This window comes from Piliocolobus tephrosceles, chromosome 13 (genome assembly GCF_002776525.5).
Source record: "Piliocolobus tephrosceles isolate RC106 chromosome 13, ASM277652v3, whole genome shotgun sequence".
NCBI classification, from domain to species: domain Eukaryota; kingdom Metazoa; phylum Chordata; class Mammalia; order Primates; family Cercopithecidae; genus Piliocolobus; species Piliocolobus tephrosceles.
In genome coordinates, this window is record NC_045446.1 from 116444600 (window position 1) to 116516688 (window position 72089).

The following is a 72089-nucleotide window of genomic DNA, read 5'->3' on the forward strand; positions in this document are numbered from 1 at the left end:
AAATGAGTTCTCTGAGAAATACTAATGTAAAACTCTTAAACTATTAGCAAATCAAATCCAATAGTATCTTCAAATAATCATTCACCATGACCAAGGAGGATCTGTCTGCAGATTGAAAAGCTGGTTTATTATCAGGGGAGATTTGATTATAATACACAATACCACTTAGCCTAGTACAAAAAATCCCCAGAATAATCTGAGAGGACTCTGAAAAAAGTCCAATAGCAATCAATATGCCACCTACTTTCTTTCTTTCTTTCTCTTCCTTCCTTCCTTCTTCTTTCCCCTTCCTTCCTTCCCTCCTTCTTTCCCCTTCCTTCCCTTCCTTCCTTCTTTCCTTCCTTTCTTCCTTCCTTCCTTCTTTTTTTCTTCCTCCCTGTCCCCTTCCTTTCCCTTTCCCCTTCCCCTTCCTCTGTTCTTCAAAAAATAAAAAAAAACCCACAAATATATAGAGGAAACAAGTTTCAGAAGATTAATCCTCCAATTGCAAAAGGGAATCTTGAAAATCAACAGCTACCATCATACTTCACAGTGAAACATTAGAGACAATCCATTAAGAAAAAGTCATGTTGACTATCTTCTTTGTCTAATGGGTTATTACTTAACCCTATTCTTTTATAATCAGAAAATAAAATAAAGAGGAGAAGAACAGAGGTAAAGAAAGGAGAGGAAAACAGTAATATCTATAAAGCTGATAAAAGAATAACTTTAAATTGTATTCAAGTTACTTGGTGTAAACAAATTACATCCAGATTGTAGAGAAAAATGGTAAAATCAATTGGGAAACCAATTGTGATGTAATTTGAGGATTGGGGTCATGCCAGAGGCTGCTTGAGATAGACAAATGCTGTCTAATTAATTATTTAATACAGAGAAAAGATACATTTCAGACTACAGACTAGGGTTATTGACAGTAATCTCTGGAAATAAAAAAAAAAATATGAGTGCTTCGCATAGGCGACAACTGAATTGAATTCAAGTTTTATAAGATTACTAAGAATTTTTAGATTGCTAAGAAATTAAGCTACACCAAATTCAAGTCATTAAAAAATACAGGATTAAAAAGGTAGCTAATACAATAATGCTTTAGATTTTAGTTCATTTTCACTTGCAACTAGAATTTTAGCAAAACTTATTTTGATATCCTTTTGGATATCAATATAAGAATATATAGTATATGAAATATAATATTGATATCTTTTTAAATAATATGGCAAGTATGGGCTAGGGATTGTAGGGTTTGGGTTGGTTGAGTAACCATATCCAAACCAGGTTGTGCATGGTTGAAGCAACAGAAGAGTTTAAGTTTGGGAGCCAGATGGACCTACGTTACCCTACTAGTTATATTTGTGAACCTTGGACAAGATGCATCATTCTTGCCAAACCTCAGTTTTCTCATCTTTCAGTGTGGGTAGTTATGTTAGATGGTGATAATGAAGACTAAAGTGAGCTCGTGGAAACTGCCTGAGGCAGTGTCTGGTGTGAAGCAACACATGCCAGAAGAGCTTCTGTTGTCTTCGTGGCTATCTTAGGTGGTTTGAACAGAAGATTGTAGTGGCTTGTCAAAAGACTCTGCTGCTGTCTGTGTCATTCACCATTATTTGTAAAATCATAGAAAATGTTTAAAAAGCAGTTCTGATTCAGATAAATCAAAGAAGGAATAAATCAATTTCTGGATAAGAGAAAACTCTAAAAGGTCTCGACAAGTTGGACAAATAGCACAGGATGAAGTTTAAATATACAAGTAAGTTTTCTGTATTTTTTGAAAATGAGCCCCATTAAATGCAGAGTAGGGGAAATACAGCTTAACAACCATCCATCGGTGGACAAGAAAGAATATTTACATTTAGATGACTTTGACTGTGGGATAAAGCTGACAGTGTGATGTGACTCCTAAAATGTGGGTTGTGCTAATAGTTGTAGACACAAAGTAGTGTTCTGTGCTTGTTAGACAAAATTTAGAGCTTTTTTTCTAAGTCTTAGGCATCAAGGAAAACAATTAGAGTTGGAGAATTAGAATAGTTAAGGCTATAAAATAATGTTGAAGAAATTATAAAGTAAAGCAATATAGTTATCTTTAAGAATTTGAAATGTTCTCATGTGAAACAGAAAATAGAAGTTCTCTTCTCTCTTCAAGAGGTAGGACCATGTACAAGGAAAGGAAGCTCAAAAGAGGAAAAAGAATATTCATCTCAGTTAAGAGATTAGGGAAAGAATGAGAAGCAATTGACATTTCATTCGTTGAGCCTGTATTACATGCAATATATTATGCAGTTTTTATACTCATTTTTACCTTACTTACCAATAGCTCATGTTCTCCAAATACGCTATTGTCATTCTAGGAAAAGCCCAGAAAGTATTTTATAGGGAGTCCCACGGAAGATAAGATTTGATATCCTCTATGGCCTCTTCAAATACTAACAGTTTGTGATTTGCTAGCTAGCAGTAATACGCCAGGGAATGAGGCTGGGACAGAGGCTGGGATATCTCTCAAGGCTCCTTAACATAACATGGCTGTAATCATGAAGAACAAGAAGGAGTGAAACATTTTTTTTCTCTAGCAAATTAAAACTGTGCTCCCTATTATATTTAATATAAATAAAAATTTAATCTGCTGAGCTCTTGAAAAAAGATTGTAGACATAGTGATTTGTATTTAACTGGAGATCACATCAAATTCAGTATTATTTTCACAGGTTAAGTTAGTACAGTTGGCTGTCTGAGGCTGGGCCTAAGCACAAAATATCCAACCAAGATTTGGAGCATTATTAATTAATTCAGATTATCTTCATCTGTGGTCTAAAGCAGCTAGACATCGAGGTATTCTTGAGTTTACGGTCTGCTTTATCTATTTGTAACACAGAAAAAAAAAACAAGAACATCATAATAGACAATTGCCATTTTGGCTCCTAGCAGAGCAGTATGATTATTTCCTAAGATGATCACCTTTTGTTTAACAAAATATCTTGATCAGCCTCAGCTCCTAAAGAAGATGATGAAATTAAAAAAAAAAAGTTAATTTATATTGCATGAAAGGTAACATTTATTTGAGAAAACGAGATGTAAGGAGAGGGGAAGTCCTCTGAGAAAAACAGACAGGTCTAAGTAACTTAAATTCAGGTATGTATGAGATTAAGTTCATAAAGAATTGATGGACATTGAGAATTTTCTGGTGGCAGCTATGGCTGACGCAAGTTTAGGAACATATATGTCTAATGCACTTAATTTTAAAATTACGTCTGTTTAGTGCTGCAGTGTAATAGCTATTGGCTATACTGAACTGCCTTGTGAGAATAGAGTTTCAGGAAATAAAGGGATAAGGGGCTGTGTTGGTGTATGAGTTATTACTGGGCAATAAGAGGACAGTCGTGAAAGAAGCAATGGAAGTTCAATGGGAATAGTTAATTAAAAAATACAGATAACCACGAGAAGGTACATTTCAGATGTGTGCAAAAATCTCAGAGAGGATATTGGACTTCTTATTAAAGATGAGAGTAGTGGTTGAAGTTAATTTCGTGTAAGTCTCAAAGTACTGATTACCTGAGCTGACATGTCGATTGACTATATAATTGCCTCAATTCTCTTCTTTCACCCTGCTTTTGTAGAAACATCTTGAAAGTCAAGCTTGTGGAACAATCACAAACATGTTCTTGTTATTCATAAAGCTCAGGCTTTTTCTTGTTTTCACTGAAAGCCCAAATCCACTGTTTCATGTTTAAAGTAGAAAAGATAATACGCCTATTGGATGCAGTTTTCCTTCCAAATGAACTTACTGGATTTGACCCTTGTATACCATGAGATTGTTTGGAACTAGTTTCGTAAATTGGAAACACTTTAATTTTTAATACGGTCCCATTAGTAAAAAGCTAGGGTGAGTCAAAACACACTGCTATAAAAAGCCAAAGCAAGATTCATGCTACTACCCCAAAGATTTCCCTGAGGTTTTTAATTGGTAGTTAAATACAGTTTCTAAACCAAAACCAGGTAGAAATCCTACATAAAAGTGGCCTCACAACTTCCCATGGGCCAGGCAGTCTGATTCCTCCTTGTCTCCCATCTGGCAAGCTCCAACTTCAGCAGATAGACCATATATTGGTAAACTTCTTCCTGTATTTTCTTTATTGATCTAGTACAACGGCATAGAAACACGTTTCCAAATTAAAGAAAGATGGAACTGACACCCTAACAGCCTTAGAATAGTTTCTGCTTTACTAGATTCTGAACTATTTTTTCCCTCAAGTTATTTGAATGTGAGCCGAGGTGTGAACAAGGCAGGAGTGAGAATCAATAATTAAGCCTGTTCTCTTTATACCCACTAGGCTGGGAAATCCATTTCTTTTTCCCAGCCTGATTATTATTTAGCATTTTTCCAATATCCTCAAGCCCAGTCTCCAAAGAAGTAAAATATAACTGCAGTAAAATGAAACAAAAACACAGATAAGAACAATCCACTTTATTGTCTTGGAGTGGTCAAGTCCTGGGGGAGGAGTCTGGTGCAGCATAAAAGGAGAGACATTTTGTTGTTTCCTTAGGATGTGAAATGTCTTACTCTATCCCATGGGGACACCGTCTTGTGTGACTGCTGGAAAAAACTGCTGAAACAAGAGCCTCCATAGAGATGTCTATTCCAGTTTCTCCAGTCTACCTTGTACATCCATAATTTCCCTCAGAAATGGTGAGTATTTTTACCTCTGGTTGACTAGAGAGAAGGTGATAGCAAATAAGAAATGTGGCCGAGCGCAGTGGCTCACGCCTATGGTACCGGCACTTTGGGAGGCCAAGGCGGGTGGATCACAAGGTCAGGAGACAGTGAAACCCCGTCTCTGCTAAAAATACAAAAAATTAGCTGGGTGTGGTGGTGGGCGCCTGTAATCCCAGCTACTCGGGAGGCTGAGGCAGGAGAATGGAGTGAACCTGGGAGGCAGAACTTGCAGTGAACTGAGATAGCACCACTGCACTCCAGCCTGGGTGAAAGAGAAAGACTGTCTCAAAAAAAAGAAAAGAAATGCTTTGTCATAACAAAGTCTGCAAGCTGAACTTTGAGACTATGTCACAAAACCTTGCTGACAAACTTTCCAATGAATTGGTTATGGATAATGTAACAGTGTTCTTAAAAACAAGGCAAATCATGACATCGAAAGATGCAATGCTTTCTTATACCCCCATGACTGGGCAATGAGATATACCTGGAGCTCAAATCTGAGTTTGCTGGTCTCAAGTTGGTTGCCTTAATGCAGTGTGGGGAAATTGGTCCCAGCTGAAGATAAACCCTGCTTTCAATGTTTCTCTTTTATTTCTCCCTAGAAGAATGCAAATCATCAAAAAAAAAAAAAAGAAAAAAGAAAAAAGCCTCCCACAGTGACTTCCTGGCCCCTGATCTTGTTCCACTACAACCACAGGTGTTTAATGGCTCTGTATTGGTGGCCAAGCATGGATAGATATTTTGTTCCAAGAAGAAATGGGACCATTCTTTATGTAATCCAGCTGTCAGTTGAGGTCATGTTATCCTTTGAGTACTTGTAAAGTTTTTCACACTTGATGCTTAAATCCCCTGAAACCTCCTCATCCTGTGTTTTTGCTTTCTTGTCTCTCATTATGTTTCTATCTACCTGAAATTTGGCTTCCAGCCTGTAAAAAGTAAGTTACCAGCATCCTGCATGGTTTAGTACTATATGCTTTATCTTAGCTCTCTAGTGAACTTTCCTGGCTCTTCTTACCACCTCGGTCATCGCTCAACCTATGTTGTTGTCTCCTTCTCCCGTTAAAACCCATATGATTTAGATGTTTGTTCAATCTTTCTTCTTCCTCTATCCATTTTTGGGATAATCTCTTTCATTTCCACTTCATTTATTGATTGATTTACTTATTTAACTGTAGTCTCTAAGTGAGAGGACAGGAGCTCCTGCTTTCACATCAGGTTTGGGCTTATGACTGGCATTTCCACCTAATCCATGCCTAAAACTAAACCTGTTTCAATCAAACTCATCTTTTTCAGCATCTATTTCAATGCCACCTAGTGCAATTAGGGACATCACAAGTTGCCATTGCTCAGTCTCGATATCCTAAAATATCTTAGACCCTTCCTCCTCTTCTCATCCAGTCAAAGATAGGCTGGCACAAAACCTGGCAACGCCTCTTTCGCAATACTTTTCACACTTTCCCTTCCTAATGGCAATTCCCTAATTAAAGATGATTTGGTCTCATCTGAACTGTTTAGAGAACCTTCCAATTGGTTCCTTAATTTTGAGTCCTCTGGTCTTTCTTATAATTTGTTCTTCACACTGCCTCAAAGTTTGCCTCAAAAATGTCTGAGCACACCATTTGCCCATTCCAAGCCTTTACTGTTCGTCAATCATACTCACCAAAAGATTAGACTTCTCATCCTGTCATTCACATCAGACTGTCACTGACAACCTTCATCCCATTCTTTCCCTGCAGCCAGGCCAAACTACTGACTCATTCCCAAACCTACTCTGCTTTCTTTGACTTCTGTGCTGTATAGCTCACTGTTGCCTCTGCCTGAACTCTGCTCTTGCCTTTAATTGTTCAACTCAATCACTCCTTCCCATAAAGGCTCTACATCTTTCCAATTAGAAATCATCTCTTCTTTTTATAAAAACCTATACATTTTGTTATTATGTCTGATATAGCATATACTAAAACCTGAATTATATTATTTTTTATTTCACAGAACACTTTCAAATTTATAAAATTTGAACCTGGCATTTAATGGACTGTATCTTTCTCACTTTTCTGTGACTCTCTTTGAAGGTCAGAGATTTTTGATTATTTGCAATTGTATTCCCTTAATTTTCTAACAGCCTATCTTTTATGAAGTAGGTAGCAGTAAATCATTGTGGGTTATTAGAAGTTTTAAGTTTTAACTCCTTTTTTTTTTGTTTTACCCAGTCCAACATTTCTTTTGCATAGCTCAATGCTTCGATTATTGTTTGCAACTTCCAATTTTTCTCTTGTTTCTTATGCCCCAAAATATAAGACATATTCATTTTTGTGAGTCAAATATGAATACAGGACTTTTGTGTATGATGAGCATTAGTATTAAAAATATTGACAATGGTTATAGATACTAGAGAAATTTTTTAAACAGATTGATTAGAAAAGTAACACTAATTCAGTCATTTAAATAGACTGCATACCATGCAAACCAATGGTAATGATTTATAACTGTGATGCATGTTAAATTAACTTTGTTATATATTTTACTTAATTTTCTTGATAGCACTGCTAAAATATATATATGTATTTAATTGCTTCAATTTTTACATGGTTGTCTATTCAGAATTTAAAAATAAATAGATGAATTTTTTCTTAACACGAACTTCAGTATTGTGTTTTACCTGAGGTATAAACAAGAGATGTAATCATTAAAGAGACTGTAATGTCACTTAAAAAAATTAACAGGCTGTAAAATTAACTTATTGTGAGAAGTTCTATGAATTTGAACATATGTATAGATTTAAGTAGCTGCCTCTACAATCAGGATACAAAATAGTTACATCAATTAAAAAACAAAATTCCTTGCGCTATCCTTTTGTAATCTGCTTCCTGCCCTTCACAATCACTTACCTATTTTCAGTCTCCATAGTTTTGCCTTTTCCAAGGTATCATCTAAATGGATTCACACAGTATAGAACCTTTTGAGGCTAGATCTTTTCACTTAGATTCATTAAACTGTGTGTGTTGGTAGTCACTTCCTTTTTACTTCTGAGTATTATTCCATTATAAATGGATCTGTTTATTCACCCATTGAAGGACATTTGGGTTGTTTCCAGTTTCTAGCAATTATGAATAAGCTACTATAAACAGTTACATACAAGTTGCCTGTAGATGTGTAAACATAAGTTTTAATGTTGTTTTTAAGTTTTAAGGATTAAATATGCTGTATTTTTACCCTTAAAAAATTTGTGTAATTGTCAGGTCATACAGTAATTTTATACTTATAAGAAACTGCCAAACTTTTCCAGAGTGGTTATATCATTTTGCATACCCACAAACATATATGAGAGTTCTCATTGTTCTGCATCCTCATCAATGCTTGCTTTTTAAACTATTTATTCTAATAAATGTGTATTAGCATTGCATAATGGTTTTAATTTGTCCACTGATGTGGAGCATCTATTAATGTTCTTCTTTTTGATTCACATATCTTATACGGTGAAGTGCCTGATTACATCTTTTGCCCAATTTTTAAAACTAGGTTTTGGAAAAAGTAGTACCCTGCTGTTTTGATTACTATAGCTTTGTAGTCTATTTTGCATTAGATAGTGTGATGTCTCCAGCTTTGTCCTTTTTGCCTAATTGCTCTGGTTAGGACTTCTAGTATTTATGTTGAATGTAAGTAGCAAGAATACGCTTCCTTATCTTGTTCCTGATCTTAGAGAAAAAGCTTTTAACTTTTCACCATACAGCACAATCTTAGTTGTTGATTTTTCATATATGGCCTTCATTGTGTTGAGGTATATTCCTTCTATATGTAATTTGTTGAGAGTTTTTTTTACCATAAAAGGATGTTGAGTTTTATCAAACACTTTTTCTGGATCTATTGAGATGATCGTATGCTTTCTGTCCATTCTGCTAATGTGATGTATCACATATATAGATTTGTATATTTTAAACTATTCTTATATCCATGGGATAAATTTCATTTAATCTTAGAGAATGATTGAGATTTGCTCATATTTTGTTGAGGATTTTTGCATCTATGTTCAGGAATATTGGCATGTTCTTTTTCGGCTTTGGAGCAGGGTATCATTAGCCTTGTAAAATGAGTTTAGAAGTACTTCTTCTCTTTAATTTTTGGGAGAGTTTGAAAAAATTATGTATTTTTTTCTTTAAATGTTTGGTAGGAATCAGCAATGAAGACCTCAAATCCTGGGCTTTTATTTGATTGGAGATTTTTTAATACTGATTCAATCACCTTACTTATTATTGGTTAGTACATTAAATGTTAATGTACATTTTGAGAATTTAAAACAATAAAATTGGTTGTTATTCATATTCAGATATTTAAAATTTCTGTTGTTCTTCCTCATTCTTAAAATACCAAGTTTCTCTCTACAGTATTTCCCTTCTACTTGAATTTTCTTTAATAGCTCTTTCAGAAGGTGTCAATTGGTAAAGAATTCTCTTGGTTTTCTTTCATCCTAGAATTTCTTGACTTTGCCTTTATCTCTGAAGAGGAATAGAATAACTGAATATAGAATTATGGGTTGGTAGTTCTTTGCTTTCAGCACTTAAAACACATTGTTCCGTTATTTTTTGGTCTCGATGATTATTCATGAAAAATCTGCAGTCATTTGCATTTACTGCAATCAGTTAAAGGTGTACCCTTATATGCAACATGTTGGTTTTTTCTGGTTGCTTTTCAGAGTTTTTACTTATCTTTTATTTCAGCACTTTGATTGCAACATATCCAGGCATGCATTTCTCTAAGCGTATCCCATTTGCAGTTTGCTGGCTTCTTTTTCTGCCAGTTTGTCTTTCAACAAATTTTTAAAAGTGTTTAGTCATTATTTCCTAAAATATCTTTTCTGTACCAAAACATTTCTTCTCATCTTCTGGAATTCTGATAACATATGTGTTAGCTCTTTATATTGTCTCACAGGTACCTAAGGCTTTGTTCCTTAAACACAAAATCACTCCTTTTTTTTTTTTTTTGAGACAAGAGTCTCGTGCTGTCACCCAGGCCGGAGTGCAGTGGCGCAATAAAATCACTCCATTTTTTAACACTTGTACAGATTGGAAAATTTCTAATTGCTCTATTGTCAAGTTCACTTACTCTTTCATCTGTGGTTTCCATTCTGCTATTAAGTCAATCCACTGAATTTTATCTCAATTATTACATTTTTCAATTCTAAAATTTTCACTTGATTCCATTTTATACCTTCTATTTCTTTCTGCTGAGACTTCCTATCATTTAGATTGTTTCTATAGTATTTATTTTTACTTTGTCATGGCTATAAAAACAACTTTAAAACTTCTATCAGATAATTTCAACAGCTGGTTCAAATTATCTGATAAAATATGGTTGGTTTCTGCTATTGTCTTTTCCTTTAAGAATTGTTAAATTTTCTTGGTTTCCTTGTATGTTGTATGATTTTTGTATTGGATACTAGACGTTTGTAAAATTATGTTGTGTAAATCTAAGTCTTTTGCAAGTCTTATGGAGATTGTGTTTTTGGTTTTTATTTTTTATCCATTAACCAATCTGGTTAGGTTCAAATCAAAAATTCAAACTCACCTTCCATGGACTACAGATCTAATGTAAGTTCATTTTCAAAGGATTTGTAGTGCTATTTGTATCTGTACAGTATTTGCACCTTCCAAGAGCAATCTGAAATCTGAGCAGTGGCATAGTTCAGGTTTCTTGAGAGCCTACTCAGGCACATTTAATAGCATATCCTTGCATGAGCAGGTTGAGAGGAATCCAGGATTTTCTCTTTTTCAAGCTCTGCACTCTCTGCTATCTCAGTCGCATTCTTTGGCACCGAAGCATTTCAAAAACATGACACTTTAGTCTCTTTATACTTTGCTAATCACTTTCCCTAATTGGGTCAGCCTCCAGGGCCAAGTGGTGAGAGGAGAGTGACAGGAAAAAAAGCAACATAAATTCCCTACACACTCTTTGGACCAAGTTTCTCTGATCAGAAAGAATAATCCTCTTCCCCAGAAGTTTTGAGGTCAAGTCCAACTACTATAGTACTATAGTGACTGCTATGGAATAATTGCACTTTGGGAATGGAGACAGGGGTTGGAAAAAGGAAGAAAACAAGACCAGAGTGTATCCTACTTTCTCTGTTTGGTAGATCAGAATAAGAGGTCTTTGATTAGAGCTATTTCTGTATACACATGGTATACAACTCTGGGATTTATGCAACCTTTGAACCACACTGGGGAATATGGAAGGAAAAACAATCTAGGGAACTCATTGCCAAATCTATTGGACTTAAAGTTCTGGGTTTTTTTTTTTTTTTTTTTTTTTTTGGTGTAATGCATGTGCTGCCATTTACTTTTTAGAACCTTTAGATAACTGCTTTACGCATTCTATCCAGTAATTTTTGTTGCATTTAGTGGGAAAGATAGAATGGAGTATGCCTGCTCTATCTTAACCGGAACTGGAACTTGTCTATGGAGTAGCTTTGGAGATAATCATGACATGTGTGAACCCACTACTAGTGGGACTGTACATTTTTCAGAACTATATGTTATAGGACAACTGGTAAACCAATTTCTAAAACAAAATAAAACCAAACAATCCTGGTAAACAGATTGGGAAAAAAAGCAAACAAAATATTAAAAAGTAAATTTTCTGGAGTATTTATTGGAGACATCTTGGAAGAGACTGAACATGTATATATCCTCAGTAGGATTTGATGAAATGAAACAAGCAGAAGAAAAATATTCTGGATGATACATCCAGAGTATAGGTTATGCCTGTACTCTGAAAATATGCCTGTATTAGTCTGTTTTCATGCTACTGATAAAGACATACCCGAGACTGAGAAGAAAAAGAGATTTAATTTCACCTACACTTCCCCATGGCTGGGGAGGCCTCAGAATCATGGTAGGAGACAAAATACACTTCTTACATAGTGGTGGCAAGAGAAAAATGAGGAAGAAACAAAATGGAAAGCCCTGATAAACCCATCAGATCTCATGAGACTTATTCATGAGAATAGCATGGGAAAGACCGGCCCCCATGATTCTATTACCTGCCACTGGGTCCCTCCCACAACATGTGGAAATTCTGGGAGATACAATTCAAGTTGAGATTTGGGTAGGGACACAGCCAAACCATATCAATCCCTTTGATACCAAATGAAGTGGTAGGTTTTCCAAGACTCAATCTACCATTTCCTTTTAGCATGCCACCCCACAGTTTTCTGGGAAAGGTCTAATTATCTTCCAAGTTGGAAGTATCCTAGATGCTTGCAAAATAGGTAATATGAATAAACTATTAAAATATCAACTTGCAAAAAGTACGGAGAACTGAAATTTTTCTCACTTTAGTAGTTCAATGCAATTAACTAGAACCTCAAACCAAGCTTTCAAGATTCTTAAATTGATGATAGTGAGTCATGAGTGACCTTATTGTTGTAATATTTATAAAAACTTCTAAATTATTCTCTGAAGTAATAAGCTGAAACTTATTGTTGTAAATATTTATAAAAACTTCAATAAATAATTCTCTGAAGTAATAAGCTAAAATCATAACAAGCCAAAAGGTTATGCCAAAGCACCCCAACTGGTTAATTATAATATCTGACTCATGTATCAAAGGAATGTGGGTCCTAGAATTTTCCACCCTCTTCCTTCTCTGCTTTGGAAGACATCCACTCATGCTCATACCCCAGTATGCCTTACCTTATATTAAGTCATTGGAAAAGATTTCCTCCTTGTGAAAATGTAAAGACTGCTGGACTAGATTGGCAGGTGGAAAATTTGTTGTTAGAATGATACCCATGAAATACGTTTTCCTATTAGTTTCTTCCTAATCATCTCAAACCAAAGCTTTTTCAAAGAGAAATAGTGAAAGTTAATGAAATTAGTCACAACTATTAGTATTTGTGAGGCAATACTGACTGTTACCAAGGACAGTGTAGAGACAGAGCCACAGTTATGATTGAGAAACATTGTGTTACTATTATCTCAAGTCTCTATTTCTGCCATGTGGTATTCTCCATTTGGGAAATTCATGAGTTCTTGACTTTTTGAGGCATGTTTTGGCTAGATGACTCTGGAGAAGATATGAAAAAAATGCATTTTGTGGATGAAGAGTTGAACAAAATGAACCCTAACATCATGTTCAACCCTGCTATTCTGTTACTTAAATAGCTTTGTAAACTTAACCACATGGGTTTGTTATATTTAAATTCTTGCAAGGATGTTCTATAAATTAAGAATAAAGTTCATTTTATTCAGTCCAAAGGACAGAGCTGAATTAATAAAACTCTAGGAATTATAATTTTTGTAATTTTATATATAACTCAAGAGTACACTATAAATGAAATAGTATCTCTTAAATGGTGTTAGTGCCCAATCATTCCCCTCAATATAACAATATGCCAGTCCACCATTGTGTTTGGAGTATTGATGTTTAGGCCTTCATTATTTTCATTACTTTAATTGTATTTGTTTATCCTCGTCTCTGCCATCTCCACTCTGTATTAGTCCGTTCTTACACTGCTATAAAGATGGGTATATACTTGAGACTGGGTAATTTATAAAGGAAAGAGGTTTCATTGACTGACAGTTCCACAGGGTTGGTGATGCCTCTGGAAACTTACAATTATGGCAAAGAGTGAAGGGGAAGCAAGCTTGGACCTTCTCACATGGAGGCAGGAGAGAGAGAAGTGCAAGGAGCAAAGAGGTAAGAGTCCCTTATACCACCACCAGATTTTGTGAGAACTCTCACTCTCATGAGAACAGCATGGGGGAAACTGCCCCCATGATCCCATCACCTCTCACCAGATCCACCCCTCGACGTGGGGGTTATGCAGATTACAATTAGAGATGAGATTTTGGTGGGAACCAAACCATACCATTCCACCCCTGACTTCTCCCAAATCTCATGTCCTCACATTTCAAAGCACAGTCAGGCCTTTTCAACACCCCGCCAGTCTTAACTATTCCCAGCATTAACCCAAAAGTCCAAGTCCAAAATCTCATCTGAGATACGGCAAGTCCCTTCTGCCTATGAGCCAGTAAAGTAAAAAATCAAGTTAGTTCCTTCCAAGACGCAATGGGGGTACAGGCATTGGGTAAATATACCCATTCCGAATGGGATAAATTGGCAATCTTACTGCCCACATCTTACTGTCTTCTGAGCCCTCCAAGTCTCTAGGAAGTTCCAGACTTTCCTACATTTTCCTATATTCTTCTGAGCCCTGCAAACTGTTCCAACCTTTGCCTGTTATCCAGTTCCAAAGTCGTATCTGCATTTTCAGGGAGTATGTGGGCTATAGGCCCCATGCAAGTCCTAAATTCAGCAGGGCAGTCATTAAATCTTAAAGCTCCAAAATTATCTCTTTTGACTCCATGTATCACATCCAGGTCATGCTGATGCAAGAGGTGGGTTCCTACAGTTCTGGGCAGCTCTGCCCCGTGGCTTTACAGGAAACAGACCCTCTCCTGACTGCTTTCACAGGCTGGTGTTGAGTGTTTGGGGCTTTTCCAGGCCCACGGTACAAGCTGTTGGTGAATCTAACTTTTTTTTCTAGAGGATGGTGGCCTTCTCTTCACAGTTCCACTAGGCAGTGCCCCAGTGGGGACTCTGTGTGGGGGCTCCAACCCCACATTTCCCTCTACCCTGCCCTAGCAGAGGTTGTGCATGAGGGACCCATCCCTGCAGCCCGCCTCTTTCTGGACATCTAGGCATTTCCATATATTATTTGAAATCTAGGTAGAGGTTCCCAAACCTCAATTCCTGACTTCTGTGCACCTGCAGACTCAACACCATGTGGAAGCTTCCAAGGCATGGGGCTTGCACCCTCTGAAGCCACTGCCTGAGCTTCACCTTGGCTCCTTTTAGCCATGGCTGGAGCAGCTGGGATGCAGGGCACCAAGTCTGTAGGCTGCACACAGCAGGTGGGCCCTGGATCAGGCCTAGGAAACTATTTTTTCCTTCTAGGCCTCTGGACCTGTGATAGGAGGGGCTGCCATGAAAGTCTCTGACATGCCTTGGAAACATTTTCCACATTGTCTTGGTGGTTAATATTGGGTTCCTCATCACTTATGCAAATTTCTGCAGCCTGCTTGAATTTCTCCTCAGAAAATGGGTTGTTCTTTTCTATTGCGTTGTCAGGTTGCAAATTTTTAAAACTTTCAGGCTCTGCTTTCTCTTCACCTCTTTGCTGCTTAGAAATTTTTTTCCACTGGATACCCCAAATCATCTCTCTCAAGTTCAAATTTCCATGTATCTCTAGGGTTGGGGCAAAAAACTGCCAGTGTCTTTGCTAAAGCATAGCAAGATTCAGCTTTGCTCAGGTTTTCAACAAATTCCTCGTCTCCATCTGACACATTACCCCAGACTTTATTGCCCATAACAATATCAGCATTCTAGTCAAAGCCACTCAACAAGTCTCTAGGAAGTTCCAAAACTCCTCATATCTTCCTGTCTTCTGAGCCCTCCAAGTCTCAGGAAGTTCCACATTTTCCCACATTTTCCTATATGCTTCTGAGCCCTCCAAACTGTTCCAACCTCTTCCTGCTACGCAGTTCCAAAGTCGCTTCCACATTTCGGGTATCTTTACAGCAACACCCCATTCTACTGGTGCAAATTTACTGTATTAGTCTATTTTCACACTGCTAATAAATACATACCTGAGACTGGATAATTTATAAAGGAAAGAGGTTTAATGGACTCACAGTTCCAAATGGCTGGGGAAACCTCACAATCATGGTGGAAGGCAAAGGAGAAGCCAAGGCACATCTTACATGCCAACAGGCAAAAGAAAGCATGGGCAGGGAAACTCTACTTTATAAAACCATCAGATCTTGTGAGACATATTTACTATCATGAGAACAGCATGGGAGAGACCCACCCCCATGGTTTAGTTACTTCCCACTAGGTCCTCCCATGACATGTGGGAATCATGGGAGCTACAGTTCAAGATGAGATTTGGGTGGGGACACAGCCAAACCATATCAGAATACATAGATAGATGAAATTAGTAAACAATAAAAAAAAAAGGGATGATTATCACAAAAATCTTAATTTTCATTGCTATATAGCATTTCATTGTATAAACATAACACAATTTGTTTTACCTTGATGGACATTTGAATTGTTTCTATCTGGCTATTATTACAAATAGAACTGCTGTAAATTTTCCTGTACAAGACTTCGTTTGCATAGGTAATAAGCTTTGTCTTTAGTAAACATCTTTGTCCATTTGGGCTGCTGTAACAAAATACCATAAACTAGGTGGCTTATAAACAACAGAAATTCATTTATCGCAGTTCTGAAGACTGAGAAGTCCAATTTCAAGGTGCCAGCAGATTCGGTGTCTGGAGATGGTCCATGGTGGCGTGGTTCATAGTTGTCTGTTTTCTTGCTATAACTTCACATGGTGGCATGGGTGAAGGGGTTCTCTAGGGTTTCTTTTATAAGGGAGTGCCCTTATAAAATCCCTTTCATGAGGACTCTGCCCTCATGAGCTAATCACTTCCCAAAGGTTGCACCTCCAAATGCCATCAGGGATTGGGTTTGACATACGACTTTTGAGGGAACACATCTTCAGTCTACAGTGGCAAATAATGCCAAATTGGTATTAAAAGCAATCGTGCCAATTTGTATTCCCACTGAGGAAGATGAAAATTCTGGTTGCTCTATATCTTTGCCAATGTTAGATATCGATAATATGCTTTGTTTTGTTTTATTATAATAATTTTACGGCCGGGCGCGGTGGCTCAAGCCTGTAATCCCAGCACTTTGGGAGGCCGAGACGGGCGGATCACGAGGTCAGGAGATTGAGACCATCCTGGCTAACACGGTGAAACCCCGTCTCTACTAAAAATACAAAAAAACTAGCCGGGCGAGGTGGCGGGCGCCTGTAGTCCCAGCTACTCCGGAGGCTGAGGTAGGAGAATGGCATAAATCCGGGAGGCAGAGCTTGCAGTGAGCTGAGATCCGGCCACTGCACTCCAGTCCGGGCGACAGAGCGAGACTCCGCCTCAAAAAAAAAAAAAAAAATTTTTTACTCTATATGTGGGGTGTTTTAGTAATACCTCATTGTTTTAATGTATATTGTTTTAATTTTTAATGAGATGGCAGACCTTTATATGTTTTTATTGGACATTTTGCTAATTTATTTTTTGAAGTATTTAGGTTCTTCATCATTTTCCATTTGGATATTGTTTTTCTTTTTGATACATATGAGTTTTTACTTATAGAATATGAGTCAGTGTGAATATTGTCTTTTACTTTATGGCTTGACTTTTCATTCATTTAATGATATTTTCTGAACAGAACTTAATTCTAATTAGCATATAATGATAATAAGATAACTATAATTTATCAGCTTTTCATTTATGACTAGTGCTTTTGTGTATTGAGAAAATTTTCTAGATCCTAAGTTTCATATTGTACTATAGATGTCACAGGTTTACAATTCACTTGAAATTTATTTGTGCAAATAAAGTGATGTTAGAGTCAACTTTCATTTTTTTTATGTAGATACCTGATTGAATAACACCACTTCCTAAAGAGTCAGTTCTTTTCTAATGGTCTGAAGTACTAGCATTATCATAAATCAGGTGTGGGTCTGAAATCAGATGCTCCATTATGTTCAATTTACCTATTAACCTATGCATGTGCCAATATTACACTCTTTTAAAACAACTGCAGTCTTCATATCTGATAGAGTAGGTCTTGCCATATTATTCTTCTTAAGATTACCTTAGCCATTGTTTTGCATTTCCAAGTGAATTTTAGAATTGGCTTAAAAATTTCTCCAAAATAACCTCTGGGTATTTTTATTAGAATTGTATTTGATGCATAAATCAATTTGGTAGACTTGATGTCCTCATAATATTGGATCTACCAAATCTTGAACATAGTGCATGCCTATACTTATTTAAGTATTCCTTAATTTCTTTCAATAATATTTTATATTTTTCTATGAAGGGATATTGAGCATACTTTGTTAAAGTCACATGCCGCATAAGGTTTAGGTCAATGACTGACCACATATACAACAGTGGTCTCTTAAGATTATAATCTGTATTTTTACTGTACATTTTCTATGTTTGATGCACAAATATTTATCACTGTGTTACAGCTGCCTACAGTATTTAGTATTGTAACATGCTAAACAGGTTTGCAGCCTTGGAAGAGCAATAGCCGCTACCATACAGCCTAGGTGTGTAGCAGGCTATACCATCTCGGTCTGTGTAAGTATACTCTGTGATGTTTGCACAATGACAAAATCGCCTGATGCATTTCTCAGAACATAATCTCATCATCAAACAACCACATGACTACATATATATGCTTGTGTTTTCCAGTGCTATGGCATTATATTATCCAAAATAGGTACCTTAAAATTAATAGACCAATAATATTCAAAATAAACAAATAGAAAAAAACAAAGACAGCAAATAAATATCACCCAAAAAAAGGCTTGAAGACCAATTTGAATATCTGAAAACAAGAATTTAAGGTAATTTTCATTAAAAAAACAAGAATGATATTACATACTGGTAAAATTCACTATGTGAGGATAAGGAATATTAATCATAAATACATATGGACCTTCCCATACAATCCCTAAATATATTAAAACACAGCTACCAGAACCAAAATGAGAAAAAACTGAATCAAAAATTTTAGATGGAGTTTGAACATAACCTGTTCAGAAACTGATGGAACAAATGGGAAAAACATAAGTAGTGAATTAAACACATAAACACATGTATAAATTTCAAGCTACTACACGTAGAATTCTATACCTAACAGATGGAAAGGATACTTTCTTTTCCCCCGAAGTACATATGTAATATTTATAAAAATAAACCATGGATTAGACCTTATGAACAGTATAAGGAATTCCAAATGTGCAATGCATACAGAATATCTTCTCCAATGATAATGCAATAAAATTAAAATGTAGTAACAAAAGGAGGATCATAAAAAATCCATGAGTTTATACTTCAACTTCTGAGTGAAACGTAGTAACAAAGACTGAATTTACTCTTTCACCTGAAGTAATTAAAGAAATGAGGAAGGTAGTTTTTTTAAAAAAAGTTCTCAAACCAGTGAACATCAGGTGACAAAGAGCAGTGATCTCTTAGAGATGGCAAACAATTGAGGAGAGTGTTATGATTGTCCCAGCTTCCAACCTGGACCAAGTTTCCAGGAGGTATCACCAAATGTGGTCCAGGAGTCTCCTTGGGTTGAGGAGATGAATACAGGATTCCAAAGACACCAAGGAAGTTAGGGAAATAGTGATAAAAATGTTCCAAATTTGATATAGATTATAAACCCACAGATCCAGGAAGCTCACGAATCCCCAAGCACAAGAAACATAAAAGAAGCTACAGCAAGGTGCATAAAAATCAATTTGCTTAAAATCAGTGATAAAGAGAAAATCTTACAAGTAGCCAGAGGAAGAAAAGATACATTATGTATAGATGAACAAACAAAAAGATAGCATATTTCTCATGGGAAACAATGTAAGCCAGACAGTGGAACATCTTTAAAGTACTAAAAATAAAAACAAGAGAAAACAGAAACCAAAAACCCCTGTTAATTCAGAATTCTTTACTGTATGGCATTATCTTTCCATAATTAAGGTAAGATAAAGGCATTTTCAGATGTATAAAAGCTGAAAGAACTCATCACCAGCAGACCTACATTATAAGAAATGATAAAGGAAGACAAAAATGACACTGAGTAGTAATATGGAACCATAAAAAATGTAAAAATGGTAATACTGTAGTTAAATATAAAGAAGCCTTTCTTATTTAAGTCTCTTTAAAATATAATTGAATGTTTAAAGAAAGTAAACATGTATTGTGAGCTTTCTCAAATATGCAGAAAAAAAAATACATGACAACAAAAGCTTAAAAGTAGGGACTAGAAATGGGAGCACACAGTTGTAAGTTACTGATACTGGATATGAAGTATGTTGCTTGAAGGTAGAATCTGATAAGTTAAAAATGTGTATCAGAAACCCTAATTATAAGAGAAAGAGCTGTAGCTGGTAAACAAACCAAAGGGGAATCATAAAAATATATTTAATTAATACAAAACAATGCAGAAAAGGAGGATAAAAGAAAACTAAAAAAATTAGAAAAATAGAAAATAAACAGCAAGATGGTAGGTTTAAACTCAACCATCTATATCACATTAAGTGTAAATAGTTGAAATGCCCCAATGAAAAGGTAGAGATTGTTAGGTTGGATAAGAAAGCAATATGTAACTACAGTTGACCCCTGAACATCATGGCTTTGAACTTCATGGGTTAACTTATACATAGATTTGCCTTTGCCTCTGCCACCCCGAAACAGCAAGACAAACCCCTCCTCCTCCTCCTTCTCAGCCTGCTCAACATGAAGACAAGGATGAAGATCTCTATGCTGATAAACTTTCACTTAATAGTAAATATTTTTTGCCTTATGATTTTCCTAATAACATTTTCTTTTCTCTATCTTGCTTTATTGTAAAAATATAGTATGTCACACATACAACACACAAAATATGTGCTAATCAGCTTTTTATGTTATCAGTAAAGTTTTGATCAAGAGTCGGCTGTTAGTAGGTAAGTTTTAGGGGAGTCAATAGTTATACACAAATTTTTGACTGCGCAGAGATTGGCACCCTTAATACCCACGTTGTTCAAGGGTCAGTTGTACTTGCTGTCCAGAAATCCACTTTAAATGTAAAGACACAGTAAGTTAAAAGTGAAAGCATGGGAAAGGTAACCACATTAATGCTAATCAAAAGAAAGCTGGAGTGGCTATTTTAATGTCTAATAAAGTAGATTTTTATGACAAAATTATTACCTTAGATGAAGGAGATCATTGCATGATGATAAAGGGTAGATTTCTCAGAGAACATAACCCTAATTTTTTTTTTTTTTTTGCCAAGTAACTGTTATAAAATACATGAAGCAAAACTAATGAGAAATGGTAAAAAAAAATAAGTTTTACTTGGATATTTCAACATCTCCTCTCAAGAACTGATAGAACAAGCAAGCAACAAAGAAGAAAGACGGTCTATAGAAAACTTAAAAAACACTATCAACCAACTTGACTTAAGTGACAGTCATACAATAATTCTCCCCCAAAAAGAATACCCAGATTTTTCCTTAGACATAGAATATTAACCACTATAGACCATATTCTAGCCTGACTGTCAACAAACTATGGCCCACAGGCCAAATCTGGCTCTCTCTTTTTTTGTAAATGAAGTTTTATGAGAATACAACCATGCATATTGGTTATGTATTGTCTATAGCCACCATGGCAGACTTGAATATTTGTGACAGAGGTTGTACAATGAATTATGTGGTGTCTAACCCTTTACAGAGAAAATTTGTTGACCTCGGTTTTAGGCCAGAGAACAAGTCTCAACATCAAAAGCACAATCCATAAGAATAAATTGATAAATGGGACTTCATCAAAATTAAAAACTTAGGCTCTTTACATGACACTATTATGATGAGAAGACAAGCCACAGACTAGGACAAAGTCCTGGCAAACAACGTGTTTGATAAAGGACTTATAGCCATGAGTTGTGAAAGGCACTCAAACTCAATAATAAAAACAGTCAACCATAAAATGGATAAAGGATGTATGAATGACAAGAACATGAAAAAATGATGAACATCACCACTTATTAGGGAAATGCAAAATAAAAGCATTAGCATATCATTACAATCTCTTAGAATAACTAAAATTAAAGACTGATCATATCAAATATTGGCAAGGATGTGTAATAACTGGAATACTCATAGATTGCTGACAGAAATAAGACAGTACAAAGACTTTGAAAAAGAATTTGGCAGTTTCTTTAAAAAGATAAACATACAGCCACCATTCAACCCATTTCATACGGTTTGGATCTGTGTCCCCACCCAAATTTCATGTTGAATTATAATCCCCAAAATTGGAAGTGAGGCCTGGTGGGAAGGTGATTGGATCATGAGGGTGGTTTCACATGAATGATCTAGCACCATTGCCTTGGTGCTGTTCTCATGATAGTGAGTGAGTTCTCACTAAATCTGGTTGTTTTAGAGCATGTGGCACCTCTCTTCTCTCTCTCTTCCTTCTGTTCTGGCTACCTAAGACATACTTGTTTCTCCTTCACCCCCGACTATCCTCGTAAGTTTTCTAAGGCCTCTCCAGAAACCAAACTGATTTCAGCATCATGCTTCCTAGACAGCCCGCAGAACTGTGAGGCAAGTAAACCTCTTTTCTGTATAAATCACCCAATCTCAGGTATTTCTTTATAGCAATGCAAGAAAGAAATAATATACCAGTCTTTAATGCTATTGATATATGCAACAAAAATAAAAAAGAATAAGCAAAGATGGGTATGCAAATATCCACAGAAGCCTTATTTATAGTTTCCCCAAACTGAAAACAACTGAAATATGTATCAATAGTGAATAGATAAATTAATTGTGCTATATCCATGCACTGGAATATTACTCAGCAATAAGAATGAATGACTGATACATGCAATTGCATGGATAAATCTCAAAATAATTATGCCTAAAGAATACCATCAAAACAAGATTACACACTGTACGATTCCACATATGTAAAATTTTAGGAAACATAAACTAACATATAGTGACTAACACAGACCATTGGTTGTGTAAAGTTGGTGGAAGTGTGGAAAGGGAGAAAGGAATTACAACGGACATAAGAAAATGTTTGGAATTGATAGATATGCTTATCATCTTCTTTGAAAGAAAAAATACCGAGTTTAACAATGAAGTCATTACATATCAGCCCCAGCCAAACTGAGCACCAAAGTTGCCCTAAATATACATGGTGGTTGTTTGCGTATATGCCTCTGTATAATGCTAGTTTTTTTTTACCTGGAATGATGACTGTACCCCAATCATTGCACATGAAAAAGTACCAATTTTTACAAAATTGACACTGAATACTGAATGTGTTATTTTGAGCTTATTTAAAACTCCATTTTTTTTTCTTTTTTAGCACATCAAATGCGACTTTTACTTCATTGTTAATATTATGATCCACTTTTAAACTGTAAGGTGTTTGAGGGCTTACACGACTATGTTTTTTAAGGTTTTGTATCCTCACAATCTCTAGCACAACAAGTGTCCATTAATATTTACTGAACAAATGGAGGAATTAATGTACAAGTGAAAACTTCAAGGTGGATACTACGTGAGTGCCTGGTCTAAATGTTATGCAATGTCACAATTTCAACGGGAAATCTAATTAAATATCCTTTAACACTTTTTACCATCTCTAAAATAGTAAATTTATATGAGAATTTTGAATTTCTTCTTTTATAATATTATTCATTTTAATGAAAATTATCTCTAAAGTCAATTTCTATTATTAACATTCTATTATCTTGTTATTCTATTGACAATTAAAACATATTCCTCTACTGAGTTCCCCATTGGTCCTTTTTTTTTTTTTGAGACGGAGTCTTGCTCTGTCCCCAGGGCTGGAGTGCAGTGGCCAGATCTCAGCTCACTGCAAGCTCCGCCTCCCGGGTTTACGCCATTCTCCTGCCTCAGCCTCCAGAGTAGCTGGGACTACAGGCAGCCCCCACCTCGCCCGGCTAGTTTTTTGTATTTTTTTTTTAGTAGAGACAGGGTTTCACCATGTTAGCCAGGATGGTCTCGGCCTCCCAAAGTGCTGGGATTACAGGCTTGAGCCACCGCTCCCGGCCTCCCCATTGGTCCTTATACAGAGTATCCCAAGAAACACTCGGGGGAGGAGGATTGTTCATGAAAATAAAGTGATACATGGAATAGTTTTTTTTTTTAATAAAAAGCATTTAAAATATATATGTATAAAAATATTTAAAACGTTTATATTCTTGTTTGTTTTACTGTGCAACAGTCTGCCTTGTAAGCAATGAGGTGCTATCATGAAGAATGTCAAGATGTTGCATGATTGATCATCTGATGCATGAGTAAATGACATTCAGTTTGTGCATTGATGCATAGGCAGCATTTACAAACTAACTATCATTTTGATGTATGTGGTCTATTTTGTCTTTGCTGGTCTATCTTATATATCTTGTCTTTTTTTTGAACACATATTGTGACATTTTATTATCTTGTTTATTCTTGTTTTTAATAAAATGTTTTCTCTAATTTGGATTTTTTCTATTACAAAATAAAAAAACACATAAATCAAGTTGTTATGACTACTCACTGTAATTAAGTAATATGTGATGCTGTTTCTTGCTGTCTACTTTCATTCATTTGCACATTATATCTTATGATCTTTTGTTGGTGTTACATCAATACATTTTAATTTTTAATCAATTCAATGTTCAAAAGTTTGGGAAATGCTGACTTAGTCAAATAATTATTTGTGTGACGCTTTGATTAATGTTTCCATCTCTCATGAAAATAAGTTTCTAAACAGGCTGATGCCTATTTATTCTAACTGTTATATATCTAGTACTTAGCTCAGTTTCTCACACATGAAAGCATGGAAATAAAACTGTGTATTGATAGTTATACAATCAGGTAAGTTAGCAAGGATTCCCACTATGCACGAAGCCTCACGAGGGATTAGGAAACAAGTCCTTCTTCTTTCACTGGCATGTTATTACCACTAGGCCTGGGCTGTTCCAATTTCAGCCAGCCATTTATCTCTGTATTCTATATGGAATTACCTGTTTCCACTAATTGAATATGTTATCTCTTTTTCTGCCTTGGTCTTTTATGGCAAACCTTTCTTTCCTGGAAAGGAAATGTTTGATTTACCTGGTTGTGAAAAACCTACTTTTAGTGACTTGTGGAATTTAAGCTCACTATTAATGTAGCCTGTTCCTGTATTTGTAAATGTCATATTATCTTTCTAGAATATTTAAATTTGTATTTAAATCGAACATGTCCTTAAGCATTGTCATACAGAAGTTGTTCTACAACTTTGAGTACAGATGAATGAGATTTGCGCCCATATACATTGGTACTTTTAGATTTTAAACTGCTTCATTTGTCATTTTATGGGTGACAACTTCTGTCATATTGTATTCATTAGTAGTGAGTCACTCAGTTCAGTCCCCATTCAAGGGGAAGGGAATTTGTCTCTATCTTTTGAAGGATGTAGTGTAAAAGAATTTTTGGACTTAGGTATTTTAAAGCCACCACATAGAGACACTCACAAAAATCAGTATTGTTAAGTACAATACTCCATTTCTAAAACAACTACAGAATACTATAGGAATGGAACAGTAATAAAACAAGAAAGAAAACTCCTAAAAATTAAGAGAAAAATTAATAATACGATTTCCAAAATATACACATAGAAATCTAACAGAAAGGGTAAAACATAAAATTTGTTGTTAGAATTTATTATAAAAACCAATAAAGATAATTTTGGGAAGCAAGGAATATGGATATAGATCATCAATAATGAAGATCCAACATTCACCCAATAGAAATTGCAAAATAGAAAAAGAGAGGATTGGCAATCATTGACAAACAAGGAGGAAGTAGAAGAGGAGGAAGAAGGAAAAAGAAATGAAAAGAGAAAAAAGAAGAAAAAGAAAAAATTTTCCCAGATCCAATAAGTTGAGTTTTCATTAGCAACCCTAAGTGCTAGAAGATAATATGACAAATGGCTTCTAAAATTTGAATTAAAATGACCAAACAAAATACCACTGCAAGAAAAACTTCCTATTGAATGGAAAACAAATATTTTTTAAGACATGTGAGGACAAAGAACTTCTATCTTTCACAAAAGCAGGGTTAGGGAATGAATATTACATACTGGAACAGAAGAATTGATGACTCTGGCCAAAAGTCTCCAGAGGAAAAATGGGGGAAATTATACAAATATCAACATAAAAAGGCAACTGAGAATTCCCCTTTTACTAATGCAGACTAGATAGCTTAGACCATCCCTTCCACTGAAAACAATCTAAAAATCTGGGAGAAAAATCTGTCTGAAGGATTGAGATTTAACAAGGCAGCAAAAAAGTAGTAAGCCAAAAATCTTTAATAAAAAACAGAGAAGGAGCTTTTAACCTTAGGGACATCATGGATTCGGAAAACATAGTGGGGCAAAGCTGTTAGTAGACTCAAATGACTTGGGAGCAGATACAGACAATCTCCGATTTACAATGGTTTGACAAACAAATTTTTGAATTATAATGGTGCAAAAGTGATATGCATTCAGTAGAAATAGTACTTTGAGTTCCTATACAACCATTCTGTTTTTTCCTTTCAGTACAGTAGTCAATTAATTCCATGAGATATTCAACACTATACTATAACATAGGCTTTGTTTCAAAGAATTTTGCTCATTTATATGTTAATATAAGTGTTCTGACTACCTGTAAGTTAGGCAGGACTGTGCTGTGATGTTTGATGATTTAATACCACTTCATGGTATTAAATGCATTTTTGACTTGCAATATTTTAAATTTAGAGTGGGTTTATTGGGTTGTAATCCCATCATAAATTGATGAGCGTCTCTACTGGAGTTCACAACCTGCAAACACAGGAGCTTTGGCAAAGCCCTTATGCTTTTGGTTGAGGCTTGGAAGGATGATATGCTAAGATTAAGGGTAAATTCTAAATTAATAAACCTCTACATGGACTGATGCCTCGCTTTTAATCAAATAAATCTCTTGTTGGATTATAGGGGTTTGGAATTGTTATTTCCCTAGTTACTTATCAGAAGAAAATGTTCTGAGGAAAGGTAATATTATTTTAGAATGCAAATATCTCTATGATTTTTATATGCAATGTTCAATATACAGTCAAATATAATCAGAAATGTAAGAACACAATTAAAAAACAAGAGAAACAATAGACAATTTTAAAAATACAAGGGATCAAGTTAATAAAATTATCAACTTTAAAATGAAAATGTTTAGTATGTTGAAAGAAGTAACACATAAGATTAAAAATTTCAGGCAAGAACTGAAATATACAAAAATGAATTACAATGATGTTCTAGGACTGAATAATCAATAACAAACTCAATAAATGTATATTTTAAAACAGAATAGATTCACCTACGTTTTTTAGCCTGTCCCATTCACTAAATTCCTTTCTTTTGGAACTACAAATACATACATTTTAGACTTTTTTTCCACCATAGCCTTGTATCTCTTATCTTTCTTTTTTTGTGTGTTTCAATTTGATACTTTCTTCAGATCTGTCTTCTAGTTTACTCATCCTCTCTTCCACTGTATCTAATATGCTTTAAAATTGTCAATATTCGTGTCTGATGAGAAGTCAATGATGCTGAAAGGAATGAAAAGTGTGATAATGGTCTATATGAGAGTGAATCTAAATAACTATTTATTTTAGATAATAATAAGATAATGTCTAAGGAAGTCACACACATTTATAATAAAAAAGACACGAAAACAATAGAAAATAGGCAGACATTAGAAGAGTGTTAAATGTTCTAAGGTTCTAACATTAGCCAAGAATAGATAGAATTATTAATTCACATTAGGCTTTTGATATATCAAGGACACATGTTGTAGTCTCTAGCATAACCACTGAAAGAGCAGTGAAATAATGTATAGCTATTAAAATAATAAAGGGAAATAAAATACTAAAAAATAGTTAATGTAGAAAAAAACCTAAATTTAATCTAAGTGATTTATTTTAAAAGGAAATAATCTACAAAGTAAAAGAGAAAACAGAACAGGTGAGACAAATAAAAAAGCACAATGGTATATTTAAGGCCAAATATTTCATTAACATCGAAAGTAAAATAACTAAATACTCTAATTAAAAGACAATGACTGTTATACCTAATTAAAAGTAAAACAACCTAAACTGATACCGTTCCACAACTGTTATACATTAAAAACAATAACAACAGCATCAACTGCTAAAAGAAACATAACTCGTGTAACAGCACTCAAAGACTGAAAATAAAAGATGTAAAAATATATATATTACATCCAACACTAACCAAGCAAAAGTTGGTATAACCATTTATTAACAAGGCAGAATATTTTAAATGAAATAAATTTTCTAGAGATAAATAGAAACACTTTATAATGATAAAGAATTGTTTTCTTTCTTTTCCTTCTTTTTAAAAATGAAAGTTTTTTTTTTAATTTGGAAAAAAAGATAGCCAATGTCTATGCAGATTGAAAATCTTATGGAAAGACTGACTTTAAATGTCAGATACTCAGATAAGTGTTTCATACAAGAAGATTTTAGGCCAGGCTTGGAGGCTCACAGCTGTAATCACAGCACTTTGGGAGGCATAGGCGGGCAGATCACAAGGTCAGGAGATCGAGACCATCCTGGCTAAAATGGTGAAACCCTGTCTCTACTAAAAATACAAAAAATTAGCTGGGCTTAGAGGCGGGCGTCTGTGGTCCCAGCTACTCTGGAGGCTGAGGCAGGAGAATGGCGTGAACCCGGGAGGCGGAACTTGCACTGAGCCGAGATCACGCCACTGCACTTGAGACCAGGCGACAGAGCGAGACTCCATCTCCAAAAAAAAAAAAAAAAAAGGAAGATTGGAAATTTTCCCTACAATTATGCTTTCTGAAGGTATTTTTATATTTGATATTTTAGCACTTAAATTAATTCTGTTTTAAAGTTGAAATCTAGAATTCTTGTATCTTTGAAAGTTCTGAAGGCCACTTTGCTTTGCTACCTCAACAGCGCTATCATTCAGGGTGCCTGACGTTCCTTATTGCATTGCTGTGGTGTTTAGATAGCCCCCTCTGCCACTGAGAGCAGTGCAAGCAAGTTACATCCTCGTGTTTTGTTCTTGTGTTAATTTCTGACCAATTTCTTCCCAGGAAGAAGCTATACGTTTTTAAATTCTATTTTTAATTGAAATTTGCATTGATGTAATTGTAGATTCACATATAGTTGTAAAAGATAATACAGAGAGATCCCTTGCCTAATTTTTTTCCCATAAGAACATCTTGCAAAATTATACTATAGTATAACAACCAGGAGATATATATTTATGTGTGTGTGTGTGTGTGTATATATATATATATATATTTTTTTTTTTTTCAGATGGAGTCTCACTCTGTTGCGCAGGATGCAATGCAGTGACATGATCTCGGCTCACTGCAACCTCTGCCAACTGGGTTCAAGCAATTCTCCTGCCTCTCAGCCTCCTGAGTAGCTGGGATTCCAGGTACATACCACCACACTTGGCTAATTTTTGTATTTTTAGTAGAGATGGGGTTTCAACATGTTGTGTTGGCCAGGCTGGTCTTGAACTCCTGACCTCAAGTGATCCATCAGCCTTGGCCTCCCAAAGTGCTGGGATTATAGGAATGAGCCACCATGCCCAGCCACAACCTGATTGTTGACACTGATACAATCCATTGATCTTATTTCAGATTTCCCATTTTCCTTGTACTCATGTGTTTATGTGTGTGTGTGTGTGCACCTGTGTATTTGGTTCTACATAATTTTAACAGCTGTAGGTTCATGTATCCAACACCACAATCATTTTAGTTAGCTTGGATTGCTATATCAAAGACCACGAACTGGGTAGTTTAAACAACTAATGTTGGGGCCCGTGCCGGGGGTGGTGGAGAATGAACAGACACAAGAGACAAAGACAAACAGAGAACATGGCGGCCGCGCCTAGAGCCTCCGCCTCACTTTATTTATACTCCATAAACCCCACGTCAGCAGAACTAACACAATGCAAAACAAACTTTCTGCACCCAGATGTAACCTTCTGCTTAGTTGTCTCTAAACTTTTTCTTATTTGTCCGCCTTCTTGGCGCCTACTAGAGTTCATTAAAAGTTCAACTAGAGATAGTGTCCTTGACTACTGGAGTTCATTAAAAGTGCAACTAGCTAGAGATACTGTCCTTGAGCCTTATTTATTCTTAGCATATTATTTTCAATGGCCCCTGCAACTAATATGTATTTCTCATGGTTCTGAATCCTGGAAGTGCAAAATCAAAGTGCTGATGGATTTGGTTCCTGGTTGTGACTCTCTTCCTGGTGGCCAATGGCCATATTTTTGCTGTATCTTTATATGGGAGAGAGAGAAAGAGCTCTGGTCTCTTCTTATAAGGGCACTAATCCCTTCATGGGGACTCCCCTTTCAAGACCTCATCTAAATTGAATTACTTCCCAAAGGCCCTGCCTCCGAATGCCATTCTTATTGGAGACAAGGGTTTCAACATACTAATTTTGGGGGGACGATATAAACATGAAATCCATAACAGCAAAGATTCAAAACTCCTCTATCAACACAAGAATGCTCTTTTATAACCACCCACCTGCCTCCCATCCCGATCTCTAACTTCTGGCAAGCACACATCTATTTTCCATGTTCATATTATTTTTATTTCAAAAAGTTGTATCAATGGATCAATGTAACATTTGGATATTGGCTTTTTCCCCTCAACATAATTCTCCAGATATTTATTTGTTGTGTTTATCAACAGTTGGTTACTTCTAATTTCATGGAACAATATTCCATGGTGCATATATACCACAGTTCATTTAACCGTTCTCCCAGTGAAGGTCATCTGGGCTATTTCTAGTTTTTAGTTACTATGAATAAAGCTCATATGATCAGTCATGTATAGGTTTTTGTGTGAAAATGTTTTCATTTCTCTGGGATAAGTGTTCAAGAAAGTAATTGCTGGGCCATATAGTAATTGAATGTTTAATTTCATAAGAAACAGCCAAAATATTTTCTAGAGTGGCTGTACCATTTTATATTCACATCAGCAAAGTATGAATGATCCTATTTCTCTTCAAACCTGTCAGCATGTGCTGTTTTCATATTTTTGTTTTAGACATTCTGATGGGTGTATAGTGATATCTCTTTCTGGTTTTAATTTACATTTCCCTGATGGCCGACAGGTAGAACATCTTTCCATGTGTTGTCATCTTTATATCCTTCTAAATCTAGAAGGATTTGAAATCTAGAAATTAGAAATCTAGAATGTTGAAATCTAGAATTCCTGTCTTTCGCCAATTTTCTAATTTTTAAATTTAGAGTTTTCAAAGTTTTAAAAAATGTATTCTAGATATTATTCCTTTGTTGGATATTTGGTTTACAAATATTTTCTTTGTTTCTCACTTATCTTTTAAGACTTTTCACATGAGTTATCGCAGAACAAAAGTTTTAATTTTGATGAGGTTTAAATGATCATTTTTTCCTTTAACAGATTACACTTTCGGTGTCGTGACTAAGAACTCTTTGCTGACCTCTGGATCCTGAAGATTTTCTCTTAAATTTTTTTTTTCCTAAGGTTTTATAGTTTTATTTTTTCATTTAAGTTACATCCATTTGAATTAATTTTTATCTGAAAAATACTGTTTTTCTTTCACTGTAGGCCTGTCTCTGTATAAATTCAATTTGAAAACATGGCAATATGTATCTTTCATTTTCAAATGAACAAGCTCATAAATACAAAAATTAAAGGCATAACAAGAAAATAAGATGTTTTGGCCGGGCGCAGTGGCTCACGCCTGTAATCCCAGCACTTTGGGAGGCCGAGACGGGCAGATCACGAGGTCAGGAGATCGAGACCATCCTGGCTAACCCGGTGAAACCTCGTCTGTACTAAAAATGAAAAAAAAAATTAGCCAGGCGAGATGGCGGCCGCCTGTAGTCCCAGCTACTCGGGAGGCTGAGGCAGAATGGCGGGAACCCGGGAGGCGGAGCTTGCAGTGAGCTGAGACTGCACTCCAGCCTGGGCGACAGAGCGAGACTCCATCTCAATAAAAAAAAAAAAAAAAAAAAAAGGATATTTTATGTCCTTTGATACCTTTGTTTTCTGCTGTGGTAATTGTCAAAAATACTAAGTACCTAGGACTTTCCTTTCTAAAATCTTCACTTTCTTTAAAGTCTATCTCTGAGTTCCATTTTCTTGAGGAAGTGTTCCATGACCACCTCTCCTAATGTTTCTTCTCTAATGTTCCATAGCATTCATTTGTACGGTTAGTTTTACAGGCAGCTATATTCTAGTATTTTTCTGATTCTTGTAATACATTATATTCTCTTCTTCAGCAGGGCCCTTGCATATACTGTTACTCTACACCCTTCAGCTGGTTGCCTCTTTCCTATCCTTCAGTTTTTCAGTTCAAATGTTATTTTTTTAGCATGAATTAAGTACCCTAATCTTAATCTTTCATAGAGCTGGTATTTAGTATGGTTGTTAATTAGGATTTATTGATTTGCTTTATGCGACCACCAGAGCCGGCGCCAGAGAAAAAGGCAAGTAAGCAAGATAAAAAGGGAACTTTAGTATGTAGCCAATGTAAAGAAAGAGGAGGCGAGGCTCACCGGTCTCCGGCGTTCTCCCGCGAGGTTCCTCAGTCCGCATATGAGGCTGGGCCCTTGAAGTTCCTGCCGCGCGCCTGCCGAGAGCGGCTTTTATGTCTTGGGCCTGGGAGTGGGCGGGCGGTAGGCAGGATGTGGGCGGGTCGAGGGCCGTGCCGTGGGCGCCGCCAGATAGGTTTTGGTTTCCTCCGTCGGACGACATGCTGCGCCTGCGCAGTTGACCTGTGCGTGTCCCCGGCGCGGGAAAGTTGGCGATAAAGAACCCGGAAGTACGCCATGTTAGTCGTCTTTGTTCTCTCCCGACACCCCACGTCCAGTCATTTATTTGTGTGAGTATTTGACTTTTCCACTAGACTATAACATTTGTGAGGAAGGTGCTATTTGCTTTTAGTCACCCTTGTGTGTTTTATTTATAGTACAATGCCTGGTCAGTGATTGAGGCTCAATAAATGCATCTTGAAAAAAAAATAAGCGAATTTTTGATTTGTAAATTTCAAAAGGCAGGGGCTGTAACTTACAACTTAACTCTGCATAGAACCTAAATGCCAGAGAGACTTAATGCTTGATATCCAGAGAAGAAAGCTGAGTATTTAATTTATCTATACAAGAAAGTGATTAGGAGAATAGCAATATCTACCCAGATAATTTTTACTGGGAAGAGAGGGAAAGTACAGAAAACGTTTCTTGAAACAGTCATGTAATTAGAGTTAAATAGCGATCATAATTTAAGCAATCAGAGTAATTACTTAAATTGTTTATTTCCTTTTGAATTGTAGAGTCATTGCTAACAAAACCTCTTACTGTATTTTTTATATAGTAAAATAAAATTCATTAAGAAATATAGGTATGGGCAGGGAAAGGAGGCTATTAGTGGCCGAATTTGTTCCAGAGCACTTTCTAAAGACTAAATAAAATTGTGCTGGCCTATTTATGAGTTAAAAATACACACTATCTTGTTTGGCCCATTTTTTGTTTTACACTCTCCTGGGAGCCCAGTGGAACTGTAGCTCATTTTTAGCTCCCTCCCTAGCTCCGTATTTTCCATCCACCCAGGCTGGATGGGAGTGAAAGTCACTTTGCTATTGTCAGCTGCATTGGAGCAGCTGAATCTCTCTGTCCCAGAAGTAGGGAAGGTAGAGGACTTTCCATTCTTAGCTAAAACTAGTTGCTTTGGCCTCAGGGGCTAATTAAGTATTATAAACACTGATTAAATAAGGTGGGTCCTTTCCATCACCATTTTCCAGAGAAGGAAATGGAGGCACCACACCTGGGAATGATGTTTGCAGACTCAGGAAGACAATTTGCAGTTGCTTAATTCCTTTGCTTTGCAAATGCCAGCAGAGAGCACTGGAGAAGTTAGGCATAGTTTGAATACTATTCAAACAGGTCACATTTGGAGGCTGAGGTGTCTCATTAAAACTTCCTGTTACTGCTATATATCCCTACGCTGTATATCCAAATCCATGACAGAGGCACTGTACGTCTCCTGTCTTAACACCTAATAGTCCTTGCCAGATGGAATGAAAAAGTTGATTATACACAGCTTTGCCAACGTCTCTTGACAGGAAAGAGCAAAAAAAATCCTCCTGAACAAATGAAATGTCAGTCAAAGCTCAAACATATTAAAGCAAGATATGCTATATTATTTTCCTAGATTAGAGATTAACTGGTTTCTAATTAATTCTGAAGATGTATAATATTTTAGCATGACTGGTTTTAGGATTCAGGAATATCCTTTAATCCAGTTTTGTTGTTGTTGTTATTTTTTTACTCAGGTGCCTACCTCCTTGTAAAGTGGGTATTATCATGCAACTGGAATCTTAGCTTTTCAGAAAGTCACTGCTTTGGGAATTGGAAGAGGGGTAGAGCTCAGGATTTCTTCTTTCTTTCTTAATGAGCTGTAGTCTATAAAGTGTTAAAACAGGCCAATATTTGAAGGGGGAAAAAAAGAGTTTGAGCTATTCACATCTTGACAGTCCCCCACTCCCACCCTTGCTCTGAGCTCAGGTTTGCCTCACAGGGATGTTTCAAAGAAATTGGGTTGTGTGGGTGGGAGGCAGGGAGGAAAAGGAGGATTTTAGAATTAAGTAAGACTTTTGAAATGGGTTGCAAATTTTCATTGCAGGGAATGTGTCATTAGAAATCACTGGAATTGGTGCAAGTTCTATCACATTCGCATTTATAGTTTTCAGTGGCTTTTCTTGATGGTTGGATGGGGGTGGAACTCTCCAATGTCTACCCATTGACTCATGGGATCTTAAAGGAAAGACATGTTTCTAACTTTTGCTTTGGGGAGAAACTATAAAACTGTAGTCCAGAGACCTTCAAATGGCCTCCAGTCTCTTCTTTAGTATAGAATTTTAGAGCTAAATGTTACCTTATGAATTTTTCTAGATGCTTGCCCCTAAAAATGTAACTGGAGGAGCAGCAACATTGCTGTAACAGAGGAGCTTGCTAGGATTGTAGAATCCCCACCCCAGACCTTCTGAATCTCACCCTGCCTTTTTAATAAGATCCTCAAATGACTCCTAAGTGCATTAAAGTTTGAGGGGCATTGCTCTAGATGAAACTCCTTATTATATAGATTAGGAAGCTGTGGGCCTGATCTGGGGCATTATTAGCTCTTGTTAAAAGAACCACAAATCAGAGCCTACTCTTCTGCCTTCTCTGACCATACTGCTCTTCCCCATATGACACTGCCCCTCTTGAACCTTGAATTCAGTGTTAATTGTGTATATGTGATCACTAGTAAAAAAGCAACTGGCCCCCCATTCACATAAACAGATACTGTGTCTGGGTTTCTGTGATCTCTAATATCATTGCAGAAACAACTAGCACAGTGTCTGTGTATGTAGTGGGTGCACAATGAATACTATAATAATATTAATATTATTAGTACTGACAGTTATTAGTGTTATGTACATGGTAAAAGCAAGAGAAAATGGTGAAAGTTTTTCAGGCAAAGTGTCTTATCCTCTTATCCACCCAAGTAGCTTCAAGACCAGACCAGGAAATGATGGAAGGAAGTGGGTATGGTGGGACCTGGGTTTGTTTTCACTTAGTTTTCTGCCAGAGGCAAGGAGGTGATCAGCTGATACTCAGAACTGCTCGTAACCATGAGGATTTTCTTTACCTGCTTCCGTGGCACTGATAAAGTAAAAAGATGAGTCATTTAGAGACACCACCAATGCCTTTTGTGCTATTGGGTAGAACCTCTACTCTTCTGCTAATTGCAGGTACAGTCATTCGGGACAAATGGAAAACAACTCACTCCTGGGCAGCAATCTGCCTTCTCATTTTTTCCCTCCATCCTTCTACACTATCTTTCTTTTTCTACCTTCAATATTTATTGAGCACTTAACATATACCAGGCTCAACAATAAACGGAGGCTAGGCTCACACAAAAATGTATAATGCTTGGCTTCTGCCCTCAGAAAGATCTTCTTGTAGCAAGAGGAACAGACAATGTAGAAGGGCCATGAGATGAGAGCTATGGGTGAATATGAACAAACACCATGAGAGAATAAGAGAAAGTCTGAGGAAGAGCAAAACTAAGTGAGCACCTGTAATAGCTGCAGATTGTGACAATACGTTACATATCTGTGTTACTGAGTTTTTCAAGGGGTAGGTAATAGGAAAATCTCCTTTGAGGTAGTAATATTTGAGTTAAGCCTTGCCAATCAAGTAGTCTTTCACCAGTTGGCAGAATGAAGAAACATCCTTGTAAGTAGAAGGACTAGCATAAGCAAAGATGGGACACAGTGGAAGTGTGTCCAGAGAATAACAAATAGGTTTGTTAAATCATAAGGTATACAGAGAAGAATAGCAGAGGATGGTATTGGAAAGGTAGGTGGAGGTTTGATTTTGAATAGACTCGAATGTCCTATCAAATAGTCTGGCCTTTAATCCATTGCCAAATTTTAAGTAGTACAGTCACATAAATGCATTTGAGTTTTAGACATGTATCTCTGGCATTTTGGTTGTGAGGAAAGTTGAAAATAGGAAGAAGGAGCTTATAATACTGTTACCACGGGTCCTTGCTCCCAGAGCTCCCAAGATGGTGGCCGGCCGCTTCCAAAATGGTGGCAGGCCACTTCCAAGATGGTGGCAAGCCTCGTGTTCTCTGACCCAGGGTTCTTGGCCTCACAGATTCCAAGGAATGGAATCTTGGGCCATGTGGTGAGTGTTATAGCTCTATTAGAAGCCGTGGGTCATGGAAGAGAACCGTGGAACCCAGTGACTAGTGTTCAGCTCGATTAGGACGAGCCCAGGCACTTAGCCGGTCAGGAACAATGGCAAGCCGTTAGCCCGATCTTGAGTGGCAATGGGTGCCTCACTGGATCAGGAGCACAGCTGACACCCTGCTGGATCCAGAGGGATGGAAGTCAGTGGCGGGTCTGCGATGGCGGCAAACAGCAGTGGTGGATGGCCAACGAAAACTCAGCTCCAGCTATAACAAACATGGACCAAAAGAGTGTGGTTGCAAGATTTAATAAAGTGAAATAAAGTGAAAAGAAAGCTCCCATACAAAGGGAGGGGACCCAAAGAGGGTAGCCTGCTGGCTCGAATGCCTGGATTTATATCCCAATCATTGTCCCTCCTGCTGTGCTCTCAGGCATTAGATGATTGACTGTTTCTTTACCTCCCGTTTTTGCCTAGTTAGCATTTTAGTGAGCTCTCTGGTCGGGTGTGAGCTAAGTGGCAAGCCCCGTGTTTAAAGGTGGATGTGGTCACCTTCCCAGCCAGGCTTAGCGATTCTTAGTTGGCCTAGGAAATCCAGCTGGTCCTGTCTCTCAATACTATTAACCTAGTTCAGGCAAGAGTTGCAAGCCCTCGTGTCAGCGCAGGTATAGAAGAAACAGATATGGTATGCAAAGATCTCTTCTCCTCCCTTCCTTGTGTCTCCCCGGAAGGGCAGAGAATGAACTGCTTAGCTTAAGATCTAGACTTGGAGTTCACACAGGTCACCTGTGGTAGAGTCTCCTTTGTTCACACATATTTAAATACAAGAAAAGGAAATTACATATATGCTTAGTTTTACTAGGAAGTTAATCACCAATTGCAACCTTGGTACTTTTCTCTACTTGGATTGTAAGTCGGAAACAATTTGCATGTTTTACCAAATCCCCTCACCTAGATTCTCACGTTAGAACAGCACCAAGATGCTCAGCTCTTGTCGATACTCTTTCCAGCTGGCAGGTGACGTAGAACTGGGCTCAGCCTTTGACAACTATAATGGCGTCTGTGGGATTTCTTTGCAAGAAGCTGGATGCCTTCTCTCTTTAGATACTTTCACTTCTGGGCATGGGATACCACATCCAGGGCCTGGTGTGTGTGATGAGTGGCAGAAATGAGCATGTCCATTGTAGAAGATGTTAAAATTACTTACTTTGGGGTCAGTTCCTTTTTGGGGGAAAGGGGCATACATGATGGGTGACAAGGCAACCCTTCCCTGTGGAGGAGAGAACTAGGACAGTCCTAACTGAGCTGTGTCATGGGTTCTACACACAGGCATGGATCACCACCACTCTAGTAACTGCATGTGGAGCAGTGTTTTACTTCAAAGGGCTGAACCACTGTTACATCTTGTTCTTAAATCACAAGGTTTAAATAGCAATGCCATGTTTAATTAGGGCCTGAGTAAGACTTCTGCTTTGAGACAGAACAACCTCTGAAATGGATCCTTTCATCTCTGAAAGGTATGTCATAAAGTGAAAACCTTATCCATGTGTAACAAGCAAAGGTAGAGTAAATTAGAATTAGAGATCTGAATTCTAGGATTTTGGGAAGGACTCTGAAACTATACAGAAGAACTAATTGATTGTTATTAAGAGCTATCTCTCATTCTGGCTAACATGGTGAAACACAGTCTCTACTAAAAATACAAAACAATAGCCAGGCATGGTGGTGCTTGCCTGTAGTCCCAACTACTTGGGAGCCTGAGGCAGGAGAATCACTTGAACCCAGGAGGCGGAGGTTGCAGTGAGCTGAGATTTCACCACTGCACTCCAGTCTAGGAGACAGGGTGAGACTCCTTCTCAAAAAAAAAAAAAAAAAAAAAAGGCTGGTTTAATAAATGTATGTGTTTTATGGTTTAAATACAGTTTTAAAAGTGATCAGAAAGTGTATTTTCTTAAGTAGTGTTAACATATCTCCTTTGAGTGTTTGGGAAGCTGTGGCATAGCAGGTGGGCATGTAGTCTTTGAAAGCAGACAAATGACTTTTCAAATTTTTATTCCTCCATTCATTAGTTCTTTAATCTTGAGCATTTTACTTAGCTGTTCTAAATGCCCATTTCTCATCTTTAACCTGAGAATAATAAAACCCAACCAATTGGAGAGTTATAATAATTCCATGAAATAATGTAAGGTATCTGTCCCGTAAGAGTGTGCACAATTCATTTTCTTTGAACTTTTCCGCCACAGAATAAAATGTGCTTCCCTTCAGACACATCAAGTTGATGTCATTTGATCTCTTGTCAGCAGGAATTGTTTTTAAATTTTTAAATATTTAATTTAGCATACAATCAAATTGAATCTTTTGGGGGTATATTGTTCTATGAATGTTACCTTATTTATAGATTGATGTAAATCTGTAACAGAATGCATAACAGTTACATCTCCCCCAGAAGACTCCATTGTGCTATTACTCTGTAGCCTCTCCAGACCCCTAATTCTTGGCAAACACTGATATATCCTCTATCACTGCAGGTTTGTCTTCCTGGGAATATCATATATGTGGAATTATGCCCTGTATAAACTTTTGAGACTAGCTTCTTTCAGATCGTATAATGCCTGTGGGATTCATCAAAGTTGCATGTGTCAATGGTTTGGTTCTTTCCATTGCTGAAGGGTATCACATTGTATGGATGTGTCACTGTTTGCTTATCTATTCACTCATTAGAAGACACTTGAATTGCTTCCAGATTTGGCAACTATGAATAGAGCTGCTATGAATGTTTGATGTTCTGGTTTTTGTATGAATGTAAGTTATTATATCTCTAAGATAAAATACCCAGGAATAGAATTTCTGGGTCATATGGTCAATACTTGTTTAGCTTTATAAAGTCTGACAAGCTATATGTGTTCTCACTAGTTACATGTGCTCTGTGTCCTCACTAGCACTTAACATTATCAGGATGCTTTATTTTAGCCATTCTAATAGGCCTAGAGAGGTGTCTCACATGGTTTTAATTTGCATTTTCCTAATGACTAGTGATACTGATAATCTTTTCCTGTGTTTCTTCATTTATTTTTTAACCACACATGTCCTCTTTTAAGTAAAGGGTCTGTTCAAGGTTTTTTTTTTTTTTTTTTGGTCTATTTTTAAAATGGGTTGTTTTTTACTGTTGAAATTGTGTTACCTGTTAATTTGAGAGTTAACATCTTTATCTTATTGAGTCTTCTATTCCAGCACTATATATCTCTCCATTAGTTTGTTCTTGTATTTGTTTTATCAAAATTTTATAATGTTCAACTTGGAGATACAGTGTAAGCTATGTTACCTTTATAACGAAGTATTTTGTGTTTTTTAAAGCTATTGAAGACTGGTCTTTGAATTCTGAAATTTCATTGCCATTATATAGAAAGATAGTTTACTTTTGTATGTTGACTTTGCTAAACTCATTTATTCATCCCAGGGGCTCTTTTGTTGTTTTCTTAGGACTTTTCTACATAGAGAATTATGTCATCTGTGAGTAGGGGTAGTTTTATTTTTTTCCAGGCTCTCCTAAAGTGTTATCTGTCCAAGGTTAATAACCACTTCCTGGTTTTATACTACAGTGTGTCTACACTGAGAGGGAGGGGAGGAACAATGTGGAATTCTCCGCCAGTTTCTTGTTACTTTAAATTTGTATCTTCTTTCCCAACCCTCCAGCTATTTTTACCGCTAGGCTAGAGTCCTCAAAGAGATACTCCATCCATTCTGCACAGGTTTTACGACTACATTCGACAAGAGAGACAATGTGAATTCTGTTTACCCATTTTACCTCAACCAAAACCAAAGAATGGTTTGGGACATTTTTTTCTCCAGTAGTTCTTTGTATTTCTCCACCCATACTCTGTTTTTCATTTCTGACCCTTACGTTCCTTTTCTGACCTTAGTCCTAGATAGATAGCCAGGGTTGTGAGCATGAGGCATGCCAGTGGTACAGAGTAAAACCAAGTGGATATTGAACACTGAGCTTTGGTTTCCTTAGCACTGTGCTCTAAAAAATTGAGTTAAATGAGTCTGGACACAGGACAAGAGAAAACTTTAATTCGGCTTATGTTCAGATTATTTCAAATTAGTGAGTTAATGAACCTCTTAAGTCACAGAAATTATCTGTATCAATTTACAAAACAGGAAATCAATGAACGCTTTCTTTGGCTGGGAAGTGTGGTTGTTGGCAATTCTGTGACATTTGCGTTTTAAAATGTGAGTGTGTGCGTGTGTTGCCAGCATCGGTGACGGGCTGCAGGGAGAGGTGGCTTGGGGACCCAGTGAACGGAAAGAAAGAAATGGAGGAAAGTGGTGATGGAAGCCCTGGAGTGCTTGTTTTGACGGCTTTTACTGGTGTCATTGGGTTTCGTCTCTTGCTCTGGAGACATCATGTAAACTTTGGCTCTCTGAGAACATCTTTCCTTTCACAGTGATCTGGCTGTTAAGTGTTAAGGTTAAATTAATCTAATCCCATGAAACTGCCTGGTAGCTTCCTGCTGTTTCAGAATAAACTTTGGAAGAAAAGTCATCCCCACCTTTAAGTTGCTGTCCTTCTTCACAATGCATTCGGCGTTTCGGTAGCGACGCAAACACCAACATATTTCAGGCATCGCTTTAATATTGACACTTCTTTCTATTCTCTCATTTCCACTGCACCTGGAGGCTCTAAGAGCTGGTCTGCAACACCGCCATCTGGTGGCTCCAAAGCTACATGGATGAAAAAAACCAAAATCTTGCTGGTTTCTAGTTTTTTGTTGTTGTTTTGTTTTGTTTTTGTTTGTTTGTTTTTGTTTTGCAAGCCATTTCTTCTGCTGCTTTCAGTTGACTTAGGACGAACTTATGGCAGATTTGTGCACCATTTTATGCCTCTGCTCAAGCCATTTTTCTCTTCCTGGGGGCACATGCCCAGAGGCGTCCGAGGTCAAGAAGAAAGAAAACAGAGGGATTTGGAAAGCAATAGTGTTTCTGATAAGAAACTAAGAATTATACAGAGAACTGGTGCTACTGGGATGCATCTGATGTGAATGTAGTTGTATGAAGTTTCCTTATCTTCTTGGGTAATTTCAGGAGTTTTTTAGTCTTCACACAGACAACAGGCAACATATTTGTACTAGGAGATCTTTTTGCGTTTACATTTCATGGTTTTGGAGTCGTTGGTAGAGAAAATGACTTCCACACCAAAATTCCCCCTGCGCAGTCCCATCTCTCAGCCCCTTCTCCAGCCTTAGCGCCTAAAAGTGCTTTGTTGTTTCATGTGTAATGATTTTTCCTTCTAAAGAAATCTGGAGAGTTTTACTGTTCCCTGAAATTTTTTGTATTCTAGTTGAAAATGCCAAAATGAACACTAGCTGCTTCAGTAATCCTGATGGGGACATAAGTTTGTAAGAAACAGGAATCTGTGCTGTGTTTTTATTTTACTACTGTGGGCATCTCATTTCTGTCCCCATTACTCACCTTAGGAATTCCTTTTTCATTTATATTTCCAGTTTCTCCTTAATGTGGTGTGTGTATATTTTTGTATGTATGTATACATGTGTGGGTGGGGTGTATGTATGTGTATTATATATTCTCTTTACTAAACTTAAATTCCTGCATAAATAAGAAAAAAAAGAGGCACATCTGCCTTGTAGGAGTGACTGTTCCTTCAAGATTTTTAACTATGCCTCTAGGTTGTGTCCCCACCACTCAGAATCTTGTCAGTTAGAGCATTCACTGCAAGATCTGAAGACGTGGTAGCAAAAGCATCAGCATTGCTGCCTAGCTTTCTCCCCTTCATCATTTGTCCCATAGTTGTCAACCAAGTTCAACCTATTTGAGAGTTGTCATAAAAACCACCTAGAAGCTCAGAAATTAGTGTTAATACAGCAGCATCTTCACTCTAAGCAATGAAAAGAGACGGGTTATTGGGCAACGGAAAAAATACGGTGAAGATGAAATGGTACCAAATTATCTGTATGTGTATGACCAATCTCTGGACATTTGAGTATCAAAGTGATTTATTATTACACATGAACTTAGAAACGTTTAAGGACAGAGACTAAAGCTATTTCATATCCTTCCCGCACCTCCCTGCCATCCAAAATCTTAAGAACTTGGAAATTGCATACTAGTTCACTCAAAAACATACATAGAGACTTAATGATCAGTTGGAACCCAAGTTCCAACTTTATTATAGGCAAACTCATGAAAAGTCTATAATTAGCTGGATCACTGATAATAGTTGCATCAGGAATACAGAAGTAAAAGAAAAATTAAAGTTTCCTGATAATCCAAAATCGTGTCACAGATCCCATTTACCAAAACTTGCATTTTAGTTCTTCATTCGTAGGTGAATTTCTTATACCCATTGTCAATCTACATAAATGACTTAATTTTCATAGAATTATCTCAGTGAGTTTGGCCAAAACCACATTAGAGGTACAAAGTTTGGCAGTTGAAATTCTGATTTAGGCAAACAAGCTTACAACACTAGGACATTAGAGGTAACAATTTGGGGAAATTTTTTTAAACACACAAAAATAAAATCAAGAAGTCAAGGTTCCAGTGGCCTGGGCCATTTTGTATAAGAGTCAGATAGCCTCATCAATCACAATACTTCTGAGTATCCTAGGGTATTACAACATCCCATAAAACATTAACTGCACCCCAGAATCTAGATTACGCTCTTCGTCCTCTGTTTGAAAGGCAATGAATATGTATGATATATTTTAGGGCTATTTCCATAACAGAGTGGTTGAAAATATTAAAGATACATAACAGTGAAACCCTCTGCTTTATAGAAATCAGACGTATTACTGATATATTTCTGGCACCAGAATGGACCTCCTGAAGAATCCCAGTCACTATAAGTGTATAGGCAAAAATGTCTGACAGTAGCTTGAATGTTCTGGAAAAATTGAATGTAAGTAGAACTGAAGGTAGGAGAAGAATGTTAATTTCATGGAGGTGATTATCAGTACAGAATTTGGGATGGAAAGGAAGTGATGGGAAGGAGGAGTGAAGAAAGGAGAGAAATTAAAAACAAATTCATATATTCATGTACCATATTATTTATTAATTAAACAAATTGTACTGAATATCCCACAACAAAAACTAAAACAAATATTGGTCTCTGAGATAGTTCTAGCATCCAAATTTCTTGGCTAATCTTCCAAGTAAATATCTTATTTTAAAGAAAATCAAAAGTCAATGAACAGAAAGTATAATCCAAAATGTGTGTGTGGGGAGCAATTTAGAACATTTTTAGACCTTTTTTACTCAAATTCGAATCTATGGATCAGTAGCATCAACTTCATTTGGGTGCTTGCTGAAAATGCACTTCCAGGAATTATCAACTTGTGACTCGTGCACTTACACAGGGCCTTATACTCAGAAGGGCTCTGGGATTGGTTTAATATGTTGTTCTTGCCATCTTGAAATTCTTAATTTAGAATGAGGGGTCCTGAATATTCACTTTGCACTGGACTCTGCACATCATGTAGGTCCTGTGCAGGCTTTTGGGCCCCATATCTGAGCTGCTGAACAAGAATCTGCATTTTACCTTCAGGTGATCTCCCTGTGTCCTAAAATTTAAGAAACACTATTTTCAACCATACAGAACAATTTTAATAAGTCGTATATTTTTTTCTCTTGTATCACGTGTATCATTCACATGTTTTATTGTTCATTGCTCCTGCTTCAAGTTAGCGGAGGATTCGCTTACGTAACCTGCTATACAGATGACCTTCATTGTTGGTGTGTTGTATAACTGCTAATGAACGTGTGTGTCTTCTTACAAGTTTCTCCTTCATGAAACAAAGGGGGAGCACCATTTTCAGTTCAAAATGTGGGTAACAGGATGAAGTCAGATAATCAGTTAAAATTGGAAGAAAAGGAAGAAATAAGAGGAAACTAAGGAAAGAAGGCCAAAGAAGTGGAAAGGCAATATTGAAAGAGTGAGATTGTTAAGATTGTTGTATCATAAAGAACTTGTGTGGTCTTTATCTTGGGTTCTTGGTATGGAGCTTTAAAAATCTTTGGGATTTCCTAAGTGTTAAATGTGTCTTTGTTTTTTATGAACATCTTGGATCACACCTGAGTGTATGGTAATGAGGTGATTCACAGCGGGCCCAATGATAGCTTCAGGAAGCAGTCTGGTCAACAGAAAGGACAACCGTGTGATTAGACGTTTGGGCTTTGAGTCAGGCCAATCTCCAGGGAGAGGGGAGGAACTGGAGATAAAGTTCAATTACATTTCCAGTGGCTTAAGCAGTCATTCCTATGCAATAAAACCCAATAAAAGCTCTGGACACTGAAGCTTAAGTGGAGCTTCCTGATGGTGTGAATACGTTGATGTGATAAGAGGGTGACAGACCCTGATTTCATAAGAAGGTACAGAGCTCTGCATTTGGGACCCTCCTAGACTTCACCCTACATGTCTATTTATTAGGCTGTTCGTGATTTGCGTCTTTTATAATAATAAAAACGTAATAATAATTCCAGCACTTTCCTAAGTTTTATGAGTTATTCTAGCAAATTATCAAACCCAAAGGAGTCTTAGAAACCCTGGAATTTGTAACCAATAATTCAGAAATGCTGGCGATCTCAAAAATATGGCTGGCATCTGAATTGGTGATAGTCTTATTGAGAATTGTGCTCTTCAGCCTGTGAGGTCTGCATTAACTACAGGTGGTTAGTGTTAGAATTAAATTGTAGTCCCCAGTGGATAGCCAGATAGTTGGTATCAGAGCAAAGGTGAAAAAGGAAATGCAAGATGTTGACCCTGTTTTGTGTCTCCAATTAGGTCAAGTCCCTTGTCACATAGATGTGTCACATAGGGATGACTTTGGGATGACTGATTGCAGTTCAGTGTGCATAAGCCAAGCTTGCAGTAAGACAAGCTTGTACTCTGCTATATACACATAAAGCTGGTGGCCTGTACTGGTTATGAGACTCACAAAGAAGATGCCTGTTCATTCTCAAAGCAAGCTCCCAAAGCTCCTAAAGACAAGAGGCTGGGGGAGGTAAGGGAAGAGAGTGGGAAGTGGGGACAACATATTGTCTTCTATAGCTGGGAAGCTCTAGCATCGCAAAAATGGGACTAATGATCTACAAACCCTTGCTACCTGAAAATCAGAAGTCCTTAATCTTTTTGCACTGCATAGATGGACTTTATGATAAAAGTTGTAGACTCTTACTTCAAAAAATTCAGCTACAAATGAAATTTTGCTTATAATTTCATCAGGTTCACAGGCCTCCTGAAACCCATTCACGGTTATCTGTTCCAGTGACTCAAGGTAAGAGCCCTTGTGTTATGTAATAGCATGGATTGGTGAATTCAGTGGTGCCTGAATTCAAAATGCTAACTGACCCACTCCTTTGTTATTTAGACTTGGATATATTGCCTAACTTCTCAATTTGTACCTTTCATAATTTTTGTGAAAGTCACATTTGACATAAAATAGAAATCCAATAAGTGGTAGCCGTTATCATATTCCTGAAAACCCATCTGCTAATAATATGCATGTGTGTTAGTAGATTTATTTTTTCTCTTCCTTTAAAGAAATATATAATAAACATATAGAATATATATGTGCTTAATTATATAGAGAAGTGCTCATTTTTAAATAAAATAAATAATTTGGGAAAAAGAAAATGGGGCCAGGTGCAGTGGCTCACACCTGTAGTCCCAGGGTTCTGAGAGGCCAAGGCAGCAGAATCACTTGAGGCTGGGAGGTCAAGACCAGCCTGGGCAACATAGCAAGATTCCATCTCTATAAAAATGAAACTAAAAAAACTAGCCAGACGTGGTAGTGCATGCCTATAGTCCTAGCTACTTAAGAGGCTGAGGCAGGAGGATCACTTGAAAGGTTACAGTGAGCCATGATCATGCCAGCAGTTCCAGGCTGCAGTGAGCTGCAATCATGCCAAATCAAAAAAGAAAATAAGAATTCCATGAACTTCCCATCATCCAGAGAAATCCAGTGTTAATTCTACAATCTGTTTTCAATCAATAGTCAGCATTTCATGTGTCAGTAATATTGGTTTATATCATCTTTTAAATATTTGCATAATATTGCATTGATTTAATTTCTTTATTTATGAAGCCAAGCTCCTGTTGATATAGGCTTTTGGATTTTAGTTATTGTAATTAATGCTGTAATAAATCCCCCTAATACAGATGCTTTTAAAAAGTTGTCTTTCTTTTTCTTAGAAAATGTTTCTGTAGGTAAAATTTCTTACTCAAAGAGTGTGCACATTTTATACTTTGAAACCTCACCAAATGCACTCTTGAAAAGTTTGATCAAGTTACATTAGTAATAATAGGACACAGAAACAAAAATATGGCTAAATCCTAACAACATAACACACTGTCAGTCTTTCTAATCTTTAGCAAAATGATAGACTGAAAAAAATGATCCTATTTATTTGCATTTCTTTGATTAAATAGTGATTTTGGATCCTTAGCATTTATTATTTGATATATTACCTGTTTGTATCTTTTGTTCCTTGTTTTGTTTTTGTCTTGGGGGGAAGGGAGCTTATTTTTATTTTTCGTCTTCCCCCACCAGAGATAATTACGTATTGGGCATATAAAATTTTTGTTGGGCATGAACAATTTTGTTTTTCAAATTTCTTGTTGCTTTTCATATTTGCTTATGATGATACTTTTTGACAAAAATGTTTTAAAAAGATGTCATCTATAATCAAATTTTAGAGTGCAGTTTCTATATTTTATGTCAGTCATAGAAAATAATATGGTTTTTCAAGAGAGCACTGTAGGACATCAGTTTACACAGTATAAAAATATTTTATAATGTACATCTATAACCTGATAATCATTTTTAAAAGCCTAGTCTTGATGTGAGATACTCCTAAATGGAAGATATTGATTACCATCAAAGACTTTCCAAAACTCCCAAACTTTGGACTTGCAGTCTCCTGGAAGGCAGGTTAGTTATCAAAGATAGAACAAAATCTTAAATAAAGAGAACTGTTTTAAAATGTTGATTTACCACTTAGCAGTTAGGTGATATGTGGAAAATCAACTCTCTCAGTCTAGATCTGTTAAATATGTTAAAATCATACACATTATCTAATCAAAATGTTAATTATTCAATAAATATTTTTTAAATGTTCAATTTGTTGTGTTTTTGAAAATTTTGCACTCACTGTAGTTTCCTTCCTCTCTCCCTTCTTCCCTCCCTTCATCTTTCCTTTCCTTGTATCTTTCTGTAATCATATGGCACTTTTTATAGCTTGATTTTAAACAAAACTTTCTGAAATATATAATTTATAAAAAACTGTTTTGATAAATGCACAAGCTTAAAAATGACTACCGACACATAAAAATTAAATTACCAGCACTTCGAAGGTCTGAACGCACTTCCTAATCCATTTGCACCTCTTCTGCCTCCCTCACTTCTTAATAATTATGCCATTGCATTAATAATTATAACATTGCAATCCTGGAATTTGTTTTACTTTTTTCTGATTTTCTTTGTATTTTATTTAATGTACATGTTTCTGAAGTGTATAAAAGTAAAGTTATATTGAATGTATTATCTGCATTTTAAAAAATTCAATGTTGCTTTGTATTTCTGAGATTCACCATATATTTTGAGTTGATTCGTATTTATTGCTTTTATAGTTTTCCACTATATGAATGTACTGAAATTCATTTCTACATTTCCTTAAGCATTTCTAATCATTTTTTATGTATCTTTTGGTGCACAAATGCCTGAATACGGTTAGAATTTTGAAATTCCTGGATTCCAGACAAAGCAAAATTGTTTCTTAAAATCATGACTACCCTGCCAGTAGTGTATTAGTATTATTTCCTATTATTATTATCACTTTAAGAGAGGATCTCCCTCTGTCGCCCAGGCTGAAGTACAGTGGCATAATCACAGCTCACTACAGCCTTGACCTCCCTGGCTCAGCCAACCCTCTTGCCTTAATCTCCCTAGTAATTAGGCATGAGCCACCATGCCTGGCTAATTTTTTTCATTTGTTGTAGAGATGGTGGAGTGCCTCACTATGTTGCCCAGGCTGGTCTAGAACTACTGAGCTCAAGCAATCCCTCTGCCTCAGCTTCCCATAATGCTAGGATTACAGGCATGAGCCACTGTGCCAGGCTGATTTCCTATTCTTTTTATCACTATGAAGAGTCAGATTATCTAAATTTTGCCTATTTCATGACTGTCAAATGCCATTGTTTTATGACTTTAACTTACATGTACCTCCTTGTTAGCCATGTTGAACATATTTTCTTATGTTTGTGGCCAATCATTTTTTTTTTCTGTGAAATAATTCAAACCCTTGGGCAACTTTTAATTTGGTTTCCTTTTTTTTTTTGTTGATTCATATCATTCTTTATATATTTTCCATACTAAAACATGTCAAATATTACAAAAGTCTACATATATAAGCTTCCCATTTCTGGTTTGTCTATTTATTTTCTTTAGGGACCACAATGTGTTTTTAAAATTATATGATATTTAATCCAACTAAGATAAAATGCTGTGTATGATGAGGCCCAAGGAATCAATTTTATTTCCTTCAGATGAAAAATTAATTGCTCTGAAATCATTGATTTAAAGCTCTTTCCTTTCTTTGCTAATTGGCAATACCAGTTCTGACATACATGAATTTTCCATTTATATGCAGGTCATTTTTTGGGCTCCCATCCTGTTCTATTTATCTATTGATCTATTACTGTACAGTTTTACCACAGTTTATAAGTGTTGATACCTGGTAGAAAATGTCCTCCTAAATTATCTGATAGATTCAGAAGTGTCTTGGTTGTTCATGGACCTTTGCTTTACCAAAAAAGTTCAGAAACACCTTTAGTTACAAAGAAAATTACTGACTTAATGGGATTTTCATCTGAATTAAAACATTCTGTGGGTCAATGCTGGGAGAACTCACAGTTTTGCAATGCATCTGCTGTTCCACAAAAACAGAATATTTCTACATTTATTCAGGTTTCCTTTACTTTCTTTCAGTAAATATATATGGTATATACATTGTGTATACATGAAGGTTTGCACACATTTTGCTAGTTTTATACCAGAAGTACTTCATATTTTTAGTTTCAGCAGTAATGACATCTTTTAAAAATTATGTAATCTATGTATTTAAAACTAGTATAATAAATGAAAATGAATTGTGTATAAGAAGCAGAAAACTTGGAAAAATATTATTACTTAAAATATTACTGCTTTTTCTATATTTTTATGTTTTTCTACCTCATGAATCTTATCAGTCAGTGGTATCAGTTTTATTTCATTCTTCACAGTTCTCTCTGTTTTGTTTTGTTTTTCCATACCCTCCAAACTAACTAGAAAGAATTCTGTTTGTATTTCTGATTTTAAAGAAAATGCTTTCCAAGTTTTACCATTAAACGTGGTCTTGCTTCTATTCCTCCATCCACCATCTTTTTGTTTGGTTGATGATACTAGAAAGGCTAAAAAAGTTCCTTTGAATTTCTCATTTACCAAGAGATTTTATAATTAAGTGCTGGTTATTTTGATAAATTGTATTATTCATCTATTGAGGTGATCCTATGTCTGTTAATGTTATAAATAACATCAGTTGATTTTCTGATTATAAACTACCTTTGAATTCCCACAAAAAGCCAATTAAGTCATTTATTTTTATAAACTTTTACTGTACAGCTTTATTGGTTGCTAATGTTTTGTTTGGGATTTTTGCTTCTATGTTTACAAGTAAAATTGTCATATAATTTTTCTTTCTCATATTTTCCTTATCTGCTTGCAGTGCCATTTTAAAGATGGTATTATAAAAATATTTTGGGTATTGTCTGTTTTTCTCTACTCCGGTAGAATTGAGTAAAACTGGAATTATTGTTTTCAGATTTATTAATAGATCCCACTTGTAAAATTTTCTGACCTTGGTACTACTTTGGGAAAAGGTTTGGAACTATTGATTCGATTAAGTAAATTATTATAGAATTATTCAGAATTGTCTTTTTAAATTAAGTGAATTATGTAGATTTTCTAGGTGTTTGTCCCTTCAAGGTGATAATTATATATTTTGAACATTTTGAATGGCTACTATGTCTGTGGCTGTGTTCTAATTTTTATTTCTAATACCATTTATTTGTATCTTCTCTTTTTTTGTGGTCAGTCTGGCCGGTGATCGGTCACTTTTTCAGTCCTTAAAATGAACTCACTTTAGGCCTTTATGTTTTATTCCCTCTAGTTTATCAATTTCTTCTCATATTTATTCTTTCTTTCTTTCTTTTCTTGTGATATTCTTTGTTAAATGTCTGAATTTGGATTTTTTTTTTTTTTTTTTTTTTTTGAGATGGAGTCTCGCTCTGTCACCCAGGCTGGAGTGCAGTGGTCTGATCTCAGCTCACTGCAAGCTCCGCCTCCCGGGTTTACACCATTCTCCTGCCTCAGCCTCCCGGGTAGCTGGGACTACAGGCGCCCACCACCTCGCCTGGCTAGTTTTTTGTATTTTTTTAGTAGAGATGGGGTTTCACCGTGTTAGCCAGGATGGTCTCGATCTCCTGACCTCGTGATCCGCCCGTCTCGGCCTCCCCAAGTGCTGGGATTACAGGCTTGAGCCACCGTGCCCGGCCTGAATTTGGATATTTAATTTGTCTAAAAATAATTTCTTCTCCTCTAGCCTAAGGATTTAATAATGTTTATTTTGACATCAGATCACAAGCATCTTGGTGATTGTGCAGTATTAAAAGAGTAAATAGTATCTTATTGCCATTGTGTTTTTGTCATCGATGCCTATTTATAAGAATTTTTAAATTTCCAAATTAGTATTCTTTTTCCAATTATCTTTTTGCTAATAACTTCCATTTTCATTGTATTATAAGAACTCCCAATTTTTGACATTTGTTGAGATTTGATTTATGGCTCTTTATGTGGTCAATATCTGTAAATGTTTCATGTATGCTTAAAAAGAAAGTAGATGCTTCAATTGTTGACTGGTACTTTATAAATGTACACTAGACAAGATTGACAACTTTATTGCTCAAAATTCTTTATCCTCACACATTTTCATCTATCAGCGACTAAGAAGGACATTAAAATTTTTCACAATAATGGATGTTGCATCACTTTTCCCCTCAAATTTTGTTAATATTTGCTTCAGATTTCCTCATGCAAAGCTATTAGTGTCATAGAAGTTTCAAATTGTATCGTATTTGAAAATGGATAATTATGAGCTGACTATATTTCTTGCTAGTAATACTTTGCCTTAAAGTCTGTTTTCCTGATATTAACATAGCCACATCAGTTTTGATTTTTTGCATTTAAATTCATTTATTATTTTTTATTTTGTTTTATTTTATATTTTGAGAGAGGGTCTTGTTCTTTTGCCTAGGCTGGAGTGCCGTGGGATGATCACATCTCACTGAAGCCTTGATCTCCTGTGCTCAAGCAATCCTCCTGCCTCAGCCTCCCAAGTAGGTAGGACTACAGGCATGTGTCAATATGCCTGGCAAATTTTTTTTTTTTTTTTTTTTTTTTTTTTTTTTGGTGAAGATGGGGTCTCATTATGGTGCCCAGGCTGTCCTCAAACTCCTGGGTCCAAGAAATCCTTCTGCCTTGACCTACCAAAGCAGTGCGATTACAGGTGTGAGTTTTGCTTTTTCTGTCTTTTTGGCAAATGTTTCCATTTTTAACCCTTCAGTATCTTTATGTTTTAAGTGTATCTCTTATAAAGATCACAGAGCTAGATTTTATCTTTTTGTTCATCCTGATAATCCCCATTTTTAACTAGAAAGTAACAAATTTATGTTTACTATAATTACTGATATTATCATTATATTATATTATCCCATCTCACTGTCTTTCTTTTTCTTATATTTATTATGTTCCCTTATTTTGTTTTCTTTTTTAAGTTTTTTTATTAATGGAATGTGATAGTAGCCAACCTTCAAGATAGTCTCACTTCTTGGCATTCTCCTCCCTGTGGAAGCCCTTCCCACATTGTACCATTTTTGGTTTATGTGATCAATAGACATGGCTGACATGATGGCATGTCATATCCAATAGTTGGTTATAAAAGGCATCGCAAGTTCCATCTTGTTGCTTTTTCTCTCATGCACTAAAGAGCCACTCTGGGGAACCCAACTGCCTGCCAGCTTGTGAGTACTCACGTGGAGAGGCCTGTGTGGCAAGGAACTAAGGTCCCTGTCCAACAACTAGAAAGGAACAGAGGGTCTCTGCCGAAAGTCAGATGAGTAATCCTGGAAACCAATCGCCCAGCCACAGTCAAGCCTTCAGATTACTACAACCCTGAAAAACATCTTGAATGCAATCTCATAAGAAATATAAAGCCAGAACTACACACTAAGCCTCTCCTAAATTCCTGACACCAATTTATATTAATTCCTGATTTATTATCTTACAGTTTCTATAACTGCAAGATAGTGTAGTTATAACTGTAAGATAATAAATGTTTGTTGTTTTAAGCTTAGTTTTAGTGGTAATTTGTTATATAATAGATAACTAATACAATGTGTCTGTGTGTGTATATGTGTATAAACATACAAATGTCTGTGTGTATATATATGTGTGTATAAATATACATTTTTTCTTTTATATTTCAAGATTTTTACCCCATCTACTAGTTTATAAATTGTATAAACTACTCCTACAATTTTAGTATTTATCCAACAAATTATATCACATAATAATTAAAATCAGTAAATTTAATAACCAATGAATCAAAGAAAATTGTAACACTTTTTGCTTATTCTCTTTTTTACTGATTTTTTATCAAATAATAATTCTTTCAATACATTTTAAATCCAACAGATTATAAATTATTACTACTATCTTATTAAATCCATATTTGTTTAGATTTAATGACCTATTCACTAATTTTTTGCTAATATCTATTTCTTTCATTTCAGATCTTCTATCTGGTTCAGTTTACTTATTCCATATCAAAACCTTTAGAAATGTCTTCCTATATGGTCTGTTGGTATAATGCTCTCTGTCTGGTTTATCTGAAAACACTTTTATTTCATGGCTGATTTAATTTTTCAATTGTAATATATCATACCCACATAAAATTGCAGATAGCAGAGGTGCTTAGTTTGAAAACAAATTTAAGCAGTGAGTATACCAACAGATGGTAACCTAAATCAAGAAATTAGGGCATTATAACCTTCTAGAGGCTTCCTTCCTGATCCTTCATCTAAACTAGTCCTGCAAAGTTAATAACTATCCTACATTCTAAAACTGTAGATTAACTTTGTCTTTTTGTAAACTTAATACACCATAACTCTACAGTATGTAATAATTTATATCTGACTTCTTTTCCTCAAAGATGTGTTTGTGAGATTCATCATGTTGCTACATTTTAATGTAGTTTGTTTATTTTGTCATTGTAGAATATGTTACTGTTTTTGTTCATTCCACCATCCATACACATTTAAGTTAATTTCAGCATTTGTCTATTAAAAGAATACTTCTGTGAACTTTGTTGTATATTTCTTTTGTCATATATATATATATTTCTTTGTAATCAAATAGAAGTGGTGGGTCATAGATGTTCACAACAGATACTGCCAACACTTTTCCAAAGTTCTTGTAGCAATTCTACTTCTAGTTTCTCCACATTCTTGGACTTGGAATTGTCTGCCTGTTGTATCTGAGCCATTCTGGAGACTGTGTAGTCACTTTGTCGTTTTAATTGGCATTTCTTTTGCTAATGAAATTAAACTCATCTTACATCTTCATTGGCTGTTTGGGCATCCTGTTTTGGGAAATGTTTATTCAAGACTTCTGCCCCCTTTTCTTTTAAGTTGTCTGCACTTTCATATTAACACGCAAAAGTCTTAAATATTCTAGATGTGAGTCCTCTATTGTACAAATATCTTCTCCCACTCTATGGCTTACCTTTTCACACTCTTAACAATGTCTTTGCTGAGAAAAATTTCCTAGTTTTAATATACTGTAAGGAATCAATTGTATTTTTTATGGTCGGTGATTGTATGCATTATTAAAGAAAACTTTGCGGCCGGGCGCGGTGGCTCAAGCCTGTAATCCCAGCACTTTGGGAGGCCGAGACAGGTGGATCACGAGGTCAGGAGATCGAGACCATCCTGGCCAACACGGTGAAACTCCGTCTCTACTAAAAAAAATACAAAAAACTAGCTGGGCGAGGTGGCGGGCGCCTGTAGTCCCAGCTACTCGGGAGGCTGAGGCAGGAGAATGGCCTAAACCCGGGAGGCGGAGTTTTCAGTGAGCTGATATCCGGCCACTGCACTCCAGCCTGGGCGACAGAGCGAGACTCCCTCTCAAAAAAAAAAAAAAAGAAAACTTTGCCTACTGCAAGTTCATGGGGATAGCTCTTTTTCTAAAATCTTTATTGTTTTATCTTTAATCTTTAGAGCTATGACCTATATGGAATTATATTTACATAGTGTTAGGTAAGGATAAGTGATTTTCTTTTTTATATGGATATCCATTTGATCTAAAAACTTTTATTGAAAATTTTTATTGTGCTTCTTTGAACATGGTTTAATTATTCATTTATTTTGATCTTTTACAATTTCTCTTACTAATATTTTTATTATATAGTCTTGCACATCTTTCATTAGACATTTGAAATGTATATGCTATTCTAAATAATTTAGTTTAAGTTTTCATTTATATTTCTTTGTACTTTTACAAAAAATAGATTTTTGTTTGTTGATTTTGTCCAGGTATCTTGCTCAATTCACTAATATTTCTACTAATTTATCTATAGATAATTTTTTCTTTGAACATCGTCATACCATATCTGAAGCAATACAGTTTTATTTCTTCTTTCTAATTTTAATACTTTTTTCTCCTTACTAGTACACTTGCAAGGATCACTAGATCAATGTTGAATAGAACTGGTAGTGTGCATAATTGTTTCTTTCCAAGTTCAAGGTAGAAACTATCAATACTTCTAAAAGGAAATGATGTTTTCTTTTAATTATTTTAAAACTGTACCATATATCAGAATAAGAAAGTTTCCTTCTATTCTCAATTTGCTGAGTGCTTTTTATTATTAATGATGATTAAATTATGTCAAGTGCTTTTTTGGCCTCTATTAAAATGATTCTATTACTTTCTTGTTTTCTCCCCACTGTGGTAAATTATGATGATTGATTTTAGAATTTAACCAATCTTGCCTACCTAGAATAAAGTCCACTTGGTGCACTATATATTACCTTTTTGATATATCACTGGATTCTGATTTCTATCATTTTATTACTTATGTTTGTATCTATGCTTATGAATGTTTATGAGAAAGATTAGTTTTAATTTTCCTTGTATGTCCTTGTTACAATTTGTAATTCAGGCAATTATGACTTTTTAAAATGAACTATGGAATAGTCACTTTTTTAATATTCTAAACAGATTTTTGCAATATTGATAGTATTTCTTTCTTAAATAATTTAGAAAAAGTTACTGATGAAGTTAACAAGGGCTGAGGACATTTGTATTTATAATACATAATTATTTTATAGTAAATTCACACCCATCTCTACTAGATACAGGAATATTCAGATTTTCTATTTCTTCTTTTCTCAATATTGGTAAATTATACCCCTCTCCCCTCCCCCAGAGGTGTACTAGTCAAAACTGATTGCAGTAATGCTAAATAACCCCGAAACTGAGTGGTTTGCCATCAGCATTGGTTTTACTGTTGTTTTCACAGATCTGTAGGTCAGATGTGGTTCTGTATTGTAGCTTAGGTTTAGGCCAGCTTCGCAAGCCTATTTTAGTCTACATACAGCCTGTTTTTCTTCTGGTTGACCAAAAAAAGATAAGCAACAAAGCCAAACCATGCAAACACATCTAAGACACTGGATGGCAGTTCATGGTTCATTAGCCAAATCAAGGCACAAGGCCAAGCCCAAACTGTGTGTGTGGGATGCATAGATCAAGGGCATGGATGATGTCAAGCAGGAAGAAAAAAAATGAGTACTACCCAGATATTGTTTATGTCATCAGAAATTTCTTATTTGTTACGATAACATACATTGTTACATATTTACTATTTTAAAATTTGCTAGTGATATCATTTATTTCATTTCTGATCTTGTCAATCTGTATTTTTCTGCTTTATTTTCTTTTTCAGTCTTGGAAGAGGTCTATCAATTTTATTACTGGTTTCAAAGTACCAAGTTTTCATTGTATTAATTTCTATTCTGCATATTAAAAAATATTAATGTATACATTTATCATTATTTTTCTGTACTTTCTGTGGGCTTAATTTGCTATTCTTTTTTCCAATGCTTGGAGATACACTCTTAGATAATTGATTTTTCAGATATAAATATCCTTCTAAATACATATTTTGTACATCTGATAAGTTTTGGTATGCAATCTTTTTATTATTATCCAGTTTAAAAAATTTTTTTATTATACTTTAAGTTCTAGGGTACATGTGCACAACGTGCAGATTTGTTACATATGTATACATGTGCCATGTTGGTGTGCTGCACCCATTAACTCATCATTTACATTAGGTATATCTCCTAATGCTATAATTTACTCTGTGATTTCTTCTTGACCTATAGTTTATTTAAAAGCATATTGGTTATTTTCATAATAGAGATTTTTGACCTATCTTTATTCACTTATTGGTGGCTTAAAATCGTTTTGGTCAGGCAATACATTCTGATTATGTTAAGTCTTTGAAATTTATTGAGGCTTGGGTTATGATCCATCATTTGGCCTATTTGGGAGAAATGTTTCTACATGACGTCATGAAGTTGAGAAGAATGCCTATTCTATGTCCATCTTAGTGTTTTAATTGGATTTAATCTAATTTGCATTTGATGAAATTGCTAACGTAGTTAAGCATCTATTCACCATTTTGCTATTTGTTTTATTTTTGTTCCAGTAACTTGTATTTTTTTATTTTAGCCTACTTTTGGATTAATCAGATATTACAATTTATTTTTGTTTTCATTTGTTTGATGATGCATATATTTTACTTAATTTCCATGGTAAATATAGAGATTGCAACATGCTTTCCCAGGTTAAACAGAATTTTTAAAAATCACTTGAGAAGGCATAAACCACATGATACATTAACTCCATTAAATTCCTCTTTTATGTTAATATTACTTTGCAGTTTAATTCTGTATATGTTTTGACACCATTAACAACAGTCTGGCTATTACTGTACTCCACCTGCTTTCATCTGGCTCTGGTTTGTCCTTGCTCCAAGTTTTCCAAATGACAGCCTGGAATGCTAAGTCCTGTTTCCACTGGTAGACCTCAAAACCTGATCTTTGTATTCTCGGCAATGTGAAACCACCAAAAGCACCACTCTGCTTTTACAAGGACATTTGTTTGGTCTCTTAGCCTTCTGTCCCAAGCAGCTTCAGAATTTGTTCTACGTCTTGAAAGAAAAAAAAAAAAGATAACATTAGTTTCTGATCTTCACCTTTCCCTTCTCACTTAAGCACCTGGCCCCTCAAGTGTGTAATTTTTCTTTCTGTAGCATATTGTACTGTCAGAAGAGGCCCTGTTTTCTCCACTTACTGGATATGATTTGTTTATGTACAATGTTTACTGAAATGCATTAGTTTCTTACTGACCTGAAGTGATTAGCTATAGTACAAACATGCACACATATAAACACACAAACAGACATGAGTTGTTACTGTGTGTATATACATATACATGTGAATGCATAGATTTAAATATATTTGATAAACTTAAATCCATTAAAAGCATTCTCTTTACTGGAACAAAAATTGTTTCATCTATAGCCACTGAGAGTCTCTTCAAGTTGTTTCTGAAGTCTTTGCAAAAGGACCCTGGATGCTTCTGGCTGATCTTGTAAATTTCCTGACCCAGACTTAGAATCAATTGCTTTTCCATGAAGTTCTGTCTTCTTTTAGTGAGAAGTCATAGTTGGAAACCAAAGTCTAAGTAATAGAAATGCTCATTTTATTTGGTTGTACATCATTTATACACCTTCACAAGATACTTACATATATTTTGTCCTGAATTTATTTCTCGGCAGGACAATTGCTTAGGTTATTTTTCCTAACAGCTTACAAGAAAATGAAGTCTATTGTCTGCTGGTTAACTGGAGTATCATACTATATTTCTACAGCATGAATATTAATTTAAAGTTTAATGTATATATGCATGGCTAAATTATATTTTTAAAGGTGATCGTTTTTAGGTTTTTATTCTCCCCAAATGTTAGATTTCTATAAGCAATCCTTCCTGTAACTAAATTTTCACATAAAGTCCTAATGATTTCCTTAGTTCAAGTTTCTTTAGATGCAATTGCAGGTACAAATTTGCAGAGTATTCTAACAGCTTTGAAATAGATTTCAAGTCTCTTTCTGCCTTAAGGGTAGAGTATATAGAAGACACGGACCATGGCACAAGAGTGTTAATATTTCTTACTGTAAAATAACCTAATGGCAGTCTGTTTTATCCATAGGTAAAATAGGAACTTGGTCAATATATTAGATGCCCCTGGAACCAATCAGCACTAAGCAAACTGAGAAACATCAGTTCCTAAATCTGTAACTGGAAGAAGCAAGCCTTGGATCTAGGTTGATCCAGTTACAGGAGGCTTAGCCAGAGCAGCCAGACAGTACATAAGACATGTTCCTCTCGGCTGGGCCAAGAACCAAAGTGATAAATGTGCGGAAACAGCCCCTTCAGTGTGAAGGCTCCAAACAGTTACCGATGGCGACCATGTATGCTTCCCCTCCTCTGCTGCTCCACCACCAAGAGGCAGCTGGGCTCTGAATATGACTCCCTCCTCACTCCACTCCTATTCCTAATGTTTCCTCAGTGCCAGCAACACAGACTTCATTCACTTAGTTGTTCCACGCCCCCCAAATTAGCAGGTAGTAGTGTGTACAAGGGCCTGTGTGCACACAGCAACTGGGATGAAAATCTTGCTTTCTTCTTGGTGTGGAGCCCCGAGTCCCAGATGCTAAGAAAGGCATAGATTTCTCGGGAAGGGGGGCATGGGCTCCACATCTGACAGCCATTTCACAAGGCGCCACATCATGAAGGAAGGGGGTCAGGCATTAACACAGCTGGCAACCCACAGTGTTAAATTGTCCGTAAAAGCAGTTGTTAAAGCAGGGTGAAAAAAAAAATAAAAAAATAAAATGCAGCCCTTCTGCAGACACTCCATGGGCTGCTTATTCAGGAATTTTGCAAAAGCTCAAGGCCGTAATGAGGCCTCTGGTACTCCTCAGCGGCCGGCTCAGCGTGACCGGCAGGCCACGTGATCCCTGTACATTGAGGCCCAATTGATGAGGTTTTGATGCTTAAATGGAGTGCTGATTGCGGGAGTTTCAAGGAACTGCTGCCAGTTAGGGCTCCGAGGTGAGGGGACATTTTTACACTTCATTCCCAGAGCTTAGCTAATGACTGTTATGAAATGAAAACTAACTTAGGGAGAAATGGAAAAGGGGAGAGGAACGAATGCCTCTGGGTCCAACTCTGTAATCTGATAGTCCTTTAGCTGAAAGCGGCTGGAGAACAAAATACCCCCGGAATACCTTTTGCTTATTCAACTCTAGAAAAGCAGTCAGCTTGTTTCAGTTCAGATTGTAGACGGCGCATCTGGTTCTGGAAGGTTACATTAATTGGAAAAGCAAATGCCTTAAAAATGAGGTGTGGTAGTTGCATCTCGATGAATTGTACAATGCTTCCCCTGTGGTGTAGAAGCAGACAAACTGGCTCCAATACTGGTTCAGCCACTTACTAGCTTTGGGCTGGTTTCTTCCTTCTCTAAGACTCATTTTCCCCATCAGTGACATGTGAGGTGAGTTGGCACCTTAAGCTTACAGCATTATTATGACAATTCCTCACCTTCATTTCCTCATGACCCCTTCCTTTTTGCTAATAGTGGTGGCAAGTGAGCTGATTGTTCTGTGTGAAGAACAATATCAACCACCAATACAAGAATCACAACTTACTTTTATTTTGTGCTTTCCATATACCAGGCACTGTGCTCAAACTGGATCATCCCCTGTTATCCCGGTATGGTCCAAAGATGCCACTGTGTGATTGATACCCTTGTCTTAGATGCACCTTGTCATGAGTGGTGCAAGGTCAGACACAACCAGATCCATGCATGTTTGTGTCATTCCAGAAAATCAGACTTTTATTGATGCAATTTCAATCATAAAAGCCACAAGATATAAGGAATTCCCAAGGGCATTTATTTTTGGGATGTCCTATTCACTCAATAGTCAGAGCTGTGGGCATGCAGGCTCAAGCCACTTCACAAGTCAGTCAATATTGCAAACCATGCATAATAGTGTACTTAATCAATATATAAATGTTATAGATTAAACATTTCCCATCAAACAAAGTAACATTTAACATGAAGAGAAAAGGAGATAGAAAAAAAAAAAAGCTTAATAAACCAGCCCAAGGAGAGTGATGTGGATAAGGAGAGTGTCTTGGCCTGATCCAGATGGATGTCAATGTCTTGCAAGGAGCAGTCTCTGATTTGGGCAGAGTCTTCAGCCATAGATGCTGAGTGCTGATCATGAATGACAGCAAGATAGGGTCAATCAAGACAGCTGTCTCAAGGTGGTGAAGTCCTGCTTTTTTTATTGCCACAGAGTGCTCTGGTGAGGACTTATAGTGAAAGAGTATGCCTGCTTATGTTCTTATCTGGTTGGGTGCAGTTTTTATTGATTAGGTGAATATCTGGTCCTAGTTGGCATGATACCATATGAAATGTAAAATGGAGTCTTTTTCTAAGATGGAGTCACTTATGTCAAGGGAGCTCTGTACTATAATTTGCTTCCTTCCTTTCTCATCTCTCTTCTCCATTTCTGGCCTAGAGCTTGCCCTAAGCCTGGGTTCTAGTAGCCAGGGTTGCTGTGGGGACAGTCAGGCTCCTGCCAGTGTGGGCTTGACATCCAGGGCTGTGGATGTCCAGGTTCTTAATGAGACTGTGTCAAGAAGCAAGGGAAGCTCTGAATAACAAGGTCCATGTGTAGGGAGATTTAGATCTGAGGTTAAATATCTGCACTACTCAATTGTCAAGGTAACTCAAAGAGAAGTCAGGGAAAGACCCTGGAAATATTCCAAAAGCCAGCCGTATCCAGGGCATAGGAGTCTTCACAGTGTGTCTGTGACTGAGCCTGTGAGGAGGACGGCTTTGAGGCATTTCCCACAGGAACAAGCTTCCAGACTCCTCGGTGAGACATGGTGGGTCTTCCCTATGCTCATGATTTTTATGATTTGTGGTATAAGTGTGACTTGAAGCTTATCTCATTACAGGATCTTGTACCATTGCAATACCTTTATTCAAAAATATCTTCCCCATTCACTCTTCTTCCCACTTCAATTTGGTGTTCCTACACCATCCAAACCGCCCTTGTAAGGTTACCAACATCCCCTGTGTTGACAAGTTAATGAGAGTTCTTAGCTCTTATCTCATCAGACACCTCAGTAGACTTTAACTTAATTAACACTAGCCTCACTCTTTTCTCTTAGTTCTTGGAACACTCTAGTGTCCTTCGTAGTTCTTGGAACACCTTAGTGTCCTTTTTAGTTTAGTTTCGTTTTTGCGGAAACTTTAGTTCACTGTAAGCAGATTGCATAGGAGGAGGGCTTCTTTAATCTCTCCCCAAGGCTGAACCTTTCTTGTAGACTATGCATCATGATGGACAGTGAAGTCACGCAGATTCATCATCCTCACAGCATACTCCTATTCACACCTACATCCCTAGAAATAACATTTTTAAAGGTAGCCAAAGGCACTTTCTCACTTTCTCATTTATCAACCACTACTCAGCCCAGCGCCATCTGGGTTCTCCCTCTATGGCTTCTAAGAAACTTAGCTTGCCAAGTTTCTAATGACCAACAACCTAAATCTAATGATTGCTTTTTCACCTTTATTTTATATGCCCTTGTAGCATTTGAGACGACTAAAGTGAAGTTCTCACTCATGTTTTCTCTTCTAACACTACAATTTGTTCGTTTTCTTCCCACACGCTATCCTTTCAACTCACTCATTCAAGCACCTCCCAGCCCCGATTATGATCCTTTGATATCACAGGGACCTTGGATCCAATGACCTGGCTGTTATCATCTGTGTTTGTACCACCTGGACAGGTCCTCGTATTTCCTCATCTTTGCTTTTCTGTTTTCCATCTCCTTTTTACTTTCTGCTACATATTCTGTAAGAGATTCTCAATGTTGTCTTTGAAACTTCTCTTTAGTTTTTCCTTGCAGTATATGATTTTTTAGAATGTCCAGGGCCTCCTTTTGGAGCTCTTAGTGTTTCTTTACTTGACGTCTATTCCTGTTTCATGATTGCAATTTTTTCTTATTTAAAAGTATGGAGATACAAGTTTTCTTCTCCTTGCAGAGTTACTGTTTTCTTTGAGCTGTGTCTGTTTATATTTGATTTGATCTGTATTTTTCATAAGTTGAACATATCTAATTCAAAAATCTGAAAAGGAATGCTCCCAAATCCAAAGTCTTTTGAGTGCTGACGTGATGCCACAAGTGGAAAATGCTACACCTGACCTCATGTGATGAGTCTCAGTCAAAATGTAGTCAAAACTTTATTTCATGCACAAAATTGTTTAAAATATTGTATAAAATTACCTTCAGGCTATGTGTATAAAGTACATATGAAACATAAATGAATTTCATGTTTAGACTTGGGTTTCATTCCCAACTTACCTCATTATGTATATGCAAATATTCTAAAGTCCAAAAGAATTTTGAAATAGAAAACATGTCTGTCCGAAGCATTTCAGATAAGGGATGGTCAACCTGTATAAACTATCCTCAGATGTTTGGTAGTCCTTAATTACCAGATCCTGTTTTTGAGTCATTGTTACAAAGCTCATTGGAAATTCTGATAGTGTGGCTGTGGGATGTACACTTGGGGGAATCAGACTCAGTTAGTGGGAAAACCTCTTGTGTCAATTTCTTTATGTCTTTCCTCTTGGCACAGTGAAATTCCCCAGAGAAGACTCTACTAGTCTCTTGCTTAGCAAGTGAAGAACTGATTCTCATCATTTATGGGGCTGAACAGAAAACAGGACATGGGCTATCAGTTCCCAGTACCCATGCATGCACTTAAATCCCCTGTTTTAGTATACAGACTCATGTCCTAACCGAACCTATTATCCGTGAGTACAGAGCTGCTGTTTTATTCTCTCAAAATACAAGTCTCAGTTCTTTACCAGGGTGAAGGAAAGACTGTCAGCCTGGTAACCAGAGTTGGTGAGAGGATCTGATTACTTCTCAAATCAATTTCCAACTGATCCTTGTTAATTTAGCTCCTTTCCTTCAAACTGGCTTCTGGCATGCATGGTTTCCTCAATTATTGAGACTTTTGGAGGTTCCAGTATAAATTGTGTTTGCTATTGCATTTCTCTCCTGCTTGTTTGGAATTCAGTCTTCTCAAGCCTCAAAAATATTCATTGTCCATCTGATATGCACCATCCAAAATTTTGTTATTGTTTATCCCTTTCTCATCTTTCCTATCGCTGGAGGGTTTTGCTTTTAAAATACATTTATAGTTATTTTCATGAGATTTTAGTAGGAAAAAAAGTTGCTTCAGGTGTCCAGTCTGCTATTTTTACCTCATCTTCTTTGATTTTTATTCACCTGAATTAGTAGCTTACATTCAGAGCCACAAAATTCATGAGACTCGTAATTTTCGAAGATATATTTACTTCTCATACTTGAATGAGAATATGACTGGGGATAACACATTTTTGTTCCAAAATTGTTTTTCTTATTAATCTATAGATTGTTTCCATTTGTTTCTGAAACGGATGGTGGCAGTAATAAATCTTATTTTAATCTCCTCATTCTTGCATAGATGATCTCCGTAAGCTATTATGATTTTCTTTATTTGATGGTGTTCTAAAATTTCTCTACCTTCCCTTTCTGGATTTGCTGTTGAATATCTGCTAAAACTTCTGAATCTATCCCTCATAGTTCTAATTTGTCCTGCATTTGGGGGATAATTCCTCAGCAGGAGTTTCCAGCTCAGTTATTGGCTCCGCTATGTTTACTCTGGTCCTATCCTTAACACTGCCTTTTAAGTGCCCTAATGGTACTCAGTGTCTCAGGTCATGAATCCCATCATATCGTGTTACTACGTTCAAAATATCCCCATCAGTCGATCCCTGTTGAAAAGTCTGTCCTTCTGGGGCTATTCTTCCTCGGATATTGATGCATCATTATAAAAATGTATCTTTATTTCTTTACAATGCTGGTTTTCTGTGCTAATGGGAAGATAGTGCTACTTGGGAGCTGCTCAGGTAGCTTCTCTGCTATGAGCATATGCTCCTTTCCTTTGTATCACCAGACACAGGGCACTGCTCCCTTCCAGACCCAGCCTTCAGCGATACCTCAGGGTGGGGCTGGTAGAGGAGGCAGAGAGAGAGAGACCAAATTGCCTGGCTGTTCTTTCTATTATTCTACAACCAAACACCCACCGACTGGCCTCTTTGCCTCTGATTTTAAAATCCACCATCTTAGAGTGTGGGAGGACTCTAGATTCACTCCTGCTTTGCCTATCAGCCCTCTCCTGCACGGGCTGGACTTGGTGTTCTCATTCAGTCCATCCCTTCTACGTTCCATTGTGGAGACACCAATTCCTGGCCCATTGGTGGCACGCTTTCTCATCTCCCCATACTGTTATACGTTCTTAAAATCAACCTTTAAAAATAGATCTTTTCTATCATTTTTATGATTTGTGATATAAGGGTAGCCTGTAGCTTATCTCATTACAGGATCTCGTACCATTGCAATACCTTTATTCAAAAATATCTTCCCCATTCACTCTTCTGCCCATTTCAATTTGGTGTTCCCTACACTATCCAAACTGCCCTCGTAAGGTTACCAACATCCTCCATGTTGAAAAGTTAGAGAGTTCTTAGCTCTTATCTCATCAGACTCCTCAATACATTTTAATTTAATTAACACTGGCCTCACTCTTTTCTCTTATTTTTTGTGACACCATAGTGTCCTTCTCTTCCTCCTACTTCTCTCATTTCTCTTTCCTATTCTCTTCTGCTGGTCCTTCTGCTCCTACCAGAATGAACCTGGTAGGGTCCTTTCAAGTCGCCATTCTGAGATATTTTTCTTCTCTTTCTTAATGATTTCATTTGAATCATCTCGAATCTGATGTGAGGGCTCCAAAGAATATATCTATATCTATATCTATATCTATATCTATATCTATATCTATATCTATATCTATGTGTGTGTATGTATAAAATCTCAAAGATTTTTCTTCTGTGTTTCAACTCAAATACGTGATTTCTAGGGTGATATCGTCCATCCTTGTCTTTTAGATTTTTCATGATAAAATCAGTCAGTCAATATTTCACATTAGAAAACTGTCCCTCTTCTTTGTGTCCAGTTGGTCCCCCAATCCTGTCAGTCCTATTACCATCTATGTCTCCAATTAGTTTGTGCCCCCTGCCTACTTCTTAGTACCCATACCGTGGTATAGGTCTTTGTCCTTGTTACCATAGGCATGTTTCCTGGAGACACAGACCTGGAGATGGAGATTAGCAATTAGCACACAGGTACTTGACTGGAAATGCTTTCGGTATCACCACCTTGGGAGGGAGTGGACAGAAGCAGGGCTGGCCAGGAGGAGAAGCTGAATTTCAATGCAGTCCCAACTTGGGCTGCAGGTGACTCCATTAAAACCTGGGATGGTCCTTCAGACTTGTTCCAAGTTGGGGGTGGAGAAGCTGAGCCTTTCTACACTACACTGAACAGATGTTAGATGTGAGTTGCTCGTGGAAGAGGGTGTGACATTGGCCACAGCAGTTTTCTCAGCCAAGACAATTCTCAAAAAAGGCTGACAGCTGAGGCCTGTCTTTTGGAAGCACTCCCAGCTGCGGAGGGCATAAGTTCTTGGTCCCTGAAGGGGAGTCTGGGTGGCACATCCTACTGTCCATCACACTTGTTTTCTGAGTCACTGGAGCAACCTCCTAACCGGTTTCTCTGAGCACTCAGCTTCCCCTCCCCTCCAAACCCATTCTCACACAACTGCTGGAATGAACCTTTAAAAAGATATTGGTTCTATCACTTTGGTGGCTTCACATTGCCTTCCAACTAAAAAGCTGAAGCCTATTGACAGTATGGTATGAAGCTCTTTCAGAGTTTGTCACTTACCTTCATCACAAGGCATCCACACCTGCCACCACGTCCACATTCCAGCCATGTGCAAACGCTTGTCATTTTCCTAAACTTTGTTTTTTACATTCCTGTTTTACATTTCTGTGCATTTAAACATTCTGCTGTCTCTGGTACTAATAATATTCTTCACTTCTCCACCTGACTATCTCCTATTCCCTCCTTTAAAATTCAGCTGGGGCACCATCTTCCCTGGTGAATCTTATCTACCTTCCATATTCAGCAAGGGCACGATCTTCCCTAGTGCATCTTACCTATCTTCCATATTCAGCTGGGGCACCATCTTCCCTAGCGAATCTTATCTACCTTCCATATCTGATGAAATGCTCCTCCTCTGTGCTCTCACAGCCCAGTCTGATGACCTCTTTCATTGCATCTATCACAATATATTTTGTCCCTGTTTGTCTAATTCCTTCGATGCACTGAAATCTCCTCAGGGCCAGGGACTAAGTCTTTTTCAACTTTGTGTAGCTTAATAAAGTTCATACCTCCTATTTATTTTTTGAATTAATTATCTCCCTTACCCCTGCCATGAATAAAGATGTCATAACCATAGTGAGCTGAGCCAAAAGGTAGATTAGCAGCTCTACCTACAACATGACATTTCTCTAGAAGTAGTTCAATTTTGCATGAACCAACTATTTTGAGCACACCAAACAATGCTTCATGAAGCCAGGCAGAGTATTTGGGGTCCTAAGTAGACTGCACATTGTGGTGAAGAACGATACAGAATTTTGAGCCAGAAGATCTGGTATCATTTCCTCCTTTTTCATTTATTAGTAATGTGACTTGGCAAGTAAGTCAACTTCTCTGGCTCCTTGTAAACTAATCTCCTTGTAACATAGTGGGATTGGATTACATCATCCCTTAGTCTTTTTAAAATCTGGTGGTTGGATTGTTTGTCCAGCAAATGTGTGATTGTCCTCTGCAAAGTTCCATTCTGAACTCAACTCCCAATTACAGATTCCTGCTTTGTCTTGTTCTATGCGAGCATTGCTCGTATCTTATCTGACAACTCTGGAGTGCTTCTCTCTCCACTCAGCCAGTCTCCTCTAGATTGAGGCCACATACATCTCTGAATTCCAGATAGACCATTTCCTGGTGGAGAAGACACAGCATCTGTCCTAGGATGGCCTGAAACACCTCAGGTCCCAGGGTGTGTAGGCAGAAACTCTATAGATCTGCAGTATTACCAAGAGCACTCTGGATGACACTAGGGATGGCAAGTTCTCACTGCAGACACTTGCAGACCCTCTCTGATGTCTGTTAGATTTCCATAGCATTCATGGAAACTGACATGCATTGAAAACTCAATAAATAAGAAATTGTAGTCAAGTTTGATTCCACTCCATAATTAAAGGAGAAGGGCAATTTATAACTCCAATTACTGACATGTTCACTATATTTTTACATTTAAAAATGCTTAAAAATATAAATACAACATATATTCCAAACTCAAAGCTCTATTTGTTTGCCACTATATATAACGCATATGACACATGGACCACCTTTCCCTTAAATTTTTAAAAATAGGGAAAATTTTTATAGATGGGGAAATTGAGAACCAAAAATGTATGTATCTTGCCTCTTGTCTCGGTGTTTGTTATGATAGAGATGGGAATATTTCAACTCATTGACGTGAAGTGCACTAATGGGTATGTATTCTTTTGTTAGAATTTTTCTCTTTCTTTGGAAAACACAATCCTTAAATAACTTTGGTCCAGCAGATTGCAAAACATGTTTTTGGCTGTGTAGTTTGAGTATCACTTGAAAGCACAATTCTTGTAAAAAGAAAAGTTATTAGGAAATAAAATTCTGCTCTTGATTCACTTGACATCACTATAGCAATATGTCATGGGGTCTTCTGATCACCCACAAGTGTCATTGTTTATGTTTAACAGTATTTGAGTCTAATGAAGGGGCCGTCTACAAAGTGGCTGAACCTGGGGGTTACTATGTCTCTCCTCTTTACTGCAAAATGTCTCTAGGTTGGTTCTGTGTCTGGCTTTGCAAGGGAGTAACTGAAGCCTGCAGATACACAGTTTGTGCCTGGTGTGGTCTGCTTCTGATTATGGGCCAAGAGACAGCTACAGTTATTGGTCTTTAAACACACTTCCAAATCTGAGACTTAATTCTTTCTTTCTATCTATCTATCTATGTATCTATCTATCTATCATCTATCTATATGTTTATCCTATCTATCTATCTGTCTCTATCTATCTATCTATCTATCTATCTATCTATCTATCTATCTATCTATCTATCCATCTATCTATCAATCTTACACACACACACACAACCGTAATTAAGACTCACCAGCATTGGCATCCAGAAAGGGAAATAATCAAGAATGTGCCTGCCATTTTCCCTAGTGCACGGCAGGCAAAAATGTTAATCTGATGTTCAGGAAAGGGGATCACAAACCCCAGCTTAATAACAGTGTACAGAAAGGACGCAGTTATTAAACGGGGGTGTTGGGGACAGGGGAACATGAAGGTAGTGCTTCTGTAACAAAAGGAAACTCTCCAATAACCCTGTTCAGGATGTAGTGACAGTATTAGCTTTTGGAAATGCCCTTTGAGATCATGAATAAAAGGTCTGAGATAAGTAGCAATTACAAAAATAAGAGTGCAGCCTGGATGTAATATATCTTACATATTAGAGTTATTTAATAATATATTTACTGTGTCTCTCCAGCACACAACACCTGGAATTCCCAAATTAGCCATTGAGGGTTTCAAAGAGTTTTCCCATACACCTTTATTTCCCTTTATTAGTATGCTGGCTGGATTATTCTTCTGCATTATCCATTTTGTAGAAAGAAAATGCTTCCTATTGTATGAATAAGAGATCAATTTGTAATGTGAGGTGAAATTACCTAAGATGTCTTTCTGCCACGCACACACTAAACCTTCCCAGGATGTTGATTTGATGTGCTTGTAATGGACACAATCTACTTAGGGAATATGCCAGCAGGTTGTAAGATGGAAACACCCAGAGAACAGCCTCTACCTCCTCCACCTTCCACCCCGCAAGGAATCAGATGCTTTGTTTCAATTACATTTAATACCTATTGCTTCCACAACTCTTCGTCTGCTGTGATTACATATTGATGCTGTTCTTTCAGATTGGACTTCTGTTTTACTTTTGAGTAGTATTTCTGGGGAAAGAGGGCTTAAATTCTCCCCTTCACCCCCAAAAATTACATAAATGAAGCCAGAACCCTAACATTTGCCTCTTTTAAAGAAATTGATTAAGGCATCTGTATAACTGTCACCACCTGTAAGTATCCACATTGGATACCAGCTGGGCTAACCAAGGTCTGTGTTTAAAAGTGAAGCTCTTCATGGCAGGTCCATGCCCTTTCTTTGTATCTGTTCTTTGTGTGCTTGCATAATTCCTAGCACATAACAGGTGATCCATAACTCTTCAGTTAACTTAATTAAATAAAAATCCAATATTTCTCTTCCATCTTCCTTTGTCATTATTCTTACAGAGATTTCCACATCATGTACACCATGGCCAGTTTAATGTTTCCATCCTTCTAGAAATGAACTAAGTGACTATGATGGTTAGTTTTAGTGTAAATTTAACTACACTGAGGGATACCCAAATAGCTGCTAAAGCATGATTGCTGTGTACGTCTGTGAGGGTATTTCCAGAAGAGACTGGCGTTTGAATCAGTGGACTGAGAAAAGACGATCCACTGTCGCCCAGTGTGTGGGCAGGCACCATCCAATCAGCCAAGGGCCTGGACAGAGCTAAAAAGGCGGAGGAGAGGTGAATTCACTCTCTTTTCTGGAGCTGCGACACTCGTATTCTCCTGTGCTTGGACATCAGAACTCCAGGTTCTCAGGCCTTCAGACTCTGACTTGTACTAGCAGCTCCCCTAGGTCAGGCCTTCAACTCTCGACTGAGAGTTATATCATCAGCTTCCCTGGGTCTCCAAGCTGCAGACAGCACATCTTGGGACTTCTCAGCCTCTGTAATCATGAGAGTAAGGCAATTTTCTGTATAAACTGCCTTTCATCTCCCTCTCTATCTTTCTATATCCTATTGATTCTGTGTCTCTGGAAAACCCTGACTAATATAGTGACTTTTCCAAATTTTATATAAATAGCACTGGTGCTGGGGTTAAAACCCAGGAGTTTTGCAGCCCCACAGTTGTACAGCTGATGTGTAAGATATTTATTTATTTACTAAGTACCTACGTGCTACTCCCTATGCAGAGGATAAAGACATGAATAAGACATAAACTATTCCTGGAGAAGATTCTTTCCTAATAGAGGAGATGCTGGCTTAATACATCTTCATGTCATGTGTATTTCTCTAACGGAAGTGACACCTAGTGAACACACAATTATTGGCATTCAGTGGACATGCAGTCGCTATTTGTTGATTGGATATTTTGGAATGTCTGGTTTGGTACAACTCTGTCTTGATGTAAATACAGGCTTACCTTGTTTTATTGCATGTTACTTTATAGCACTTTGTAGATACAACTTTTACTGTATAGGAACTGGGATATCAAAAATTGTGTATGACTCTTTGTATTGTGATTGGGCTATTCACTTTAGTGTGGTGGCCAGAAACCAAACCTGCAATATGTCAGAGCTATACATATATTTCATTTACTTTCATAGGGAAGGAAAATGAGACTCTGGAGGGAAAAAATAACTTATTACCGTGGAACCCTTGATCCTAGAGGCATGGCCAGAGTCATGTCCAGTCCAGTCCAGAAGGCATGAGATAGGTACATAAGAATTTCTGTAGCGACTCTTGCATTTGGGGTATTTTCAAAGTCTAGAGGCAAAGTAACAATATTAAAATCATTCTAATTAAAATTAGAGAATCATATGAACAGAACTCAAATTATAACTGCATGACCCAAAACAAAAACAAAAACCCAATAAACTCAAACTCTTTTATCTCTACAGACCAGCCCCTTTCCACCTCTGACCTTCTGCAATAGATTGTGTTACAGGGTCACCACTCAGCACAAAATATTTGTTATTTCTCTTTTTTCAGCATTTGCACCGAGCTTTTGGTCAAGACTTACCCTGGGCATTCCAGCAAAGATTCACATCGACTCACCAAATGGCCAATTCATTTCCAGAGTCTCTTTAAATATTTCTGGTCTGCAGGATATAGCTGAACATTTTATTACATATTACTTCCACTAAGATGTAGAAAAAGACTTATTTGTAACTCCTGCTCTTTCTAAATTCCCCCTGTAGAATGGGCAGCCTAACACAATGCTGCATGATTTTTACTTCTCTCAGCTTTGCTTCCTGTGCCAACATGTTAAGTGTTGAATGGATTTGTGTTAGAAATGAAGGGTCAGGCCAGGCACAGTGGCTCATGCCTATAATCCCAGTACTTTGGGAGGCAGAGGCAGATGGATCACTTGAGCCCAGGAGCTTCAGACCGGCCTGGGCAACATGACAAGACCCCATCTCCACAAAAAATAAAAAACTTAGCCAGGCGTGGTGGCTTGCACCTATAGTCCCAGCTACTCAGGAGGCTGAGAGGAGAGAATTGCTTGAGCCCAGGAGGCAGAGGTTGCAGTGAGCCGAAATCATGCCTCTGCACTCCAGCCTGGGTGATAGGAAAAAGAAACAGAAATGAAGCACCAGTCATCATGGCTTTGGTGTTTGAACTATATGCCAGATTAACCTTAATCGGTGCTACCTGCTTAATATGCACAACAAAACTAAATGAAACACAATAATCAACATTATTACTCTATTAGTACTTTAAAAAGTGACTTATCCCT

General features: G+C 36.8%; 1 long non-coding RNA gene across 1 annotated transcript; it reads left to right on the plus strand.

Annotated features, from left to right (window-relative positions):
- Positions 1-28708: 28708 nt before the first annotated feature.
- LOC111540321 lies at positions 28709-31114 on the plus strand. Its single transcript, XR_002730946.2, has 2 exons — positions 28709-28832; positions 30841-31114. It is a non-coding gene; the product is annotated as an uncharacterized LOC111540321 (long non-coding RNA).
- Positions 31115-72089: the final 40975 nt, after the last annotated feature.